We start from the raw sequence: 72,089 nt of genomic DNA on the forward strand, positions 1-72,089 counted from the left end.
CGCCCACGGCTCCATCAGTCACTCCTCCAGCACCAGAGCCTATGGATCTCGGCTCCGCCCATCTTCCAGCTTCAGAGCATCAACAATGAATTCTTCATAAACTATGCCTCTATTGTGCATCTGATAATCATCTTCTCAGCACTTGCCCTGTTCGACCTCCATGTCCAGCGGTAAGCACAATTCAAGTCTCACTTAAAATTTAAGCTTTAAATCGCACCACTGTGCATGTATTAACTTCTCGTATTTGTGTCTCAGCGCAAGCCCTTATTGACTCAGGTTCGGCGGGGAATTTCATCTCCACCCAGCTTCTTCAAAAATTGAACATCCGCAAACATCGCAGTTCTCAAGACCTTCATATACAAACCATCCAGGGAAAACTGTTGGGTCGAGGTCGAATTCGTCATTGTTCACCTACGCTGACGCTGCGCATTGGTTGTCTTCATTCTGAGGAGATTTCTTTTATGGTGCTGGAGGAGTCCACCGCTGAGCTCATCCTGGGATGCCCCTGGTTAGTTCAACATCAGCCGACGCTCCACTGGAAAACTGGTGAAGTATTGCGTTGGGGTGAGTCCTGTCATTTGTCCTGTCTATCATCCATCAAGAAAATACCTTCATCATCATCGACGCCTCAGAAAAGGTCCAAGGTTCCTGTTTGCTCTACCTCGGTTGAGAGCCCTGAAGTACAGCATCAAGTAGAGATTCCAGTGGAGTACCAGGCATACCAGGATGTGTACTAAACTACCACCTCATCGGCCATGGGACTGCGCAATCGACTTGCTACCTGGAGCCACTTTACCTAAAGGTCATATCTATCCACTGTCCATCCCGGAGCAGAAGGCCATGGAGGAGTATGTGGAGGAGGCTTTACAACAACAGTTCATCCGCACATCGACCTCCCCTGCCGCTTCAAGTTTCTTCTTTGTGGGTAAGAAGGACGGAGGCTTGAGGCCCTGCATCGATTATCGTCATCTCAACTCTCAAACCGTCAAATACAGTTATCCCCTTCCTCTGGTCCCAGCTGCCTTGGAGCAGGTGCGTGGGACTCGCATCTTTTCGAAATTAGACCTTCGGAGTGCATACAACTTGATCCGTATACGGCATGGAGATGAGTGGAAGACAGCGTTCGTCACCCCATCTGGCCATTATGAATATCAGGTTATGCCCTTTGGGCTGTCCAACGCTCCAGCGGTCTTCCAAGGGTACATGAACGAAGTGTTCCGTGAGTACCTCAACCGCTTTGTGATTGTCTACATTGACGATATCCTCATCTATTCACCTTCAATTGTTGAACACCATTGTCATGTTATTCAAGTACTAGAGAAACTGAGAGAACACAAGCTTTACCTGAAATTGGAGAAGTGTGAGTTCCATATCACCTCTGTTCAGTTCCTGGGTTACATCATAGATCAGCATGGTATCCAGATGGACCAGAGGAAGGTGGAAACAATCCAAGACTGGCCATTACCCACATCTGTCAAAGAACTTCAAACATTCCTCGGTTTTGCAAACTTCTACAGAAGATTCATCAAGAACTACAGTCTCATCAGTGCTCCTCTCACATCTTCAATGAAGAATTGACCCAAGTCTCTGTCCTTTAATCCCACAGCTATCCAAGCCTTCCATCGTCTCAAAGAAGTCTTCACGACAGCACCAATCCTCATCCATCCCAATCCTGAACTTCCTTTCATCGTTGAGGTCGATGCATCGTCCACTGGGGTTGGAGTGGTGCTGTCACAGCGGCAGGGTGAGCCTCCCAGACTCCATCCATGTGCCTTCTTTTCCAAAAAGCTGTCCCCGGCGGAGCAAAACTACGACATCGGCAACCGGGAACTGCTAGCCATAAAACTGGCTTTAGAAGAATGGAGACATTGGCTGGAGGGAGCAAATCACCAGTTCGAAGTAATTACAGCTAGATCATCGCAACTTGGAATATCTTCGTGAGGCAAGAAGATTGAATCCTCGCCAGGCCAGCTGGGCACTCTTCTTCCCTCGATTCAACTTCATTGTTACTTACCGTCCAGGAAGTAAGAATTGCAAGGCAGACGCTCTTTCCAGACTCCATCATTCATCTTCTGAAGACCTCAGTACTGAGACCATTCTCCCTCCAGCCTTAATCCTCAGTCCCATTCTCTGGGACATAGACCAGCAAATCTCTCAGGAAAATTCTCGCCATCTTGCTCCGCCGGGAGGTTCAGAAGGGCGTACTTTCGTACCTTAACATCTTCGTACTCCCCTTCTGGACTCAGCTCACACGGTTCCGGGCTCTGGACATCCAGGTAGCAAGCGTACCCTCTCGCTCCTCAGTCAGCATTACTGGTGGCCGTCCATCTCCCAAGATGTCTCCAGGTTCGTCCGCGGCTGCTCAGTCTGCGCCATCACTAACACTCCCAGAAAGCTACCTAAGGGTAAACTTGTGCCACTACCTATACCCAGACACCCTTGGTCACACATCGGAGTGGACTTCATGACTGACCTTTCTAGATCCGGTGGATTTACCTGTGTGCTCGTCATTGTGGATAGATTTTCCAAAGGCTGCAAGCTGATACCTTTACCTGGTTTACCCACGGCTTTAGAAACCGCTGAAGCATTGTTTCATAACGTATTCAGAAATTTTGGCATTCCAGAAGACATCGTTTCGGACAGGGGACCCCAATTCATCTCCCGGGTGTGGCACGCCTTCAAGCTCCTCGGGGTCACTGTCAGCCTCTCTTCAGGATATCATCCGCAGACCAACGGCCAGACTGAGCGAAAGATTCAGGAGATTGGACGTTATCTGCGAACTTATTGCCACCAGTACCAAGACAGCTGGAACCGATACCTCCCCTGGGCGGATTACGCCCAGAATTCCCTCACTCAGCGTACCACCGGGCTCACCCCCTTTCAGTGCTTCCTCGGATACCAGCCACCTCTCTTCCCTTGGTCGGGTGAGCCCTCGGAGGTTCCAGCTGTCAACTTTTGGTTCCATCAGAGCGAGGGGGTATGGGACTCAGCTCATGTGCATCTACAACAGGCAGTGCGGAGGCACAAGGATCAAGCAGATCGTCTACGAGCCGATACACCCCAATATCAACCTGGTCAGAAGGTGTGGTTATCGACGAGGGACATTCGCCTCCGCCTGCCTTGCCGTAAACTGAGTCCTCGATTCATTGGACCTTTCACCATCCAGAGGCAGTTGAATGAAGTAACCAACAGACTCAACCTTCCACCTCAGTACAAGATCTCTCCTTCCTTCCATGTCTCTTCTCAAAACTTGCACTGACCCAGTCTCTTCTGCTCCCTCAGATTCCACCTCGGATGACGTGCCTCCTCCTCCCGTTCCTGTGGAAGAAGAGGCCATCTACAGAGTTCGATCCATCATGGACTCCCGGCGGCGAGGTCCCCGTCTGGAGTATCTGGTGGACTGGGAGGACTACGGTCCAGAGGAGCGTTCCTGGGTGCTCCGTGATGATATCCTAGATCCAGCCTTACTCTCCCAGTTCCATAATGACCATCCTGACCGTCCAGCTCCCAGGGGTCGCCGGCAACATCTCTCTTCTTCCCAGCCGTCAAGAGCCGCCTCGGGAGGGGGGGTACTGTCAGGATTCCATCACCATCTCCTTCCACTCATTCCCTCACTCCGCCCACTCAGTCATTCACACGCTCATTGTCACCTGATTACTAATCACCGTCACCTGGACCTCATCATCAGTGCACCCATATATACCTGCTACGAACATTCAGTCATTGTCTGATCTCGTTGAAACATGATCAAGACCCTCTGCTATACTTACCTGTATACTTACCTTCGATCCCGATCTTCTCAGCCAGTCTTCATTCCGTCTGCTCAGGAGCTCCGTCATCGTCATCTGCAAAAGAAAGAGAGAGAGAGACTTGGTTACACTTCAGTTAAGCTATCATCTGATATTCAACTTACTGTTTACTCACCTGTTACGCTGTACCTATCCATTCTGCAAATTAAAGCATTTAACTTACCTTCTGTCTGCTTCATCTATGCCTAACCTGACAATGTCACCCTATCAATATATCTTACCGGCAATTTTATAAAAGCCCTCTTTTACGGACATGGCCGATAAATGTCCGGGGAACACTATTAATGAAACTATTCATGTACTCCTGCAGAGCGAGGACCACCTTGCGTATGGTTCAACAAACCGTGTTTTCCACTAGCTTCTGGGCGTCACCGTGCAAGTATGTACCTCTTGCAAAAAAAACAAAAAACAAAAAAAAAAACTTGCGGTACAGTAAGTGCATGAATTCGACGTGTTAAATTCTTTATGTGTGGCTCAAGAAGTTCGCAAAGATAAGACATTCCTTCCATGGAAAATCTGTATCTTTCATACAAGTAACTATCAGGAAAGGCAAGGGGATTTTGTCTGGCTAAAAACTCTTTCTCTACGAAGTGCTCGTCTAACAATTTGCGCTGAGATGTCCACAGGATTTGGAAGAAAAGGTGAAGCCATTGCAACAGACACTGGGAATAAGTTACGTCACCTATATGTTTCTTTGCTCTCAGCTGATTGGTCAAACTTCAGTCTGAGATCTCGAATCCAGAACATAGCCTGCCCCGGAGCAGGTTAGCCGTGCAGCGTAAGATACCATGGCGACGAACATCGAATTAAAGCCGAGCTACTTTCATAGTACCTAAAACCCAGGGTTGGCGGAAACTAAACTGAAACATAGCTGGCTAGCCACCTAAACTGGCTTCATGGTATAGGCCCCTGGTGGATCCCTGACAAGTAGCCAATCTCACACACAATGGTAATTAAAAAGCATATTATACCATGGTCTGGGTGAATACTCAAGCTTTTTTTTTCTTAACAGTGAAAATACTCTGTTGATTTTGATCTTACATAAGTGTTATACATCATTCAATTCTATTAAGTGTCTATTTTTTTTTGTATACTCACAATAAAAATAAAGTGTTGTGCTTTTTGCCAAATATAGAAAAATAAACATGATGCAAGTTCTGCCTTCTCTCTGTCAGTGAAGTCCATTCTGAAATGCGTCCAAAAATGAACTGTAACTCAGCGAATACTCAGTCACACAGGCATACAGGCACACAGGCAAAACCTTGAATTTTCTTCTTTTAAATAAAGTAATAAAGAAAATATTCTCAGTTTTTGTAATCTGTATGAAAAGAGAGAGATGTCATTCGTTCTCATTTCAGCTCATTATAGCTCATTAAGTGCTAATGTGAACACGCCCACGGAGAGCATGCGCTATTCAAACACAAATGATCTGAGGCAATCCATGCCAAAGTGTCAACGCCCTCATCAGCTCGATAAAACACATCAAGTTTAATCAGACTCATGCACTTACCGTCGTCTTGCTTCGCTGTGAGGAATAATCCTTAGAAATTTACCTCAGAAGTGTTGGTTTAGTTTCACTTCGAGGAGCAACGGATCCAGCTGAGGACTGTGAATAGTAAGTTCTTTATTCTTAAGTGCTTTGTTCTAATTGCGATATGCAATAGTGTCTGTTAACCGCAAAAATACTGTTTAAATATGAATCGCGTGTCTGTGTTTGAATGAATGAACGGCACAGATGTTTACTTCAGCTGTAGTAAACAACAGCGCGCATCTGTGCCGTTCATTTACACTTGCACTTACATTAGTAAAAATGTTATTTCTACATGAACACATCTACTAGTTCAGCTTTTACCAAACTATATTGCTATACTGAGATGAGTAAAAATCATGTCTTTGTATAAGCAACGTATTAAACTGCAAATTAACATTTATATGCTAATATATCATAAGAATAATATGTTACAGACGAAATCTGAATGTTTAGACAAGATTTCGTTGATTAGTTTTGGATAGATTATAAAGTTTATACTGTCACATTAAATAACCTTTTGTTTGCCAATTTCTGCTCATATATTAAATATATAGCATGGGATGTTTTGTACTTTGTCAAAAATAAAGCAGGTATATTGAATTATCAACTAAGATTTTATTATAGTGTTTGTTCCAATATTCAAATGAATGAATCCTTAACTTTGAAATACGTATGATAAAATGTATACTTTTTACAGAAAAAGATTACACTTGAAATATTGTTAAATTGTAATTGTTGTTGATTTACATGTGAAAACTTTTTAATAATATAGTAAAAAAATAAATTTACAAGGTAGATTGTAAGCAACATCTTAATAGGTCAAGATAAGCCTTCTCATTAAATTATTATTATTATTTTTTTATTAGTGACACATTTGGGGAGAGGATATATTCCAAAACTTTCTGAAAATACAGTATGAGAATTAACTGCATAGTTACTAGAAATTGTAACTTGACAACATCCATTAGTCAAGTCTTGTGGACACATATTTAGTATGTGTTTTGTGGCCTTATTTCAGAAACTTTCATTTTTAGTTTTTTTTTTTCAATAACTATGCATAAACATTCTCTCAAAAATACAAACATGTTTGTTGCTCACATATTATGATAGCCCTGTTTGTGCTGAATAGAGTGTAATGACACCTTTTCCATGAATATGTTTATAAGCAACTGAAAAAAGCACAAATTTCAGGGCATGTCAAAACATCTTAAGGACCCCAAAAACACCTTAGATCCAGAGGGTTAATATTGCAGGAATGTAGATTTATGTCACTAGATGACACCACAGTTGTAAAAACATATCTCAGAACCCACACATTAAGCAGTGCCTTTCACATTATTTAACTTATTTTCCCTGAAATCCAACATCCATGACACACTTTGATTAATTTTTGCTTTGGTCTTTATTGTGATTGACAAAGTTATTAATAGAAAGACAAATGCATTAAGAAGGACTTCTGTATCCTTTCAAATGGCTACACTGTTGTCCACATTTTTGGGGTTCAGATAGGTGTAGGGAAGCTCCAACTTCTTGTTTCGCCCCTCGATGAGATCTGACAACCCTCTCAGATCCTTTTGAAAATCTTCAATGAGCTTGCAAGGGACCTCTTCATCATAGAGATTTTCTGGGAAATATCCCAGAGGGTACTACAGACAGGGTATTAAGATTTGAATCATAAATAGCATGTTGATTAGAAACATGTTTATAACAATTTTTAACACACTGCGTATGACAGCACTAATATTCTGTAAGAGCCCACTACAACACTATGCTCACTGTTTGCTAATCTGCTTTGTAATGTAACAGTCAGGTAATGCAAACTAGAGGAATGAAAGCAGTGTAAGTAAGCCATTGTCATCTAGAGAAATATGATGGTATTCACAAGAACACCATTAAGATTGTTCACTTTTTCACAACGAAATTGAATTGCAGTCTTTAGACATGTGCCCTGATGGTGTAAAACTCACATGGTCTGCAGAGTCCTTGCTCAGGAGTCTCAGGACAGCCATCCCATTCACCGTCGTGCTCACATCAGGTAGGGTCTCCAGGATCATGTCCTCAGTGGCATGGCTTTTCTCCTTGGGAGGGGGCTTTCTGAGGGCAGTGGGGTAATTAGGCATCCAGCCGCCAAAGTCAAACTGGGGGAAAAGAATTCGTGAAAAATGTGATATATAAGCCAAATATTCATAAAGAATAACAAGAGCACATAATTAACATTACTAAGGCCATGGAAAGTGGATATGGACAGGTTTTTCTAAATTTTTTAGTCACGCCCCTCTTAAAGGAGCATTTCACCCATGGGAATATTATCTTTATTGAAAGTGGGTCATATATGTAGTCGAAATTTAACAAACAAAAATGACAGGCAGAAGCCGCCTTCTGTTCCTGTGACGGCAACTAATCGAGGAGACAATAGCAAGCAAAACTGGAGTTTATTAGACAATATATCCAGACTCAGAGCGTGTAGGAAGAAACCGGGAACAGACACAGTCAATGCAGAATTCTCACGGTCCTCCGGGAAACTCAGGGTGCGATGCAGAAGATTCTCACGATCCTCAGAGAGAGCTCAGGGTGCGTCGGTAACGCAGGCTTGTGTGGGTAACTCAGGGTAGCAAGGTCAGATGAGTGAGGTGAATTCCCGGTGAAGACAAGACGTGAAGAGTGAAGACAATCTGCAATGACGAACATCCAAACGGAACTCAGGCTGGAAACACAAGGAGACGAGGAACTGGAACTGAACGGGGAACATCCACAAAACAACGATCTGACAAACACAAAGCGCACACGGTGAGTATAAATAGCCACTGGGAATGAGGATCACCTGCCGCTGATTATCCCGGAGAATAATCAGCGACCACGCCCACACGCTCATACACACACAACACGCAAGGAAGAGTCAATGAATTCATCAACCGTGACAGTACCCCTCCCCCTAGGAACGCCTCCTGGCGCTCCCAGAAGCACCTACCTGTTGATTGAAATCATCAATAAGGGATTGATCCAATATGTCCCTAGCAGGCACCCAACTTCTCTCCTCCGGACCGTAAACCTCCCAGTCCACCAGATACTGAAATCCGCGTCCCCTCCGTCTCGAGTCCAGAATACGATTTACCGAATAAGATGGTTCCCCGTCTATGAGACGCGGCGGTGGAGGAACCGGGACCGGCGGATTAATGGGAGAATAAAATACGGGCTTCAATTTGGAAACATGGAACACGGGATGAATTCTCCTGTACGCAGGATTAAGTTTGAGTCGGACTGTCACCGGACTAATGACTTTGGTGACAGGAAACGGGCCAATAAATTTAGGAGCCAACTTATTCGAAACGGAACGGAGAGGAATATTCTTAGTAGAAAGCCACACTTTGGATCCGACGACGTATACAGGAGGTCTTGACCGGTGGCGATCGGCCTTGACCTTGGTGCGCGCCCTTACTTGGAGCAGAGCCTCACGGGCTCTGGTCCATGTACGGTGACACCTCTGGACGAAGGCGTGAGCAGAGGGGACCGCGACTTCGGATTCCAGACTAGGAAAAATTGGTGGCTGGTACCCTAAGCTACACTCAAACGGAGATAGGCCCGTAGATGACACTGGTAACGAGTTGTGTGCGTACTCCACCATAGAAAGTTGTTGGCACCAGGAGGAAGGATTCTTTGACACCACACATCGCAACATTCTCTCTAAATCTTGGTTGGCTCTCTCGGTCTGACCATTGCTCTGGGGGTGGTAACCCGAGGACAGACTGACAGTGGCCCCCAGTAATTTACAAAACTCCTGCCAAAATTTGGAGACGAATTGAGATCCCCTGTCAGAGACCACGTCCGTCGGGAGGCCATGTAACCAAAAGACGTGATCGATGACAGTCACCGCTGTTTCCTTGGCTGAAGGCAATTTGGGCAAGGGAATAAAATGAGTCGCCTTCGAGAACCGGTCCACTATGGTTAAAACAACCATATTGCCTTGGGAGGGCGGTAACAAAATCTAGCGCGATGTGGGACCAAGGTCTCGAAGGGACAGACAGCGGTTGAAGAAACCCATCTGGGGGTCGATTGGAAGTCTTACCAACCGCACAGACCGAGCAAGCCAAAACAAAATCCCGAATGTTGCAAGCCATAGACGGCCACCAGAATCGTTGCTTAACTAAAAATCTAGTACGATTTACTCCTGGGTGACAGGCTACATTGGAACAATGACCCCACTGAATAACCTCGGACCGTAATCCCTCCGGCACAAACAAACGGTTCGGTGGGCACCGGGACAGAGGCGTTACCCCTTCTAAGGCCATCTTGACCTTCGATTCGACCTCCCATCGGAGTGTGGAGATGAATAGAGTCTCCGGTAAAATGCACTCGGGAGTGGACGGGCGTTTGGATGGATCAAAAATATGAGATAAAGAATCGGGTTTGATGTTTTTAGAACCCGGGCGGTACGAAATAGTAAAATCAAAACGACTGAAAAAAAGAGCCCACCGAGCCTGCCTGGAGTTGAGTCTTTTAGCAGATCGAATGTATTCTAAGTTCTTGTGATCAGTCCAGACGACAAAAGGTACCCCCGACCCTTCTAACCAATGTCGCCATTCTTCCAATGCTAACTTGACTGCCAACAACTCCCTGTTACCAATGTCATAGTTACGTTCGGTAGGCGATAAACGATGAGAAAAGAACGCGCAAGGATGCATCTTGTCGTCTGAAGAAGAGCGCTGAGAAAGCACTGCGCCTACCCCCACCTCTGACGCGTCGACCTCCACCACGAACTGACGTGAGAGATCAGGGGTCGTGAGAATGGGAGCCGAAACGAAGCGGCTCTTCAGGTTGGTGAATACAGCTTCGGCTGTTTCGGACCACCTGAACGTCGTTCTGGGGGAGGTCAAGGCAGTCAGAGGTGCGGCTAGTTGGCTGTAATTACGAATGAAACGTCGGTAAAAATTGGCGAACCCCAGAAACCTCTGTAGGGCCTTACGGGAATCTGGACTTGGCCAATCCACCACAGCCTTAACTTTGTCAGGATCCATACGCACTCCCTCAGACGAAATGACGTAACCTAGGAAAGGGACAGACTGTGCATGAAAAGCGCATTTCTCCGCCTTGACAAAAAGCCCATTCTCTAGCAACCTCTGAAGCACTCGTCTGACGTGCTGAACGTGTTCCTGGAGAGACGAAGAAAAAAATCAATATGTCATCCAGGTAGACATAAATGAACTGATCGACCATGTCTCTCAGCACGTCATTGACGAGTGCCTGGAAGACCGCTGGGCTATTGGAGAGCCCGAAAGGCATAACCAAATATTCAAAGTGCCCCCTGGGGGTGTTAAAAGCGGTCTTCCATTCATCCCCCTTCCTGATGCGGACCAAATGATAAGCATTACGTAAGTCCAGTTTTGTAAAGACCGACGCTCCCTGCAACCTCTCGAAGGCTGAAGACATCAACGGCAAAGGGTAAGTATTCTTTACCGTGATGTTATTCAGCCCTCGGTAGTCAATGCAAGGTCGCAGAGAACCGTCCTTCTTTCCCACAAAAAAGAACCCCGCCCCCGCTGGAGAAGAGGAAGGTCGGATGAATTTGGATGCCAGAGAATCAGAAATATATATTTCTCCATGGCCTCCCTCTCGGGAACAGACAGAGTAAAGCTTGCCCTTGGGCGGAGACGTACCTGGCAGTAAATCTATAGCACAGTCATAGGGACGATGCGGAGGAAGAGAAGCAGCTCTGGACTTACTGAACACTTCCTTCAGGTCGAGGTACTCCTCGGGCACGTTTGACAAATTCACCGGCTCCTCCTGCAAGACAGAACAAGACAGAGACGAACCAGCAGACACTAAACAAGACGCATAACACTCAGTGCTCCAGGCAGAAACAGTGTTAAGTCCCCAGTCCACCCTGGGGTTATACTGCACCAACCAGGGGTGACCGAGGACAATGGGAAACTGGGGTGAGTCCATGAGGAGAAATGACAGTTCTTCAGAGTAATTGCCGGATGTAATGAGAGTTAACTGATAGGTGGAGTGCGATACTGTGGGTAACTGTTGACCTTTGAGTGCGTTGACGGTAATCCTGTTAGTGAGTGGTATGGTGGGTAACTGAAGTCTATGTGCAAGTGAACAGTCCATGAAATTACCTTCAGCTCCGGAATCGATGAGTGCTTGGCATTGATGAGTTTGAGTTACCGACAGCAATCTCACCGGAAGGAGAGTGGAAGAGGTTTTAGAAGTGGAGACCCCACCCGACAGAATCCTCTTCTCTACTGTTGGGCTCGCTCTTTTACCAGGCAGTTATTGAGGAAGTGCCCAGAGCCCCCACAGTACAAACACAATCCTCGGGATCTCCTTCTCTCCCTCTCCTCCCGAGAGAGCCGGGCTCGACCCACCTGCATGGGCTCGTGATCCTCGACAGGGCTGACCGCATCCCGACCACTGGGCTGAGGGGGTCTCAAAACTCCATGAACCGAAGTAGTACGGGTACGTTGCTCCAAACGACTCAGACGAGCGTCCACTCGTAATGCCAGATCAATCAGTTCGTTGAGACTCGTGGGTAGCTCCAAGGCGTAGATTTCGCGTTGGATGCGGTCAGCCAGCCCATGCAGGAAAACGTCCCACTGCGCCTCCTCGTTCCAGCGGCACTCTGCAGCGAGGGTGCGGAACTCGATGGAATAGTCAGCTACTGGTCTTTCACCCTGGACGATGTCCGTGAGCTGACGAGCCGCTTCTCTCCCGGCGACTGCACGGTCAAACACCCTCTTCACTTCTTCTGAGAGTGCCGCGAACGAGGAACAGCATGGTCGTTGGTTCTCCCACACCGCCGTCCCCCACAGAGCTGCACGTCCAGACAGCAGGGTGAGCACGAAGGCCACTTTCGAATCCTCTGTGCAGAAAGTCTGAGGCTGAAGGGCAAAAAACATAGAGCATTTGGTCAAGAAAGCTCTACAATAGTTTGGCTCACCCGAATATCTCTCTGGCGTCGGTAAACGGGGCTCTGACGGACGATTAGGTGTGGGAGGAGTGGGGGGAACAGGCGGTGGGGTTGGCGCAGCGGGCGTCGCAAGTTGTTGTATTTGCTGGGTGAGCCCTGACACCTGTGTTACCAACGCTTGCACTGCTCGACCGGTCGCGGCGAGATGCTCCTGCTGCCGTTCCATGCGAGCAGAGCTGTGAGCGAAATAATCCGCGAGCTCGGGGTTGCTTGCTGCCTCCATCTTGGTCAGATCGTTCTGTGACGGCAAGTAATCGAGGAGACATTTGCAAGTAAAACTGGAGTTTATTAGACAATATATCCAGACTCAGAGCGTGTAGGAAGAAACCGGGAACAGACACAGTCAATGCAGAATTCTCACGGTCCTCCGGGAAACTCAGGGTGCAATGCAGAAGATTCTCACGATCCTCAGAGAGAGCTCAGGGTGCGTCGGTAACGCAAGCTTGCGTGGGTAACTCAGGGTAGCAAGGTCAGATGAGTGAGGTGAATTCCCGGTGAAGACAAGACGTGAAGAAAGAAGACAATCTGCAATGACGAACATCCAAACGGAACTCAGGCTGGAAACACAAGTAGACGAGGAACTGGAACTGAATGGAGAACATCCACAAAACAACGATCTGACAAACACAAAGCGCACACGGTGAGTATAAATAGCCACTGGGAATGAGGATCACCTGCCGCTGATTATCCCGGAGAATAATCAGCGCCCACGCCCACACGCTCATACACACACACACACAACACGCAAGGAAGAGTCGATGAATTCATCAACCGTGACAGTTCCTCCATCAGCCCCAGCTGCTCTTCGCTATATTTCGGCTCGTAAAGATAGCCACGAACAACTGATTCGAGCATCAGACTTTCAAAATCCTCTTCTTCTATATTATATTGAGTACCTTCTGCCATTGTCGTAACTTCACATCTGGCTCCACAGCGCCTGTTAGCTTAGCTTCCAAACAAGATGGTGGATATTGCTTTTAGTTTCTACAAGTAAAGTCCCACCTACTGATTTGTAAGAGGTCTGTAGCGTAAGTGGGTCCCACCCCCTGGAAGAATGAGGAACGGGTGTTTGTAGTCTCAACCCCTCTACAAAGATATGGGACTTCCTGCTTAGAATGACATTATAGGTGACAGAATCATTATAAGCAGGAACTGCAACACTAAAATCCGAATTTCTCCCGTCTCAGGGGAAAATGAGGGAATAATGCACGACCATTCAAAAATATGACTGGGTTTCTAACGAGACAAAGCTTCATGCAAATGGGTAAAGTGTCCCTTTAAACACAAATCTGGTGACAAGTCAACAGTCTTAAGAATGGAATTGCCGTTCGGTGCCGCTTTATGAAGGCAAAGCTCCAACCACTATTCACACACTTGAAAGCCATTGTAACGGCTGTGTTCGGTTTTTCTGCTGATCTCCTTATAATAGTCCTTTACGATTGTTGCTTGTCAGACTGTATGAACATTAGTTGATGTAAGATCGCTGTAAGATCTCAGTTGATCAATCAATGACACGTTCGGTGATGTGAGCTGCATTACAGGCGGGATTAAAATGGTGGCTACAAAGAAATCTCTAACGTTAATTTTGGTCATGGCTTGTCTTGAAAAACAAAGACAATTTGACGGTCGTCATAGGGAAGTCACACTGCAGGACTGAGATTCAAATCTTGTGACATAGAAATAATTTCATCTGAGGTAAAATGTGATCGCAACGGTCATTAATCATCTGTCTGTGAACATGTCAAACTAACGATCAAAGACTTCAGAGTTTAGCCAAGGATCAGAGGAATCTTTTAGGATTTGCTAAATTAGTCTCAGATGGCCAAATCGTGGCCAAAATTGCACAGTGTGGCTTAACACACAGACCGCAAAACACTAGAACTATATACATGAATCAAAACACATGAACACCTGACACTGAATGTACAGCTAGAGGAATGTGTTGAGCAATTCGCTGGATTTGAGAAAAAGTGTATGAGATTAGGATCACGGACTGCAGCTTTAATGGCTCTGTGTGATTGGAAGTGAATTGACTTGTACTAACTGACCTGTCCACTGTTTACAGTGGCATGTTGGGCTGATGCAGTGAAGATCACCATGGTGACAAACTTGATAAGCTCTTTCAATGTCTGAAAAGATGTTGGTATTCCTGGGAAGAAGAATGAAAGTCTGTTTCTGTGGGGAACTCAGTTTAGGATGTTTATACATAGACACTCACACACACACACACAAAAACTGAAATGGAGAGTGGAGCCATAAACCAAACTACTTTTGACTATTGACTTGGTTCAATTATTTTCCATAAAACAATTACAGTGGGGTTTACAAAAGAGGTTGTGCCTCAAAGCAAATATGTCTATCTTATGCTGTGCAAATACTGAGCTGAACACAAAATAAAAAGAAAAGAAACCTTTGTTGGAGTAACATTACTTTATTTATTCCACCAGAAATCACACTTGCAGCAACTTCAACTGCAACAGCCTTGATAACGGACTGATAACAGACCTGAGGAATCTCTTCCCAGGAAGCCATTGGTGAATATCTCACTGATCCAGCGCTGCAGCTCTGTGTCCTTCTGCACGTGTGCATCACTTTGATAGTAGAATTGCAAGAAAGCTGCAACAAACCTGTAAGCAACCTCAGTCAAATGTTTTCCAGGTTTACATATTTACAGCTTTACTTTTTTGTAGATTTGCTTTGCATTAATTTCTTAAGCAGGAATTTATTCAAAGCGACTTACAACACAGAACATGTGCAGCATGTGCTTACTGACTAAACCCATGAACCTGTATAATTGACACTATATTTGTTGAAATTTAAATCAAAGTGCACCAGGATGCATTAGTTCAGCCCTAAAAACTGGATGTATTATGTAACACACACACACACACACAGAGAGAGAGAGATAAAATCATAATGCCTTTAAATAAAACACTAGACTAAACTCCACTGGTAGTCATACTTGTTGATGATATTCCACAGTTTCATCCCGTCATCTCTGTAGTAGTAGCGGGGCACAGTCTCCAGTCCTCTCTCAGAGATGTTATCAGGAAGACAGAGGGCGCTGTAGGTCAGGGAGGCAGTAGCGCGCTTCAGCAACTTTTCCAATGACTCTCCACCTACTCCTGCATACTAAGAGTAGTATCATTAATGGAGAGAAGACATGACATATAGTTAGTTTAAAGGCTTCTGTAAAAACTAAGTTCTGTCACCACAAATCCCATAATAATTTCCCCAAAATTTAAATAAAAAATACAAAATTTAGTAAAAGAGTAGATTGTTAAAGAAGTCAGTCATGACAGAAAACATTAAAGATCCATTTTGTATTTTTTTTAAGAATCTCCCAAGATATGTTTGCAGGTACTGTAACTGATGTGTGGCTGAGGGAGACCAGGACAGAGGCTTGGGCTTGCCTCTCAGGAGGTTTGGTAATGGGAAGACGATGGAGCTGAAGTTCTTGATGAAGCATCGATAGAAATTGGAGAAACCGAGGAAGCGCTGGAGTTCTTTGATGGTTGTGGACAAGTTTCAAACAGCATCTACCTTCCCCTGTTTAAGATGATATAGTTGCTCACCAATGGTTGAATCTCCTTGTGGTCGACCAAAGACCTCAGGGAAGTGCCTTGTGAAACAATCCAGGGATTGATTTACGGGTCCTGCTTGAGTCCAGAGAGTTTCGGCCGACTGTAAAGCTTGTCCCGACAACAGGGATATAATAAAGGCAATCTTGGCTCGATTGGTGGCAAAGCGCTGCGTTTGCATCTCTGGAGCCAGTGATCATTGTAAAAGGAATCCGTTGCAATTCTCCGCCGAGCCAGAGTAGGCCGCCAGGTTGGCCATGGGACTGGCAGAATGGCGGATGTTGTGGCTGTGGAAGCGATGAGTCCGTCCACGATCTCCTGAAAAGGATCTGGAGAACTCATGCTGCATTAAAGTGGGTCTGGTCTTCTGTAACGGATTGACTCAGATAGATGGAATATAATCAAGAAAGGGTTTATTGCAGTATAGCGAAATCAGTGGAAATAGATGGGAGATGTCAATGGAGATAATCACTGAAGAGAATGGCTTGGAACTTTACTGCAACATGGACGATGCAGAGAAGATGAGGGGGTGGTGACTTCAGAGTGGGATGAGGAGCACACACCTCGTGAGGACCCACGAAGAGGAGGCAGGTAGGTAGAGCACAGGGAAGCACACACGAGGCGAGGAGTAGTGAGACTTGGAATGCAGGAACATACAATATGCAGAGAATATACAGGTGTCACGATCTCAGCCTGTGTTCATGTCTTGTGTGAGGACTTTTGTGTTATTTCCTGTCTTGTGCCATGTTTTGTAGTTTTTCATGCTGATTAGTCTCCAGGTGTGTCTTGTCAGTTCCCTTTGTTACCCTCGTATGTTCCCATGACAATCAACCACACCCTCTTGTTACCTTGTTAGTCTGTATAAATTGTCCTTGTGTTTCTCTTGTGGTTTGTCAGTCGTTGTTTGCTGTACCATGTTCCTGTCCTGAGTTTCTTTGTTTGCGCTGTATTACCTGTTTGTATTGTTATTAAAGTAGAGCTTGCATGTGGATTCTCTCTCCGGTTCGTCCCTGCCTCTCTGTTACAACGGGTAATCAGTCTTTACTTGCCACTGTTGCCTTTGGCTTGCTCAGTTGGGGATATTTGGGGATATTTAATTTAATTAATCAATCAACGATACTATTGATCAGCATTACCAAATGTGGACGTTCCCCTAGAAACAAACATTGATGTATTGTTCTAATTTAATGCTGTGAAGCTGCTTTGATACAACCTATGTTGTGAAAAGCGCTATATAAATAAACTTGACTTGACTTGACTGAAGTACGAGACCAGACAACTATGAGACTCGAGGTGTGTGCTTAAGTATGTGCGTGGTGATGAACTTGAGAGGTATCACAAACACAAAGTGTGGCAATGATAATCTCATGTGCTGTTTATGTGCTTTATTATTTATGTTAAAAGCATGCAATGTGACTTTGAATATCATTTAGTGCTCCAGCTTTGTAGCTGAAAAGCAACAATGGATAATTCACCTCAGGTCTTGAAATTAAACAAATGGAAACAAGAATGTTCAAACTGTGAACAAACAAGTGTATTCTTTGACAAAGATTGTTTTAGTAACTCAGTAGCCTATGTATTTTTAATAAAGTTTAAATGGTGTAATATTTGTGAATTTGATTATGTAGCTACTTATAAATTTTCTTGCTATTGTCTTCAAGATTACTCTCTAGTGCTGTGCACTTGCTGTGAGACTCCGCCCACACGCTGTTCTGATTGGCTGTGGGTTTCGATAGATTGACGTATCTCCCAGTCGTGTCGCGTCTAGTGTGGATAGACAAACAATTTGTCGCTGGAATCTTATTGCATCGCATCTGGTTAGGACATGGTGTTAGTGCCTCTGCAACCATGACATATACATACCATTGTAATGGCCCCATCCTTGGATATCAGCTGATTCCGGGCCATGATGTTGATCTGGAGCGTGTACCGGATATGAGGAAAGAGGAGCTACAAAAGGAAAAGTAAGAGATTTGTATTCCCTGCCTTCACATTCTTCGAAGATAAAATATATGAATGAATTTTAATTTCTTGTCTGTGAGTGTGTGCATTTTAGCACCTGTGTGTGTGTACCTGTACACCTGTGTGTACCTGTACACTCGAGCTTTTGTCTTCTTTATTGCTGTTTTTCCCCACACTGTCTTTTTATAAGTGTTTAGTGTTGATTGGTTTAAAATATATGACTTGTCTGTCTGTGTATTTAAGCCCTGTGTCTTGTTTCAGTCTTTGTGAGTTCTTGACGTTGTATGTTGGCTGTTCCTGTTCCCGTTCCTGAGTCTCTGGCTACGTTTGTAGTCTTTGTCTGAGTTTGTTAACGTTTGAGTTTCTTTAAGAAATTCTGCTGCAATTGGATTCTGCTTCTGCAATCTGCTTCAGCCGCCGGCATAACAACACCAAAGGTTTTCATCTATGGGGCAGGATACAACCGCAAGCAAAGATTCAAATGGCAGTTTATAAACTTTATAGTTGGCCAAGCAAAAATGGCAATATATATTTCAAGGAAAAACGTGATTCAAAATATGCATTGCCAGGATAGTGTATTGTTGTTTAAGGCATTCATTAGATCTAGGATCTCAGTTAAGTTTAAGTATTATAAGGAGATGCAAGATTTGGGAACTTTTATATTACAGTGGTGTTTCAATGAGGTTTGTTGTGCTGTGCTTGAGGGAGATTTAACTTTGAGCTTTTTGCTGTGTTGATTGTTTTTGTGATGATGCAATGATGGGTCTTTGTCACTGAATTAATAAAAGTGTGGGCTAAAAATCAAATCTCTCTCTCTCACTTCCGGTGCACGCTGGGAGCATTTGGGGTGGTGGTGAGGGGTTTTACGGAGAGGTACTAAACTTTTCTATTGTCTTTCTCACTTCTTTTTCGATTGATTTTGATATTTCAATTAGTGCTGGGCGGTTTGACCAAAAATCAACATCACGTTTTTTTTCTAAATTATACCGGTTTCACGGTTTTTACCATTTTTTTTTTTTTTTTTAAGCATGGTGGGTGTTAACCACATTTTCTACTGAGTGAGAGAGGAAATACTGGAGTAGATTTACTTATAATGCCCTATTTTATTGTCATGAGTGAATATTATAGAAAAAATCCACACTAATATTAATAATACAGGTTTGCAAGGCTGTTTACAAAGAGGTGCCAGCAGGACGCGCTTTAGGAGCGGCAGAAACAGTGGTTTCCCCGGTAACGGCTGTACACAAAGCAGCAACGCTCATAAACACTGCTTTATCAGGAAAGATAAAGAAAGATTCAATCGTAATACCAAAGAAACTTTTCTAAAGACCGTCAGTTCACTTCAGATACGTTAATACAGTATAAAAACACGCGCGCCGCGAGAAAAAAGACACTCTCACCCCCACACGTCTCGTGCCCATTCTAGTCAATGCTTGTGTTTCAGATCGAAGCTTCCCAGAAGCGGCTCTCCGCGCCGCTTCGCTAAATATAGGCGCCTAGTCTATTTTGACGCACCGAGTGGAGGACGGAATAAAACCTTGTCGCAGCTGTAATGCGCCGCAGACGTGTGTTGTAAATGAGGGGTGAGACTGTGTCGCGCAGCGCCGCGTTCCGATTAAAGCGACATACACCGTTATTGCGGTATATTAAAAATTCATATCGTAACAAAAATAAACACCGGTATTCGGTATGAACCGGTAAACCGCCCAGCACTAATTTAAATCTAATATTAAATCTAGTAGTAAAGTTTAGTTTGAGGTTAGTTGACGCGTTGTGGAATTAGTATTCACGTGGCGAATACAAGGATGGCATCACACCTGGATGTGCGAACGCCATTGCTGTCGCTTCGTCACGGAATTAGATTCATCACTCAAGTTGGTATAACAGTTGAGTTTTCAAGATATTAAGTAGAAAGAACTCTATGTAACGTGTGTAAAAGTTACGCATCAGACTGTGCTAAGAGGAGTGAAGACTTGGAGGTGGTCAGATGTGTTTGGGACAAATTTTAAGGCATGTTGGAGGGCTCTATATAAGTTGCCTGTTGAAAAGCGTATTGCAGACTTGCAGTGGAGACTGATGTTCGGGGCTATAGCTACGAACAGACACGTGGCACACCTGAATCCAGCAGTGGGGACAGAGTGTTTATTTTGTGGCTTAGAAGAAACGGTTAATCACTTATTTATTGATTGTTTTAGGTTGGAGGGAATGTTTAATTTTTTTAACACAAGTTTTTATAAAGTTTGGGGAGTCAAGAAGTGGTCAAGAAAGGAGGAAGAAATGTTTACTGAATTTTCTGTTGGGTTCAGCTAAGTTGTCCATATGGAAAACTAGAAAAGATAAAATGTTAGGTATAGGTCCAATTAATGCTGAAATGGTACTAAAAGGGATGATAACTGCTAGAATCAAGATAGAGTATACATATTATAAATTGATCAGTGAAATTGTAATGTTTTCTGAAATTTGGTCAGTGGGGGGAGTACTTTGTCAAATTGGAGAAAATGAAATGTTGTTTTTAAATGTGTAGAAATAGAAATTTAATTTATGAAATGAATTTTTTGTAAGAAAATTGTATTGAGGTAAAAGGACAAATGGTCTAATCTCTCTCTCTCTCTGTTGTTTACACCCCTGTTGTTCTATGAGCCCTCACCGTTCACACGTCAAACCAACTCATGCGCGACAGATTCAATACCTTGTAGAGAGGGTGTGGAGAGGGAAGATTGCGCCATGTGGCCACAGTGAACACCTCCGCCAGCAGGTGAGTCCTCAGCAGGTGAAAGTCCACCTCGTGAACGCCAAACTCTGCGTTTCGGACGAAGAGCTTGGCCAGTTTCCAGTCGCCCTTTGAATCCGTTGGGAGGAAGATGGGATTGTCTTTGCTGGGCTTTTGCCTTAACTGTGCAGATAAAATTTAAACATCCGTGAAAATGGGTTATTGGCAATCTGGGTTATTATTTGTCTCTCTTTTAAGAAAATGAGAAAGGATTTCCATGGTTTCTCTATAAAGACACTAACATTTTAAAAAAGGTTTATTTAATGTTTAATCATTCAGACATGTTTGCCCACTCTTCAGTTGTACATCATATTTCACCTTTACTTTGTTTCTGTTACGATGAGGTAGAATCAAAGGAGGAAGCAGGATCCAAATCCACATGCAGCACTTTATTAAATAAACCCAGAACTTCACAGATGCAGATAGACTCAAGATCAAGACTCAGGAACAAAACAACATTCAACATCAAGAACCCACAAACACTTCTTCTTCTTCTTCTTCTTTTAGAATTTAACTGGCGGTTGGCAGACCAACTTAAGGTGCATCTACCGGACAGGAGTGTGGTCGTCGAGAATAGTCAGAGGGAATTTCACCTATGCGCATACCTATGATATAAATATGTTCATATTAAATACGGTAGAACAACCCTGTATTTTTGAGAAACCTCATAACTTGATTTTTAACACTTTTAGATACATATCCTAATAGATTAACTAAAGTAAGCGCTTTCCCTTCTTTATATAGGACTGATGTTAAACAACTACGCTCTTCCATGTAATTATTACACTCTATTAGGACATGTTCAGCTGTTTCTGGCTGTCCGCAATAATCACAAACTCCTGTCTGATGTTTCCCTATACGGAACAAAGATCTATTGAGACCTGAATGGCCAATCCTTAAACGTGTCAGCACTGCCTCTTCTCTCGGACTTCCATCCCTAGATCTACCCCCTCCCACATTTCTTTGCACACAGTAAAGATGTCTGCCAGTGTCATTACTATCCCACTGCTCTTGCCACATCCCAATCACTTTATTCTGAATAATAGATTTCCCTTCAGCTTTGCACAGAGGGACATTGATGTTAACCACATCCAATTTCAAGGCCTGTTTAGCTAGAATATCCACCTCTTCATTTCCATCAACACCTACATGGGCAGGGACCCAGACAAACTGAACACAAACATTCTCACTAAGCAGCTGAAACAATATATGGTCAATTTTGTATAATAGATCTAGTCTGCATGACTTTCCTGTTTTTATGCTCAATAATGCAGCTTGACTGTCTGAGGCAACTACAGCTTTGTTTATGCCCCCAATACAATTCATAAGCAACCAATTAAGAGCTAAAGCAATGGCAGTGAGTTCCACAGTATACACTGCAAGATAATCAGAAGTTCTTCTTTTAATTTTGATGTTATATTGTGGAATACTCACTGCCGCTCCTGTTCTGCCATTGTTGGGATCTTTAGACCCATCAGTATACAGTACAAGGTGTTCTTTAAACTGCTCAAAACAATTTTGAACAACAAGCCATTCTGGGGTACCGCTACTTTCCTTTTTCAATGCCAGTTGTAGCTGCAAGTCCACTACTGGCATAACAAACATCCATGGAGGTATGGATGAACATGGTACAGTCGAACTGAACTTAAATTGCGTCCGGCCTACATCCTGGGCTTTAATATCTCCAATCCACCCAAAGCTATAGTAGTTAGACTTCTGATGTTCCCAACAATCCTGCAACACAGCTTTTGCTGGGTGAACACAGCTATGACCCTGGAGATTGACCCAGTACGCATACATTAGCTTAACCGCATCGGAAGTTCTCCAGACTCAACCTGCAAAGCAGCAACAGGAGACGATCTAAAAGCTCCACAACAAATACGCAACCCTTGTGATTGTTCTCTGTCCAACCTAATCAAGTGACTTTCAGCTGCTCCCATATATGATAAACAGCCATAATCAAGGGAAGACCTCATGAGAGACTGGTAAATCCTCAACAATGCTCCTCTTGCAGCTCCCCAGTTCTGACCAGACAAACACCTCAACAAATTATTAACTTTTTTACACTTAATTTGAACATATATGCTGCTTCCATGTAAGTTTCTCGTCAAATATAACTCCCAAAAACCTCACAACACTCACTTGTTCCAACCTTTGCTCATAAAGTTTTAATGTAATGTCTTTATGTCGTCTTGAAAACCAAATAACTTGGGTTTTAGCAACAGACATTCTGAAGCCCCACTTATTAGCCCATTCCTCCACCACCACAATTGCATCCTGCATCTTCTTTTCCTGGTACTTCAGATTATGTCCCCGCACCCAAAGGGCTCCGTCATCTGCATATAAAGACTTGCCTATACTTCCGTCAATTCGATCAAAAATGTCATTTATCATTATGTTAAAAAGTACTGGACTGCAAACACTCCCTTGCGGTGTACCATTCTCTACAGCATATGTACTAGAATAGGCCGTGCCAACTCTAACCTCAATTTCTCTTCCAAATAAAAAAATCCAGTACCCAATTATAAAGCTTACCTCCAATACCAAGTTTCTCAAGCTTCATCAACAATCCCTCCTTCCACAACATATCGTAAGCTTTCTCTACATCAAAAAGGACAGCAACCACTATTTCTTTGTTCGTCTGGGCTTTTCTCACTTCTGACTCCAAACATAGAATTGCGTCCATCGTATTTCTTCCCTTACGAAAACCACTTTGAAAAGGGCAGAACAAGTTTTTACTTTCCATATAATATGTCAGCCTATCTGTTACTATTCTCTCCATCGTTTTCCCTAACTGCGAGGTAAGCGCAATGGGCCTGTAATTAGAAGGGTCAGTTGCACTCTTACCAGGCTTCAGCACTGGCACTATGACTGCCTGTTTCCACACACCAGGAATTCTTCCTGTTTCCCAAACCAGATTGAAAAGCTTCAGGACCACATTAAGAGACCTGTCACTTAAATGTCCAAGCATAGAGTAGCAAATACCATCCTTGCCAGGTGTAGATTGCTTCACATTAGAGACAGCCTTCTTCAGTTCAAAAATTGAAAAAGGCATATCAAGATCCCGACTTGTGATTCTTTTCCGAACGATAACTCCTGGATTTTCAGCCAAAGCCTCCTCTCTACAGCACTTGGCAGTGTCTGACAATTTCTCAGAACTGTGTACTTTAACTAAAGTCTCTACAAACAACTCTGCTTTTTCTTTACTACTAACAGCAGTCTGCCCAGTACGAAGCAAAACAGGTATAGAATAATTCCTTTTTACACCATTCATTTTCCTAATAACTCCCCATACATCTGACAACTTAGTTTCTCTCCCAATAGTATTACAATATTCCCTCCAGAAAGCCTTTTTTGCAGCTCTAACAGTCCTTCTAACAACAGCCTGCGCTCTCTTATACTGGACTAAAGCCTTAAGTGTATGATTCTTCCTTATCTGCTCAAATGCCTTACTTCTCTCTTTAATTGCAGCACTTCACTGCTCATTCCACCATGGTACAGACTTTTTAAGTACTCTTCCACCAGTCTTTGGAATTGAGACCTCAGCCACCTGAAGAATATTTGACACAAATTCAGAGTTAAGTAATTCCACATCATTAAAACACCTTTCATCTAATTCACCACACTTCCTCTCAGCTAAAACTTGAAATAATTCCCAGTTGGCTTTATCTAACCTCCATCTTGGTACCCGCACTTCATCCTCTTTAATTACATCAATTCCAACTGTTACAATTATGGGAAGTGATCACTACCCATAGGTAAGTCACTTAACACCTCCCATGATGAAATACCTGCCACTCCACTCGATATAAATGTTAAATCCAAATAACTCTCTGTGTTTCTACAGCAATCATATCTTGTACCTCTACCATCATTAACGCAAACAAGCGAATTCAATTCAAGGAACTCCTCAATAATCACACCATTTGAATCTGTATTCAGGCTTCCCCATAATACATTATAAGAATTAAAATCACCGCACCACACTATCTTTCCTTGAATCTGTCTACTTTCAGCACCTAGGTCCTCAATACTCAACCTCTTACTAGGATTATAAAAATTAACCACTGAAACTTGATCATTACCTATCCAGATTTTAACAACTACTGATTCATACTCCTGCCCCATATTTTCAACTTTGTACCTCATACCATCTTGAACAAATGTTGCTACTCCCCCACCTTGTCTATTCTTCCTATCATTTCTTATTGCTGTGTAACCTTGAATAATAAAATCTAACTGAGGTTTGAGCCATGTCTCCTGAATGCATATTATATGGGGCCTATCTCCCAAATCAGAGATGTACTTCTTAAACTCTTGACCATTGCTAATGAGACTTCTCGCATTCCACTGGAGAATAATTATCATGAGACAGACGGTACACCACTCCATGTTTGAGGTTGGGATGAAAATTGACTCTCATTTAATCTCTCTTCCACTAATTCCCAGCTAGTATTTTTAAAACCGAGGTACTTCTGCGCTGCTTTTACAATTATTAGATTTTTTTCCGTCTTCCTTTCAGCTTGAGCAGTACAATTAATAATCTCTACCATGAACAAAACAAAGTCATATTTTCTCATGAGTAGAGTATCTTCTTTGATCTTACTGCATCCCTGACAAGCAGAACTACATGCCTCTACAGCCGCTGTTTTATTCACCTGTACAGTTGGCTGAGCAGGTATTTTCCTAGCCGCTTCCGCAAATGAGACCCCAGTTTGGATTTTAACCTTCTGTACCTCTTCAGCTCTTTTGCTAACTGTACATCCTCACCTAGCTATGCTCACCTCCACAGTTACAACATTTCAAGACAGCTCCTTCCTCACATTTCCCATATTCATGATCCCCGGCACATCTCCCACACCTTTGCTTCCCCTTACATACTGCTACGACATGTCCAAACTTTTGACATTTAAAACATCGAAGTGGTGGAGGAATAAACGGCCGAACACCATAACTCATGTAACCAACACAGACTTTATCTGGTAGAACCCTCTCTTCAAACTTCAACATGACTGAAAAACTATCACTCCTTTCCCCATTTCTGTTCATTTTTAGTCGTCTAACTTCTACAACCTTTCCTCCCGATACATTGGATTTAATTTCTTCGACTGGGACTTCAGGTGGAATGCCTGTAATGACACCACGCAAATACTTTCCACTGTCAAGCAATTTTCCACTCACATTTTCACCCAAACTGAGTGCTCTCTCTTTGTGTTTGGCATCATTACAGATGATTAAACGGATACTTCACCTCTGGGAAGATGAATGTGTATTTAAAATAGGTCATTTAAGTAGAAGAAATGTGGAGAAATTTTTGAATTTGGAGCTTTCTAGACTGAGAAAAGCCAGAAAATGTATTTTTGGCTTATGTGGATGAAAGACAACAACTCCCAGAATGCACTTGCTTCGCTGCCTTAGGAGGCCACGCCTACCGGTTAGAGAGCACAGTTGAAAACAACAAGGCTAGCCTAAGTAAGTGATGAGTTTGCCAGGGATTTAGAGACCCAAAATGTCCGGGATTCGGCTTTTGCGTTCTACAGTCGCCATTCATCATGTTTACTGTGGCGAGCAGGACGAGGCTGACGGCTGCGGGAGAACGGCGCGAGGCCGGTGGCTTCATTACTGAGACGCGCCGTGTCTCGTATCTTTCACGGAGGAGCGGAAATTTTCTTAGCAAGGGTAAAGCGCACATCAACCGATCACTTGTTTAGCGTTCATGTAAACACTACAGTCAGATTCACCGATCGGAATTAATTAAGTTAGATTGAAACGAGAGGTGTGCATGTAAACAATGAATGGCGACCGCAGAACGCAAAAGCCGAATCCCGGACATTTTTAACAGTCTCGCCCGCCGGACAAGTCCGGGAAAAGGAAGATGGTAACCCCTACTTACTCAGCTTTCTCCTATTATTCGGCTTTCTCCACAGAACAAGAGCATGCTAGCTTAGCTTCCAAAGAAAGACGGCTGATACTGTGTACATTCTGTGAGTGAGATCCCACCCTGTATGGGCGGGTTGAAAACATGCGGAACAACGCCATCTACTGGCTGTAGTCTTTAGCCTCTGGACAGAAAATCCTCCGATGACGCAAAATGACGATTTTTGCGTCATCGGAGGATTTTTTCCAGACAAAAAATACATAAATCTCTCCTCTCAGGGGGATATGAGGGGGGAAAGCATGGTAATTCGAAAATACTACAGGTTTTCTACTAATACAAAGCTTAATGCTAAATCCTGAAGTAACCCTTTAACAAAGACCCGTCCCGCAAGACTTTCACACATTTCACTTTTCCAACCAGTGTGTTTATCTCCTTTGTAAGCTTAACCGGATTCCATTTATTAAACGACTCGCCCTCTTTAACCAATTTCACAACTACTTTAAACTCCGTTGCTACTTCTGCTACTCCCGCACTGTGTACCTCAGCTTTATCATACTGGGAAGATTCAGTTAACTTTCTAGTCTTTTTACGTTTTCGCCTAACTTTCTGAGTATGCCATATACCATCTTTTTCATTTTCCCCGCCACCAGCACCTACTTCCATTCCGATTTCACTTCCTGACACATCACTTCCCTCTGCCATCTCTCCGACCATTCACCACAATCCGGCCAGGCATGCACTCGGCAGTTTGACGGAAATGGAAGCTTTAGCTAAGTTCTGCCAGGAAGACTCAATCACTACGTCATTATTATCTTCATCTCTATCCAATCACGTCTTGTGACCATTCACCACAATCCAGATTCACCACAATCCGGCCAGGCATGCACTCGGCAGTTTGACGGAAATGGAAGCTTTAGCTAAGTTCTGCCAGGAAGACTCAATCACTACGTCATTATTACCTTCATCTCTATCCAATCACGTTTTTATACTTTCTGTATAAAAGATGGTACTTACTCATGTTTGAGTTCGCAGATGCCGACGCGACATCAATTGCTCGCGTTCACTGCTGAACCAACCATGTCTAACGATACCCCAATCGTCTGCGACTACTCAGACTCTGATGACGAGTTTGTTCCGCCCTCTCCTCTTCCAACACGGCGCAGCACGCGCCTCCAATGCCGTGACTCGCTATGGGCAGCGTGGTCTACGGAGGACATGTACAGTACTCTGGAATCAGCCGGCATTCCCATCAGCCAAGGTCTATCCAGAGAGGATCTTCTTCTTCTCGCCCAAAATACTCTGGTCAATCCACCGGAGTCCGTCACTAATATCGCGACTTCTTCAGCGCCCGGCCATTCAAAGCAAGCCGGCAGAAAGAGAACAGCTAAATCTTCGTCACTATATCCCGGTAAAAGAACCACGCCGCACGTTCGGGCACCAGTTCATCCGGACATCACCGAGCCTGACGGATTTAATTCTCAACTTCTCCAAGCGGTCCAAAGCCTCTCCCGAACTGTCAAAGGGCTCGAATCGAGGATGTCAAAGTTCGAACACTCCGCTGCTATCTCCAACGATCCGAATCCGGCAATCAACTTCGCAGTAACTCCCCAATTTCGTCCTTCTGCCAGCGGATTAAGCGATCCTCCGAGTTTCGCTTCTACCTCTTCAGCTCCGTCAACTTTTCTCCAACCTGCTAAGACTCCATTTCAAGACGTTTCCGCTCCACCTGAAAATTCATCATTTAACCTTTCGACAGCAGCCCCTGCCCAGCTATTCGGTAGGCGTTTTGTTTCTCCAGCCGCTGCTACGGTGTCTCCTCACATCAGAACAAACATCATTCAAGGTAAAGATTTAAACCTTGCTTCACTTTTGCTTCCTTCGCCTGCGGCTGACAGGAAGGTGGTTGACTGCGGTGACGTGGCAGTCCTGTTAAAAACTTCCGATCCCAGATTACAACGGAATCTGACATTCGCAGAATTCGTTATTGCTTTCAGCATATTTAGAGACGTTCTGTGTCAGGTTTTCCCAGATCGAAGGGAAGAGCTGGATTTGTACCTAGCCATGATGGCAGATTTCAATCAACGATACGGCAGTACATTATTCTACGAATACCATAAATCATTCTCCGCCAAATCAGAAGTCCGGCCTATCGTGGCTATATCTGTGTGGTCTATCGAGGCCTGTATATGTCCGGCCTATCGTGGCTATATCTGTGTGGTCTATCGAGGCCTGTATATGTCCGGCCTATCGTGGCTATATCTGTGTGGTCTATCGAGGCCTGTATATGTCCGGCCTATCGTGGCCATATCTGTGTGGTCTATCGAGGCCTGTATATGTCCGGCCTATGGTGGCTATATCTGTGTGGTCTATCGAGGCCAGTATATGTCCGGCCTATCGTGGCTATATCTGTGCGGTCTATCGAGGCTTGTATATGTCCGGCCTATCGTGGCTATATCTGTGTGGTCTATCGAGGCCTGTATATGTCCGGCCTATCGTGGCTATATCTGTGCGGTCTATCGAGGCCTGTATATGTCCGGCCTATCGTGGCTATATCTGTGTGGTCTATCGAGGCCTGTATAGGTCCGGCCTATCGTGGCTATATCTGTGCGGTCTATCGAGGCCTGTATATGTCCGGCCTATCGTGGCTATATCTGTGTGGTCTATCGAGGCCTGTATATGTCTGGCCTAACATGGCTATATCTGCGTGGTCTATCAAGGCTGTTTACGTTCGATAAATAATAATAAAAAAAAAAAGTAAAAAAAAAAAAAAAAAAAAAAAATCCATCTAACGTTCATACTGACTATGGTAACTCCTTTCCTATCTTTCAGGAACATCAGGATTCACGACTGGTGCGTATACTTTTCATCTACCAATTTTGGGGGGAGGCTGGCCCCGTCCTGGTGGATCTTAATCCACCTACTTTTGGGGGTCGGCTGCGCCCCTGCCTTCGTCTTCAGGCAGGAGATGCAGATCCGCTACCCTCGGATTACGAACTATGGACGGGGCCTACACCAAAGAACTTTACAATGCTTGCTGGGCTGCCAATAAAAATATGCTTGTTACATCACTTTATCTTCCGAGTCTTTCTGGTAGAAATGGAAGCTTTAGCTAAGTTCTGCCAGGAAGACTCAATCACTACGTCATTATTACCTTCATCTCTATCCAATCACGTCTTTATACTTTCTGTATAAAAGATGGTACATACTCAAGTTTGAGTTCGCAGATGCCGACGCGACATCAACCTCCACCCTCCCCACCACCACCAGGATGGTCCTGTCTATACCTTCTAGGGGGGTCTGCTGCGCCCCTGCCTTCGTCTTCAGGCAGGAGATGCAGATCCGCTACCCTCGGATTACGAACTATGGACGGGGCCTACGCCAAAGAACTTTACAATGCTTGCTGGGCTGCCAATAAAAATATGCTTGTTACATCACTTTATCTTCCGAGTCTTTCTGGTAGAACTCTTCCCTGATCGCAAAACTCCGCTCAGGTCGCTTCCGTGCCGATTCACCGCACTGTCCAGCAAATTCCAGACGGAAACGCACAAGGGACAAAAGGTTTTTCGGCTCACCCACAAACACTGACACAAGACACAGGGTTTAAATACAGAGGCAAACAAGATAACAAGAGGGCGTGGCTAATCAGAAACACCTGGGGAAACTAATCAACATAACAGGGAACTGCTAACCATGGGACAAGACAGGGGAACACAGACATGAATCATAACAGTTTCTTTGTAATAATTTGTTTTTTTTTTACCTCATCTTTCAAGATTTATTCATCTGTATTTAATTTAATAAACGATATCCCATACAGCGTGATGTCTTGTGTTCTCCCTCAAATAGCAGAGGTTATATTCATAACCCGTGGATTTCTGCACTTCGGATGCAAGACACGCACCTGAATGGCGATGGGCTTCATCATGCCTTGAGGGTTGCAGTACAGCAGGACCAGGGGAGCCGTGAGATACTGCTGCCTGCCACTGACAACATTCCCCACCAGCCCGTCCAGCATCTTATAGTCAGACAAGAAGATGTTCCCTTTCTGGGTATGGGGGTAGACCACACCAAATAATGAAGAAACCCAGGAAATTAGGCAAAATCAAAGCAAACCAACCCCAGTCATTCCAAATCTCGAGAAGAACTCGCCCATCATTGCCAGGAGCAAGTAGCGTACCTTCATCTCCTGCTCCAAGCTGCTCCCTCTTAGTGAGCCTTTGACCATGTCATCTGTGATGGGGAAATTCACGGGCAGAGTTGAGCAGCGCTGGATCATCATGGGATTGAGGCCATTCAGAAACTGGTAGCCAAAGAACTCGTCCTCATCCCAGTGCTCCTGAATGTATTCTGCAAAGCATGCTGTGTCAGAACTTATGCTACAGTACAGACAGTAATAGAGCAGTTCATTCATTTAAGATGACTACCAATGGTTTTGTTTCCATTTCCACAAATGATTGCTTCCAGTTGGCTGATGCTTTCCCACGATTTTCTGCTGTCAGCTAATCCAGTTAGCTTCAGAGCAGCTAACCTGCACACAGAATACACAGGTACACAGTGCAAACATTAATAGTGTAACTAGCCTTGGTATACTACCTATGGTCCATCCTAGCTTTAGTTGTGAGCATCTTTGAAGTTACTATTAGATATTACTATATTATTACTGTCTTCAAGAAGACAAAGTAATTTTGTGAATGCCATCCACTTCCATGCAAAATACACTGTATATGCATGGATCATGTTTTTAAATCACCACAGTTCATTTTTAATTAAAGCATTCTTAAAATTAAATCTAGCTATAAATATTTAGCATTTCCACAGTGCAATTTATCACTAAAAAACACACCATATTTAGGCTAACCTACAAACAGAAAACATTGATACAGTCCATTGTCCTAACAATAATGGTGAAATGGTTAAGCTGTCGTGGGCTCACTAATTATGAACTCTCTAAATGCGTCTCTCGAGTTACGATTACATTGGCTAGCCTACTCTTAGATGAGTATACATGGCAAATCCTTGAGGAATTATTGCAGTTAATTTTTTAATAAAGCATACTCCAAAGTAATCTGACATTGCCTCTACATTACCAATATAACTCATCTCTCCTGTTGTGCTTGTGTCCATGGAATCCTGATGCAACAGAAATGTGTAAATCGTAGGTGAGAAAAGGCAAACATGGTAAAAATCTGTTAATCCGATGAAAAACAGATGCTGTGTAGTGTGCGAAACTACACCAACTCTCAGACACAGTTGCAACAGTGATGTATTTTAAGCACGAGAATCTGTTTTCTCCCTCATTTTCATCTCGAGTGAAACTACACTGATGGAAACCTGCTGATGCTACCAATAACTGTGATCTGGAAGAGGAAGCCTATACGGCAAAGATTAACCATGAATATGCATACTGTCCATATTGCTTGTAATTAATATTAAAATAGAGTTGACGTCTGTTCAGTTGTTTCCTTAAATTCTTATGGTTGTGTTGTTCTAAAAACCCAATAATGGGTCCAGCAGACCCGTGAACACTGAACAGTGTGTAACAAAGACATGAACACTACAGGAGGGTTAAAACGACTTGGTCACTTACTGCTTTGCTGCACTGGAGTAAAACTCGTTTTCCTTTGTGTAAGAGAATCGGACTTCAGGCGGCAGAGCGAGCTCAGTGTCGCAATCAATAACTTGAGGTGTGCCCTCAGCGTACACACGCCACCTGGGGGTAGAATATTCAGCTGGATTTTAATGGAAGGAATTTAATTTCACTGAAATTATTTTAATATAAGGCAGACACTTCGCTGTCACGCCCGACTTGTATTGGTGTGCTGCCCACAAACCTAAATAACTTTTGTTGCTCTTCTAGCTGACTCATCCTTTGTCTTTGGGCTATGGGGTGGGTGTCCTGGAACACAAGTGAAGCTGAAATGCAAATACCAACATTAATTCACAATCTAAATTTATGTTTGCAACCGAAAACATTTTGAAAAATAAAATAAAAAATGTAGGCTATATTATTTTATATATCGTTTCTTGATCATAGAACAACGACTTGTCATCCATGTAATTTTGACATGACACTTTAATATGAATAAAAATGATGTGCTTTATTTTAAAAAGGCTAATGGTAGCATTAGCCTATAGTTAAGTCACAGTCTTCTGAGATACATAAAAAAAAGATGTCTTTGTAAAAAAATACTAAAAAAAAACAAGAATGACAACTATGTATGCAGTACATCTGCAAGCCATCACCCAATGAACATCACAACAACGACAGCCATGTAATCTCTAGACCTGACCCTGTGCAGGAGTTATACTTTATTAGAGCATCTGACACTTTAGACATTATCTCTCCATCATATGAAGAAATAAATGTTTGTTTAAAGGAATTCTTCTACAATATAAAAAAGTGTGTGTGTGTGTGTGTGTGTGTGTGTGTGTGTGTGTGTGTGTGTGTGTGTGTGTGTGTGTGCGTGTGTGTGAAAGACTGAAAGCCACAGTGGAGGAAACAGATGGTATAAAGCAAAGTCTGACAAGCCCCCTGCCTTCTCGTTAATGCAGAAACCCATCCGACTGTATGAACGCCATGAAACATATCCTTATCTGGGTCATAAATTCACAGAGCTGTGTCATGAGTACACCTAAAGACTTGGGCTGATTGATGCTGCCCCACTCCCCATAATGATGAAGATTGAAGCCATCAGGCTGATCGCAGCGGCTAAAATCCAACACCTTTTCCCGAAAGTGTATATTCCACAATGTACACTGTCAGAGATGAACAACGAAACAGTGAAGTTGGTGAGGAAGTGGTCTTAGTAGTCGTACAACTCGGGACATTATCTTCCAGCCGAGTAGAGACGGAGGTCTCGGCGCCCCAAACACTGAATGGCTCTACACCGCCTCCAGAACAGGACATCTTCTAAACATGCTTAACAATGACGATACAACTGTTAGAGAACTATCATGTGAATCGCTGTTTTTACATCTACAGAGTCACAAAATAAATGCTGCTTCCACAAACGAGTCCCAGTTTCTTGGATTTAAACTAAAGCAGAATGGGAAGCTAGACATCAGAGCAGCCGGATGTGGAGTGCGCTCCGACTGGCTGGATGTAAACGATCTCTGCTGCCGTACAGGAATACAGCTGTCCTGGCTGGGACCCGCCGGAGAAGGAGTTGCTCTCAACAACAACATAATCACCGATCCGCTGGTTTCCACCCTGGCGATCCTCAATAAAGTCAGTACACCTCGCCAGCTGCAGATTAAACACGCAAGAGCCTCAATTCTCCATCTTAGACAGACCCAAAACAGACAGCACTGGACGGGTCTCAGGAAAACTTGCATTACTCCAATTTGCCGACCATTCAGTGTCTCATTCAGTCCTGACAAACCCCTCAATCTCAGACGACATTCTGATATTCATGATATTCCTAAAGCAAGACTACAGAGTCTACCAACGAAGTACAATTTGGCAATATGGTATCCATCAAAGCATGAACCCTATGGTATATTACATCCAACTCATACAGCTACAGTTATAAAGGACTTTATGTGGCTAGACATGACCGTCTGGTTGATCTGGTTGCAAAGGACTTGCAAAAGGTAATCTGTGGACATGATAGTAAGATCTACAAGCATAGCACTGTACGAATGAACTGGTTTCATCATAACATATCTGACAATGATTACTTTAAAAATATTCCAAATACTCCTGACATTGTAATTGTAGATGAGGTTATGATCTCTGTATGTATCTTTGAGGGGGGCTGCTGTTTTGACCTGTGTGTGTGTGTGTGTGTGTGTGTGTGTGTGTGTGTGTGTGTGTGTGTGTGTGTGTGTGTGTGTGTCTTTGAGGTGGGCTGCTGTTTTGACCTGTGTGTGTGTGTGTGTGTGTGTGTGTGTGTGTGTGTGTGTGTGTGTCTTTGAGGTGGGCTGCTGTTTTGACCTGTGTGTGTGTGTGTGTGTGTGTGTGTGTGTGTGTGTGTGTGTGTCTTTGAGGTGGGCTGCTGTTTTGACCTGTGTGTGTGTGTGTGTGTGTGTGTGTGTGTGTGTGTGTGTGTGTGTGTGTGTGTGTGTGTGTGTGTGTGTGTTTCTTTGAGGTGGGCTGCTGTTTTGACCTGTGTGTGTGTGTGTGTGTGTGTGTGTGTGTGTGTGTGTGTGTGTGTGTGTGTGTGTGTGTGTGTGTGTGTGTGTGTCTTTGAGGTGGGCTACTGTTCTGACCTGTACATGGATACTTGCTACTATTCCAAACTATTGAAGTATCAACCTCTGGTAGATCTTATTCTCCAACTTAGATACAACTGTAGACTAATAATTCTGGTATTTGGAAGTTTGGGCCATGTCCATAAGAGTGTGATCAGGGGGGTGCAGTTAGGGGGACTGCATCATAGGGAGCACGCAAATATGGAGAGGGAGGTGTTTTGTTTATCCTTAATGTGTTGAGAATCATAAATGGAAGGACCTGTACAAGTGTGTGAGCCATGAACTGTAGATCTGTCACCGTGTCAAAGACTCTTCCCAGAGTATTTGGACCCAGAGTATTTGGAGTACTTGGATCTCGTTTTCTTTGTAATGTCTTTCAGATCCAAATAAAATTATTCAAGTGTGTGTGTGTGTGTGTGTGTGTGTGTGTGTGTGTGTATGCGTGTGTGTGCGTGTGCGTGCATGCGTGCGTGTGTGCGTAGCTTACATAGCTGGTGGACCTGTCACAAAGCATTAACAATATGCAGGAAGTAACAATAAAAATGTATAAAAGCTGTGCTGTACACATGAACTAGTTTATTAAAAAATATATAGGCAATAACTCTCTGTGTGATATCCCAAACAACCCAGACATCACCCACATAAATGATTATAGTAAAACCATGACCATTATGAAATAGGATGCTCTAAATATGAACACTCGTTTCAACTCCAAGTGGCACCTAACCCTTGGGCATGTACATAAACTTGTTTTGCATATAGGTTGCAGCTGGGTGGGTTAAGCAAGCCCACTGCAAAAAGATTATAAAAAGTATTGATTGTGTGTGTGTGTGTGTGTGTGTGTGTGTGTTTGCGTGCGTGCGTGCGTGCGTGCGTGCGTGTGTGTGTGTCTGTGTGTGTGTGCACATACAGTATATTAGCACTTTCAAGTACACCGGTAAATGAGAATTTTGGCCATGACTTGAAATGGGAGTGCCTACCTTTAGCAGGTCTTAAAACAAGCCTCTCGTTACAGTCAAGCCAGCAGTAGCACGGAAACAGAATCTTGCCACCTTCTGGAGTGCTGATCAAGATCTTATCGCAGAACCACTGGTTGTCAAGAAGACCCATAAACGGCTTGGAGTGGAGCTTGACAGCTATGAGCTCTCCCAGGGACGCTTTACAGTGAATCTTAAACTCTCGCTCCTGCACAGACAGATGTACAATGGCGTATTAGGGTCTTTGTAGGTAAAACAAATTTTAATAATATGCAATTGGGTGAGGGGGTTTAAAATTCAGTGAAGAAACTCAGAATTTCCATGAAAAAAACACACAAATATTCTGAGATTATAAAATAACGAGTTTGCATGTAAAAAAACCCACAAATTTGCACCAAAGAAGAATATTCTGTGATTATAAAGTCAAGAATTTGCAAGAAAAAACTCTGAAAAATAGTGTCAAGGAACCTACCTCATCACACCACAGACGGCCCCGTAAACACAGATCCCACAGGCACACGTTAGTGAGGAGGTGCAACTAGTATGAAACACTGAAGCGTTCCTGGCCAGTAATGGAACCACACTGCTTCACTTTGCATTCGACCTAAACCTGATCCACAGCCCGCATCTCAAAGGCATCATCCGGAGAGCACGCAGGGGCAGCGTTCTCTCTGGACCAGTTTCCTGATAGCTGAGGCTGAGGCAAGCTGTGAATGGAAGAAACAGCCTATAGCCTACCCGATTAATCTATTGACTTTTGACTTTTGACTCTTTTGCTTTGCATATTCATGATAACCCGCTATGAATTTAATGTGATAGCTAGTCTTTATTACTGGCCATGCATGTGTAGCAGTAGGGGATTTCCCTGTTTCTCTTCTTTGCGTCATTAACCTTATATGGAAATGGGAGGATGAGGTAATTAGTACCGGTATATTTAAATGCGTAGACTGGGATCTCTAGGATGTAGGCTTCGTCATCCCCGCCCCTCTTCCGGTTTCATTAGAGTCAAGGTAAGCGACGGAGGTCATACACTGTTTCATGGAATTGCAAAGTGTTTAGAGAATGTGTTTTTATCTTTGAAGGATTCCTGTAACGTGTTTGGCAGAATGCCCTGGAGTTGCGTTAAGCGCTCATTGGAAGCGTTAAGCTGGACATTCGTGAATGTACCCTGGCTTCGTGATAACGTGATGTGTGTATGATTCTCGTCTGGTACGTATGATTAGTAGTCTAAGTGTTGTTGCGAAGTGGGTTTTATGGGGTTAGTTGAGTTTAACGGGGTTTATTGTGTTTTAGCTGGACATTCAATGAGTGCATCCTGATGTCGTGAAAGTATTATGTGTGGTTCGTGAGGTGCGTGTGTGTGATTTTCATGTGGTACGTATGATTTAGTACATGTTCTATATTCTTTGGAGTAACGTTAGACTCTGATCTAAGTGTTATGTTTTGTTTTGCAGTCTCCCGTGAACAACGCGATTAATTCAGGTCGTGCTGCTGTTTTTCATGACTCGATTAGTTTCCTTATCTTTTTGTGGACGGACCGTTCTATAATTTAATTATTGCCGTGTTTGGTTCTGTTTTTATTTTATGGTTTGGGTTATCTTTGTTGCGTTCTTACTGAGGGTGGTTTAACCGGTGTGATTTGGGCCGTCGGCCGTGGGGTGTAGCTAATTACATTACATCATATGATATCAGCGCCTCTCTAATGATCACCTGTTGAGACTATTAATTATTGCTTTGGTTAACCTTTCTCTTTGTTTGATGTGATTGTTGTGATTTTTGTATTTGTATCGTTCCCACTAATTTTTCTTATTTTTGTTTCTTTTTGTTTGAGTCAAGGCTGAGTGCGCCAAAGGGGAGGCTAGTCACCTTGGGTGAACACATTTGCTGTGAGGTTGGAGCACCAGGGTTGAGCACCTCGACTTATTTGGTTTGCCGTGCACACATAAATGGTTGAGCGCACAGTTGTTTATAGCTAGTTTGCCCCCCCCCAAAGTAAACTTTAGCCTTGTTCTTATATATAATTTTTCTTATTTATTCTTTTTTTTATTATTTGGTGGAGACGATACAATCATTGGTTTCTTCTTTTTTGTTTGTGATGTTTGCTGATGTGATAATTTGCTGAATCATGTACACCTGGAAGAATGTTCTTTTAGCATTGTTACAATAAAACTTGCCAGTGATTTATACTATTTAAAGATACAAATAGAGTATTTTCCTCACCAATAAAATTATTTATTTGTTTGCTGAATTACACGACTCTGACTTTTCTCTGCACCACCGAACCTGGGTTCCTTTTTTATATTTCCTTGGGTGTAATTCCCAAGGTGGCGTAGTCAGGCTATCTGTGTAGAGTTGCATCACCAAAAATACTGCTCCGGTCACATCTGGCGTAGTCGGCAGGGTGGTTGCATTGTAAAAGCAGAGTGGTGGATTCTGCAAATTTATATTGATTTAATTGTTTGAAGTTGTTTTTTTCCTTTTGGTGTTTTTTTTGAGTTTTGAAAAACAGCAGCCGACTCTGACTCTGAGGTGACGCCCAAGCCCTGGACTAATAGAGGTCCCTTCTGAACGAACATCTTCCCTGAGTTTTCTGTGTAGTTTTGTTTTCTCTTGTTTTGTCCTGTTTTACAGTCATGGAGGATGAATTGATACGACTTAGAGACACTGTGCTACAACTGAAGGCTGAAAATGATCATTTGTGCCAGGGGCCGACGGCAACTGTGTCAGTGGACTTTATTCCGGCCCTCTGTGACAATACTGCAGCAAGGCCATCTACCAGTGTGGCTGCGGAAGGTGAGGCCAGGGATGAAATTAAATGTCGTTCAGATGCAGAGCGGGGAGACCCGGAAATCTTTTACAGGAAGCAGCAAGAGGGGGAGAGTCTTCACGAGTTTTCTTTGGCTCGGATGTGTCTTCTGGACCTGGTGAAACGTGTTGCACCAGCGGGCATGTTGAACTTTGAGTACGATGATGCCTACCCATTGTTCTCCGTAGATGCTTCGAGTACGATGATGCCTACCCATTGTTCTCCGTAGATGTTTTGAGTACGATGATGCCTATCCATTGTTCTCCGTAAATGTTTTGAGTACGATGATGCCTATCCATTGTTCTCCGTAAATGTTTTGAGTACGATGATGCCTATCCATTGTTCTCTGTAACTGCTTTGAGTACGATGATGCCTATCCATTGTTCTCCGTAAACGTTTTGAGTACGATGATGCCTATCCATTGTTCTCTGTAACTGCTTTGAGTACGATGATGCCTATCCATTGTTCTCCGTAAACGTTTTGAGTACGATGATGCCTATCCATTGTTCTCTGTAACTGCTTTGAGTACGATGATGCCTACCCATTGTTCTCCGTAGATGCTTCGAGTACGATGATGCCTATCCATTGCTCTCTGAATTTTGTAGACGATTTTAAGTATGACGTCGCTATGGTGGCTCCTGTCTAATTTTTGTCTGCCCACTTTAGGCCCTGGCACTAGCCTGGTGGCAAGAGTTGTAAAAGCTGTTTTTAATGTTCACATTTGTTGACTTATCGTCGGGGCGCCGATAAAAGAAGGGGGGGGTGGAATGTAGCAGTAGGGGATTTCCCTGTTTCTCTTCTTTGCGTCATTAACCTTATATGGAAATGGGAGGATGAGGTAATTAGTACCGGTATATTTAAATGCGTAGACTGGGATCTCTAGGATGTAGGCTTCGTCATCCCCGCCCCTCTTCCGGTTTCATTAGAGTCAAGGTAAGCGACGGAGGTCATACACTGTTTCATGGAATTGCAAAGTGTTTAGAGAATGTGTTTTTATCTTTGAAGGATTCCTGTAACGTGTTTGGCAGAATGCCCTGGAGTTGCGTTAAGCGCTCATTGGAAGCGTTAAGCTGGACATTCGTGAATGTACCCTGGCTTCGTGATAACGTGATGTGTGTATGATTCTCGTCTGGTACGTATGATTAGTAGTCTAAGTGTTGTTGCGAAGTGGGTTTTATGGGGTTAGTTGAGTTTAACGGGGTTTATTGTGTTTTAGCTGGACATTCAATGAGTGCATCCTGATGTCGTGAAAGTATTATGTGTGGTTCGTGAGGTGCGTGTGTGTGATTTTCATGTGGTACGTATGATTTAGTACATGTTCTATATTCTTTGGAGTAACGTTAGACTCTGATCTAAGTGTTATGTTTTGTTTTGCAGTCTCCCGTGAACAACGCGATTAATTCAGGTCGTGCTGCTATTTTTCATGACTCGATTAGTTTCCTTATCTTTTTGTGGACGGACCGTTCTATAATTTAATTATTGCCGTGTTTGGTTCTGTTTTTATTTTATGGTTTGGGTTATCTTTGTTGCGTTCTTATTGAGGGTGGTTTAACCGGTGTGATTTGGGCCGTCGGCCGTGGGGTGTAGCTAATTACATTACATCATATGATATCAGCGCCTCTCTAATGATCACCTGTTGAGACTATTAATTATTGCTTTGGTTAACCTTTCTCTTTGTTTGATGTGATTGTTGTGATTTTTGTATTTGTATCGTTCCCACTAATTTTTCTTATTTTTGTTTCTTTTTGTTTGAGTCAAGGCTGAGTGCGCCAAAGGGGAGGCTAGTCACCTTGGGTGAACACATTTGCTGTGAGGTTGGAGCACCAGGGTTGAGCACCTCGACTTATTTGGTTTGCCGTGCACACATAAATGGTTGAGCGCACAGTTGTTTATAGCTAGTTTGCCCCCCCCCCCAAAGTAAACTTTAGCCTTGTTCTTATATATAATTTTTCTTATTTATTCTTTTTTTTATTATTTGGTGGAGACGATACAATCATTGGTTTCTTCTTTTTTGTTTGTGATGTTTGCTGATGTGATAATTTGCTGAATCATGTACACCTGGAAGAATGTTCTTTTAGCATTGTTACAATAAAACTTGCCAGTGATTTATACTATTTAAAGATACAAATAGAGTATTTTCCTCACCAATAAAATTATTTATTTGTTTGCTGAATTACACGACTCTGACTTTTCTCTGCACCACCGAACCTGGGTTCCTTTTTTATATTTCCTTGGGTGTAATTCCCAAGGTGGCGTAGTCAGGCTATCTGTGTAGAGTTGCATCACCAAAAATACTGCTCCGGTCACACATGTTTGACAGCCATATGTTCCATAGTTGCACTAACGTGTGCATGTGGGATACATGTTTATGGTGGACTGGTGTGATGAGGCACAGCCTTGTGGAGTGATGAGTTTTTTTCTCGCAAATTTGTGACTTTATAATATTCTAGTTTCAATTCCCAGTTTTTTCCTGCAATGTTACAACTATACATAATATTAGAACTAGTACAACTAGTATGAAGCATATGGCTGTCAAACGTGCCTGGCCAATAAAAGACTGGCTTTTAGACAAAACAGTGTTAGATTGAATGATTGGGCTATAGGCTGTTTCTTCCTTTCACAGCTTGCCTCAGCCACCGAGAAGCTGGGTCAAAGCTGCTGACCCTGGGTGCTCTCTGGATGATGCCTCGTGACGCGGGCTGGGGAGCAGGGTCAGTCTGAGTGCAAAGTCAATCACGGATATTCTGAGTTTCTTTTTTCTTTGCTTAAGTATGTGCGTGGTGATGAACTTGAGAGGTATCACAAACACAAAGTGTGGCAATGATAATCTCAGGTGCTGTTTATGTGCTTTATTATTTATGTTAAAAAGCATGCAATGTGACTTTGAATATCATTTAGTGCTCCAGCTTTGTAGCTGAAAAGCAACAATGGATAATTCACCTCAGGTCTTGAAATTAAAATTTGAATAATTTCTCCATACAACTTTTTATTCTCACTCTTTCAAATATCCTCCATTAAATGTACTGTTGACTGATGGTTTTAGTCAAAAAGTCCTTAATGTTGGTTTATTTGGGTGCACTTACCGATCCTTGCAAAAACCCTTTAATGGGATTTAGGTTCTGTTCCTCACTCTCAGCCTCAGTGCCACGCAGTTGGATGTGGATACGGCTAGTGGTGCCCGCCAAAAGCCTCTTTCCTGTGTACGCCGTTACTGTGTAGATCACCATGGCTGTTCTGCAAAGTAATAGACAATGATTTTTAAGAGAAAATACAAACATGATGAGACCACCAAAGAATATCACCAAGTCCAGAGAGGGAGAGAGAGTGTGTAAGTGAAAGAGAGAGAGCGATTCTCACCTTTTTCTGTAAGAGAAGTCACAATGTTACTGCTGTAAGAATTGCAACAACTGTTGTAACTAGATTGACTGTAAAGAGAGAGCAGTTTATGTCATGGAAATTACCACAGAAATGAAATACATTTTAATTGAACTCTGTAGCAAAAATCTATAACGTTTTATTACCAGGTTTTTGCCAAAACAAGGACCTTGTTCCTTTCAAAATGACCTGAACAAGAAGAGGCCAAGAGCAGAAGTCTCCAAGCATTTTATAACTGTCTTGTAAAGTATTCATTTTCGTCACTGTCATGACACCCAATCTAAAAATTCCTTCCTTCCTTTGTACAAATAAGGAAAGTCTTCAAACGAGAGACCTCTCGAAAGGGAACTAGTTTTCACCACAGCACTAACTTGTTTTGCAAAATTCAACTCGCAGTCAAAAAATACACCCCAAAAAACCCCAGCAACATCAGTTTTGCTCTCATTTAAGTGGAGAAAATCCGTAGCCATCAAGCATTTTACATCATCGAGACACTCAACAGTGAAGTGGTTGTAATGGAACATACAATTGAGTGTCATCAGCATAACAATGGTATGTGATCGCATATTTCCTAAAGATAGTCCCCAAAGGTAACATATACAGGGAAAATAAAAAAGGACTCAATATGGACCCTTGTGGGAGCCCACATAATAGAGGAACTGAAGGTGATGAATGATCACCAATTGTAACTGACAGATCCTTCTTCTAGATCTGCTGTACAGCAGAAACTAACTTATTATTTTCCTGTTATCTCTGGAAAGCTGCTTTGAAACAATCTGTAAAAAGCACTATATAAATAAAGGTGACTTGACTTGACTGCTATCACAAGTCATGACCAGTTTGTGAGCCAGAGGGCTAAACAACTAGACTGAGGGATGACTACAGCTATAGCAGGCACTAGCCAACTGTCCAGCAAAGCATTGGATTAACACACCGTTAACGCTTCAATGGGCAGGACACCACTGATCTTTGGCATATATTATAGGCACTCATAATATTTAGGACTGACACAGATGGCAGGGAAAGCAGATATCTTATACGTGGACACAACCTGCAAAACAACATTTCTACACCAAGCCACTAACATCTGCATGTCTATGTTTACATCACTACTCTTTCTGATAACTGTACAGGTTGAGTTAGGCGGTTGAAGAAAAGAGGAAGTCTTATCTGACCACAGCTCAACTTTTGAGCTCTTTATAACAAAGTTCACTGCACTGTGTGTGACCAGCAATTCACTCACTGAGTTTTACTCTTTTCACATTTATAATGACATGAATAGTTTTCAGTTTTCAATAAACAAAATGCAAATTGCATACAAAAGAATGTTTGACCATCTACATATATACAGTGCCCTCCACAATTAATGGCACCCCTGGTAAATATAATCAAAACTGGCTGTAAAAAATAAATCTGCATTTTTTATCCTTTTGATCTTTCATTCAAAAAAATGTGCAAAATTCTAACCTTTCATTGAAGTAAAAGAATTGAATGTGGGGGGGAAATCACATTATGAAATAAATGTTTTTCTCCAAAACACGTTGGCCACAATTATTGGCACCCTTTTATTAAATACTTTTTGCAATCTCCTTTTGCCAAGAAAACAGCTCTGAGTCTTCTTCTATAATGCCTGATGAGTTTGGAGAACACCTGACAAGAGATCAGAGACCATTCCTCCATACAGGATCTCTCCAGATCCTTCAGATTCACAAGTTCATGTTGGTGCTTCTTCTCTTCAGTTCAGCCCACTCATCAGCTCACGGGACTGGGACGGTCACGGCAGAAGCTTCATTTTGTGCTCCGCAACAAATTTTTGTGTTCATTTTGATGTTTGTTTTGCACCGTTGTCCTGATGGAAGATCCAACCACGGCCCATTATAAGATTTCTAGCAGAGGCCGTCAGGTTTTGATTTTTTATCTGTTGATATTTGATAGAATCCACGATGCCATGTATCTGAACAAGATGTCCAGGACCTCCAGCAGAAAAATATGCCCACAACATTAAAGATCCAATGGGGTACTTTTTATCCTTGTGTTCACCAAACCCATCTAGTGTGTTTGCTGGCAAAAAGCTCTTTTTTAGTTTCATCTGACCACAGAAGCCTGTGCCGTGTGAAGATCCAGTCGTGTCGGACAGCTGAATATGCTGGGGTTTATTTCTGGAGGAGTGAGGATGATTTTTCTTGAAACCCTCCCAAACAACATGTGGGGATGTAGGGTTGTTTTCAGTTGTTGTTGTTGTTTTTTGGCTTTCCGACCCCAAGACTCCAGTAATCTCTGCAATTCTCCATCTGTGATCCTTGAAGAGTCTTTGGCCACTCAAACTCTCCTCCTCACCGTCCATTAAGACAATATAGACACACGTCCTCTTCCTGGCAGATTCGTAACATCTTTAGTTGATTATAACTTCTTAATTATTGTCCTGATGGTCAAAATGGGGATTTTCAATTCTTTAGCTATTGTCTTACAGCCATTTTATATTTTGTGAAGCTCAACAATCTTTTGCTGCACATCAGAATTATATTCTTTGGTTTTACTCATTGTGATGAATGATTAAGTGGATTTGGCCTTTGTGTTTCCTCATATTTAAACTCCTGTGAAACACGAAGTCATAGCTGGACAATGTCATGTTCCTAGTCACCCTGGTGTGCTAATAAAGGTAAATATTAATGGGAATATACTTCAGAGATATTTTACTCGTAAAAAATTCTAGGGGTGGCAATAATTGTGGCCAACGTGTTTTGGAGAAAAACGTACTCGGTTACTAACGTAACCTCGGTTCTCTCTAGAAGAGGGAACGAGTATTGCGTAAGTAGCTTACGCATCGGGAAAGTCTTCTTTCTTCGAGATCTGAAGCCAAAAAATTATCCTTAATTTTGTATTCATTGTCAACGCAGTGCAGCAGCCGACAGACCTAGGCAGGCTGTATAAGCGTGCTCATTGGCTGTTCGGCTGCAACTGCTTAAGCCTATCGGTGAGCGCTATGAACGCGGCAACCAATGAGGGCGCTTCGCGCCCTCCGCGCCCTTCTAACCGTCAGAATGGGCGTGGCCAGCGTGTATATATTCAGCGCTCACAGGCTAAAATTCTGGTTTTCGCAGTCTGAAGCGCAAAAGCTCGTGGCGCGACACGGCAGGTTACGCAATACTCGTTCCCTCTTCTAGAGAGAACCGAGGTTACGTTAGTAACCGAGTACGTTCTCTTACGAGAGGTTCTCTCGTATTGCGTAAGTAGCTTACGCATCGGGAACCCTTTGTCAACGCCGTGTGCGCCGAGCATCCAGCCCATGAATCCCAGGGGAACCGGGGAAAACACTCTGCTGGGAAATGTGGCCGGTCGAGAGACGGGCCAGCGTAGTACATGCACTTCATGCAGCATATAGAGCGGCGCGGCCGGTCTATAAACATAGCAGTACAACAGTAGGGCCGGCGGAGCGAGCCCAAACAGTACATAAGCACTCATAAGGGTAGGAGAAAACGACATAGTCGGTCTCACATGAAGAGAAAAATTCCCACGCGGCAGAGAATAATGCGGGCGGCCAGCAGCGCGGGCCAGCACCGATAACAGCGCGTAACGGGAAATAGGAAACAGAACGGATCAGCCGGTCTGAGTCAAACACTTCACCCTGAGTAGTTACCAGAATAGCGCCAGCATATGAACGTAGTCTGCACACGGGAGCTGGGCAGAGCATACATGTCACTTATACTGACAATATTTTTGCCTGTAGGGCAGGAACTTCCAGGTTATAAAACCTCACGAATGTAGACGGGGAGGCCCAGCCCGCCGCCATACAAATGTCGTGGATAGAAATTCCGCTGGACCAGGCCCACGACGAGGCCATGCCTCTAGTGGAATGGGCTCTGATGCCCAGAGGGCACTGCAGGTGTTTGGAGGCATAAGCTGCTGCTATCGCGTCCACTATCCACCTGGACAAGCTCTGCTTCGAGGCGGCAAGACCCTTGGTGCGTCCGCCGAAGGAAACAAAGAGCTGCTCTGAACGCCTGAAAGCGGCGGAGCGCGTGATGTAAACTCTCAGCGCCCGGACAGGGCATAGGAGGTTATCACTGTCCCCACCATCGGATGCTGGCAGAGCCGAGAGGGAAATAACTTGTGCCCTAAACGGGGTTCCAATCGCTTTGGGGATGTAACCGTGCCTCGGTCTGAGAATGACTTTCGAGTCATTCGGCCCGAACTCGAGACATGCAGGGCTAACAGATAGCGCGTGCAAATCACCCACTCGTTTGACTGAAGACAAAGCTATCAGAAAAACGGTTTTAAGCGACAGATACCTTAGATCCGCGGATTCAAGCGGTTCAAAGGGAAAAGCCTTTAGGGCCGCCAGGACCAAGGACAGATCCCACGAGGGAACCGAGGGGGGCCGCGGGGGGTTCATCCGTTTAGCTCCTCTGAGGAAGCGGATAATGAGCTCATTCCTTCCCATTGCCCGGCCGAGCGTCGTCTCAGCGAACGCTGTAATAGCGGCCACATATACTTTGAGCGTGGAAGGGGATCTGCCCTTTTCCAACAGCTCTTGCAAGAAGGAGAGCACCCGCGGAACCCCGCATGCGCGCGGATCCAGGTTTTGAGTAGCGCACCATTTAGAAAACACCGACCATTTAGACGCGTAGAGCCGTCTCGTGGAGGGGGCTCTAGACTGCGTGATCGTGTTCACGACCCCTTCTGACAGGTCAACGGGTATCCGTTGATCACCCATGCATGCAGCGACCAGCGCTCTGGATGGGGATGCCAGATCGATCCAGCGGCTTGGGAGAGGAGATCCTTTCTCACCGGGATCGGCCACGGGGGTGAGTGCGACAGCCTCACTAGCTCTGGGTACCAAGTTTGGTTTTCCCATCGCGGGGCTATAAGCAGCACTGAGTGGTGCGTTTCTCTGATCCTCTAAATGACCTGTGGCAACAGGGAGATCGGAGGAAAAGCATACAGCGGGAGGCTGGGCCATGTCTGGGACAGCGCGTCCTCGCTCTTCGAGTAAAACTTCGGGCATTGAGCATTGTCTTTCGACGCAAAGAGGTCGATTTCCGCTCTGCCGAATAGGCGCCAGAGAAACTGGACTGTCTGGGGGTGCAGAGACCATTCTCCCGGGGGAATGTTGTCCCTGGACAGTCTGTCTGGACCGACATTCAGGTGGCCCGGCACGTGCGCGGCTTTCAGCGAGCGCAGCGAGCGGTAAGCCCACACGAGAAGGCGTTCTGTCAGCCTGCACAGATTCCTGGATCTGACACCGCCCTGTCGGTTCACATAGGATACCACGGACATGTTGTCCGAGCGGACTAGCACATGGTGATCCCGTATGAATGGGAGGAAGCGCCTGAGTGCGTTCTCGACCGCTATCATCTCCAAACAGTTTATGTGGAGGCATTTTTCCCGGTCTGACCATAGGCCAAAAGCCGGTTTGCCCTCGAACAGAGCGCCCCAGCCTGAGGTGGAAGCGTCCGTCGAGATAATTTTGCGGTGTGAGATAGCTCCCATTGTCACTCCCCGCTGGTACCAGTCGGCCGCTAACCAGGGCTTCAGAGCTGAAACGCAGCTCTGAGTCACTCTGATGCGAATACCGCCGGAAGCCCATGCTCTGTGAGGCACTCGGGCATTCAGCCAGCATTGTAGCGGGCGCATTCGTAAAAGACCCAGCCGAAGCACTGCTGCGGCTGAGGCCATACAACCCAGTAGCCTCTGAAATGTTTTGAGAGGTACGGTGCTGCCCGGCCGGAGAGACGCGGCCAGGCGTCGAATGCAGCGCGCGCGCTGTGTCGACAGGCGGGCCGTGTACTGATATACCTGACCGTCGAAGGCGAATCTCAAGAATGGCCTGTGACGGGGTATTATCAGGATCTGAAAAGCACGCGTCTTTTAGATCGAGAGATATAAACCAGTCCCTCGGGCGAATTTGCGCGAGAATTTGTCTGGTTGTGAGCATTTTGAACGGTCTTCTCAAAAGAGCCTCGTTCAAACGTCTCAGATCCAAAATTGGTCTGAGTGCTCCGTCCTTCTTGGGAACGAGGAAATAACGGCTGTAAAAGCCTGACTCGCTCATGGAAGGGGAAACCGGTTCCATAGCCCTTTTGCACAGAAGTGTAGCTATTTCTGCTCGAAGTAGATGTGCTACTTCCCCATTCACTCTGGTCTCGATACGTGCTTGAAAGCGCGGAGGGCGGCGAGCGAACTGCAGAGTATAGCCCTGTTTTACTGTGCTTAGCACCCGTTCTGATGCGCCTGGAATAGTTTCCCACGCTTTTGCGTGTGCAGCCAGGGGCAGAATGGCCTCCGGGCTCCGATCGCCGCGCATCGCGGGCTCGAGAGCTCGAAACGGAGGGGCGGGCGCGGCGCGCGCGCTCTTGGTGCTTAGATACGGCAGATCGCACGCAGCGATAGCTGGCCGTTTTACACACAGTGTCCCGGTGGCTTTAGACGGGGAACATAAAGTGTGAGGCGCGACGCGCGATGGCGGCGTCGGGGCGAAAATGTTCGTTAGTATGTGTGAGCGCTCGAGGGCGGGCACAGGAGTTACATTCAGGGGCGGGCGCGGCGTGCGCGCTCTTGGTGGTTAGATACGGCGGATCGCACGTAGCGATAGCTGGCCGTTTTACACACAGTGTCCCGGTGGCTTTGGACGGGGAACATATAGTGTGAGGCGCGAAAATGTATGTGTGAGCGCTCGAGGGCGGGCACAGGACTCACATTTAAAACATGACCGGTCGTGCAAGGCCGTGTGACAGAGCGGGCAGTGAGTAGGTGTGGGCACGGAGAAGTGGACATGTGACCTACTTCTAACACTAAAGCGGCTTTTGCCTGCTTCATGAGAGTGGGCTCTGTGAGAGACACGGGATGTATAGTGCTTGTGTACAGGGGTGAGCACAGAACGTGGGCATTTTTCCCGGTCTGACCATAGGCCAAAAGCCGGTTTGCCCTCGAACAGAGCGCCCCAGCCTGAGGTGGAAGCGTCCGTCGAGATAATTTTGCGGTGTGAGATAGCTCCCATTGTCACTCCCCGCTGGTACCAGTCGGCCGCTAACCAGGGCTTCAGAGCTGAAACGCAGCTCTGAGTCACTCTGATGCGAATACCGCCGGAAGCCCATGCTCTGTGAGGCACTCGGGCATTCAGCCAGCATTGTATGGGCACATTCACTGTACTAGAAACACATACGGCGTCAGCCGTGCAACCAGACATTATGCTCTTTTGACATTTTCTGGGTTGCCGTGAGAACGGCGGATGCGCGCAGGCGAGCGAGTAGATACCGGCTCGTTGACTGCGGGGTAAACAGCTGCAGTAGCCGTGGCAACGGGGACTGACAGAGCGTTAAGCTTCGACGGTGGTCCAGCCGCAGGGCTGCGGGATTTAACCGTCTTTTCTTCTCTCGTGTTTAGACGCTCAAAAAATACTCGAGCACCCTGAGAAGGTGTGGTGCGAGGGGCGGGTTCGCTTTCTGTAAGTAAGAAAGACTGGCCGCGAGCTCGGAGAAGCAAGCAGCATAAATTTTATTTTCCCCGAGAGCTGGGATCGAACGCGGGTCTCTCGCATGAAAGCGTATGATTCTGCCACTGAGCCACAGGGGAATCACATAGGCTTTCAGTTAGCGCGAGCATATAAAAAGCGACCTGATGTGTCGCGTCGGCGTTCGTTTGCAGGTGAGCGTGTGTTTAAAACAGGCTCGTTTACTGCAATAGTAATATTTCCAGTCGCCTGAACTTAAGAGGGGACTGAGAAATGTGTGAGGATTGGCGGTTGTCCAGCCGTAGCGAGACTATCACACTCTCTTCTCTTTTCGCCGGTGAGTGAGGCGCGCACGCTGAACGCTGCTCGTGACCGTCCGCTTTGTCATCCCTTGAACGGCGCAATCTGCACGGCCCAACGAGGGAGAGAGCGGGCTTGTTTTCTGTATGTAAGAAAAACTGGCCGCGAGCTCGGAGAAGCGAACAGCATAAACTTTAACTGCCGCGAGAGCGGGGACCGAACCCGGGTCTCTAGCTTGACAGTCTAGGATTCCGCCACTGAGCCACAGGGGAGAATACATTAGTACGCGGTTAGCGTCATCATGTCTTGTGACAGCGTTTGCTTGCAGGCGAGGGTGTATTTATAACAGGCTCGTATACTGCAATAGTAACAATTCCAGTCGCCTGAACTTAAGAGGGGACTGAGAAATGTGTGAGAATGGAGGTTATAGTCCAGGCCACGGCGGGACGAAAACACTCTGTTCCCCTTTCACCAGTGACGCGCGAGGACGGAGTAGCTTTCTTGTAACGTAAAGAGAGCTCAGACCGTCCGCTCCTGCCATCTCTTGTGAGCGGCGCAGTTTGCGCGGCTCGAACAGAGGGAGAGGAAACTCGCTCCGAGACCGTCCGCTCCTGCCATCCCTCGTGAGCGGCTCAGTTTGCGCGGCTCGAACAGAGGGAGAGGAAACTCGCTCCGAGACCGTCCGCTTCTGCCATCCCTTGTGAGCGGCGTATTGCACGGCTCGAACAGAGGGAGAGGAAACTCGCTCCGAGACCGTCCGCTTCTGCCATCCCTCGTGAGCGGCTCAGTTTGCGCGGCTCGAACAGAGGGAGAGGAAACTCGCTCCGAGACCGTCCGCTTCTGCCATCCCTTGTGAGCGGCGTATTGCACGGCTCGAACAGAGGGAGAGTACGGGTATCTATCACATTCACCTCATCTCCTGACGCGGCGGCGGCGCGGGCAGAGCCGGCGGTTGAGCGGCCAGGAGAGGGCGAGAGAGAGCTCGAGGGAGAGGTTCCGGCGAGCTCCTCAGTCACAAAAGTCTCCGGTGGTCGCTGCGAGCGGCGCTTCTTATTGCGCGGCCCGGCAGGGACAGGCGGAGCGACAGCTTGGTCGAAAGCTTCAAGTCGAGCCCGCAGGGTCGACATTGAAAGCTCTTCGCACTCGGAGAGTGCGGTGGCGGCGTGCCCGCGGCCCAGGCAGAGAGCGCAGAGAGGTGGCGGTCTCCGTTGCTGAGCGGGGCGCGGCACGAGCCACAAAAACGCCTCGTGCTCTTTTAGAGTACACACAGAAACAGTAATAATGTAAAGGATATGTCGCCGGATAGCGTAGCAGGCACGGATGGCTGAAGGCGGCGAAGACGGCCGGCTTCCTCAGGCGCTGTCCTAAGCTTGCTGGTCGCTGGTTTCAACGGCGGCGGCTCTCAAGATCCAGCGATGCGAAGAGCGTCGCTGAAGACAAGAAAATCAGAATTTTAGCCTGTGAGCGCTGAATATATACACGCTGGCCACGCCCATTCTGACGGTTAGAAGGGCGCGGAGGGCGCGAAGCGCCCTCATTGGTTGCCGCGTTCATAGCGCTCACCGATAGGCTTAAGCAGTTGCAGCCGAACAGCCAATGAGCACGCTTATACAGCCTGCCTAGGTCTGTCGGCTGCTGCACTGCGTTGACAATGAATACAAAATTAAGGATAATTTTTTGGCTTCAGATCTCGAAGAAAGAAGACTTTCCCGATGCGTAAGCTACTTACGCAATACGAGAGAACCTCTCGTAAGAGAACATTTATTTCATAATGTGATTTCCCCCCACATTCAATTCTTTAACTTCAATGAAAGGTTAGAATTTTGCACATTTTTTGAATGAAAGATCAAAAGGATAAACAATGCAGATTTATTTTTTACAGCCAGTTTTGATCATATTTACCAGGGGTGCCATTAATTGTGGAGGGCACTGTAAACTGTGTTCCTAAAGTAAATGGAAACCCTGCCTAAAGACGTTGTTTAACATTATCAAGCAAGTCACAGTTTATACAGCGAGGAAGAAAGATCTTTCTGAAGATGAAAAGCATGAAATGGTGCAATATTATGCAAAAGTAACACAAAACTAATATTGTGTGAAATCTGAATAGAGATTATTGAACTCATAAGATTTGTGGGTAATTTACAGCACAGGAGAACTCTGTCAGATAAAGGCTTATTAAGGAAAGTTTCTGTCAAAAAAATAAATAAATAAATAAAAAATGTATAGCTGTATTAATAGGACAGCTATAAAAAGCCACTGTTGAGGTACAAACATGTATTTGAAGCTGCTGGGGTCTCTGGAGTCTCAAGATCCTCTTCACGCAGGCTGGCAGTTGTGTGTAAAGTTGCATTTCAGCCGCCTCTAACCAAAGCTCACAAAGAGAAATGTTTACAATGAGGGTGATCTGACTTGTCTTCCTAGTGTTCGCCTCCTGTCATGTTTCTTCCCTAATCACTGCCTGGTTTCTTATCCACTAATCACCTTGTTACCTCGTTAGTCTGTCTATTTAGACCCCTGGCTGAATCCAAAAGCGTCCTTTAACCCTCAAAATAGGCCGTTATTTGAGGGAACAGCCATTTGTAGTGGTGTCGAAACCATAGTGGACATTATTGAGTGCACTTATTCAATCCGACATTGCACTGCAATAATGAGTGTCCAACTGATGTACGCTCAACGGCTGTCCGAATTCACTCACTCCTTTTCATTGACTCCTTCAAGTGAACAGTTTTGGTGGGCTAACTTAGGTAACAGTGAATGAGGGTTTAGGGGGAGATTTCGGATTCAGCCCCTGTCTTCAGTCCACGTCGATTGTTAGACGTGAATGTTTTATTAAAATGAGCCATTAATTGAGCCATTAAGGACAGCTCATGGTATTACTTAAAAATAACCAGCAACCTGCAAAAGGGTGTTCTTGGGTGTTACTTGAGAATAGGGTATTGATTATGTAAAGAATTTGGCTCCAACAGTAAATCTATAGCAACAGTGGTGGAAGAATCTGTGCATTTATGATGAAGAACATATTCATTCTTGCTGTGTCAAATGCTATCAGTATGAATTGAAACACTATAATGTTGTTGTTGTTTTTTCCTCTGGGGTGACGTCTCCCTTTTTGTCCTGGCACTTACATTTTTTTTTTTTTTTTGGTCAATCAAAACCAGCTGAGTTTCAGGTTGTTGTTTTTTAAATCTAGGGTTGCTGAGCAGGACAGTCTGCCAATTTTGATATCATCTAATCAGAATTTGCAGAAAACCCGAGTTAAGAAACTTTTCCACCGGAGAAGGATGGCCTCGGACCCTGCGTTTTCTTGCCCTTACACTTTCAATCTGGATCCAACACATATTACCATGATTGTACCAAAAAACCAAGAACAACAGGGAATGGGATTTTAAAATGAGAAAATAAAATACAAACATTGCATACATTTTGCTGTGCATATGTCAGGGATCAGCCAGGCTCCACCACCACCCAATCACTGAGATCGCGATCACCTGAATATTAATCACCAGCACCACAAACACTTATAAGCACACACTTCACTCTGGCACTTTGTCTGGTCTCATAAATGAGTAGGACTACCTAAGCTTCATTGCTTACCTTTAATGCTATTTCGTCAAAGTATCTTCTTCCAGTTTGTGTCTCCGAGTCTCCTGTGTCTTCCAGATTCTTCATCCTCTTCGTCTCCCTCGTCATGCCTGTGTATACTCGCCACTCTCCCTGGTGTGTGCTTCATCTTCCACGGCTTCATCCATCATCAAGGACAGTCAGTATCTCCGGTTCCTCCACTACAGTTCCTTCTGTTGCTTTTCACTTATCAATAAACTGTTTACTCTTCTCAACCCTCTTGTTTGGAGTTTCAGTTTCGTTACAGCATATTTAGTATGTTTATTGGAAACCAATGAAGCATACAGAATACTTTTAAAATGTAAAATATTAGATCTGTTACTTCTACATCAACATCGTCAGTCAGAGAGATGCAGAAGCATGACATCAGCCATATGGAACAAGATTTTCCTGAGAATTGGTCATTCTGATGTGACCACTTACACTCATACACAACACCTTGTGTATCTCTATCAGTTTAAATGGCAACACTATTCACTATTTTCTTGGGGCTCTGATAGGTGAAGGGAATATAGATTTTTGGTGTTTCTCTCCTCTATATTTGCTGTCAGTCCATTTAAAAATAAATGAATCACACTTTTTTCTGTAATTAATCGCGATTAAAAACATCAGACTTTTTAATATTTTTATATTGTAATGATTTCGCAGTTACTCTCCGAATGAATGTAGAAACAACTTAAAAGACCTTTTATTTTAAATGATGTTTTATTAACAAAGTTCGGGAGGAGCACGTTCAAATAATCAAGTAATCAATCAACTCATCAAACAATTACCATGTCTACCCTATCAGCATGAGAGGAAGCATATATATATTCACTCTGTCAACTCATCTAACTTCCCTGACAGTTTTCAGCATCCCTCCACCACCCCGACTCCTCACTCTTGGCTTGTTCTTTCACAGCCAGGAATACGGGGGGAGTACTCTGGGTTCGGGCCGAATACCGAGCCCGCCCTCTCCTCGGACAGCACGCCAAATACGCTTTTATTCTATCTGACTTATTTGTAAGTGTGAACTCGTGAAATGTTGTAATGGCCTCTTTTTATGGATGAAGGTCAGTCAAACGGATACTAATACAGCTACTTATTTCTCATGATTTTTTTTTTTTTTTTTAAAACATTATAGACATTTGACATTACAGTATAATTGAAAGGTATCAATTTCAACATTTATTAGGCTGTATAAAAATTAACTTTTAATATAAGTGAACTTAAAACAATCTTTACATAAACCCATCATAATGTCAATTTACCTGTGGCCTTCCTACCTTTCAAACAGAAACTGAATAAAGTTCACTTTGAATAAATACTTTACAGTCTGAACTACATAAATGATCAATGAAATATAGATTCATCCTTATCAAGCTACAATTTTCTATGTTACCTTTGTTCTTTGATTAACATTAATGACATCACAGCAACTGGTTTATTAGGCTGCTGTGACTTTTAACTATTCTGACCAAAAAGTAAGTTTTCATACCAGCAGAAGTTAGAGCATAATGTTAATGTCATAGCAATAATAATAATAATAATTTGACCTCGTTCTTATACCTGGTGATGCTGTGGGAGGTTGTGTCAACCTAAATTATGCATCTCAACCATATTGCATTTTATCGAAAAGTTGAATTTTTTTTTTCAATTTCCACCAAAATTGATTCATACTAACCCACTGAGCAAAGACACGTTCAAAAGACGTCATTCTAACGTCTTTGTCGAACGTTCAGAAGACGTCCACTGAGGAGCGAGAATGAAAGTTTTTGCAACGTCTTTTTTAGACGTCTTTTTGACGTTCACTGTTGACGTCCAGGTGACATAAAAAGTGAACATTCAAAAGACGTCCGCTGAAGAGCCAGAATGAACGTCTTTTTTAGACGTCTTTTTAGCGTTCACTATTGACGTACATAGTGAACGTTCATTAGACGTCTTTTTTAAACGTCTTTTAATTGTTCATTATTGATGTCCAAGTGACATCTTTACAGGGTTCTAAATGAAAGTTTTCACGACGTCATTTCAACGTCACTTACAGACGTCTAAAGGACATTCATAAAAGTTTTTAAGATGCATTTCTTGAACTGATTTCAGATGTCACAAACCAACTGTATTATTTTAATTGTTAATGAGGCCAGAGTTCAATCCTGTCTTTCTATTAACTTTATTAAACCATGTTTTGGTCATCAAACAGGCTTTTGTTCTAAGGTTGGATGACCACATTCAATAAATCTCATTCTAGTCATAGTAAAAGCAGTGTGCAGAACTACTGCATTAAAATTGTAAATAATAAATGAATACCTATCCCTTTGATGCACCTGTCTAAAACATGCAAATACGTTTTAGTAGCCTTGGAAAAAAGTGACATCTGATTATTAATGACGAGAAAAAAAAATAGTTTGAAATGACAATATTAATTTTTAATATTATAAATAATATATATTTTTTTTCCATCTTTAATGAGGTTTTCAGCAAAATATTAACAGGCTGATAAATAAAACAATTCTAATGGTTACACTGAACTGCCAAGTGAACAAAAACAAACTACTCCAGACCAAGATTGGGGGAGGGTGGTTGGGAAGGGGGAGAGACATAGAAAGTCCCCTAATCTAGAAAGAAACACACATGCCTTACAGTACTCATGTAAAATTCCTCATTACTTTCCACCCCTGTATGCCCTCCACAGCGCATGTTTAAGATGTTCTGCTGCATGATGCTTGATTGTAGCCTCTGTTGCTTCTTTATCCCATTTCATGACTGCAGCTGCAAGAGTTGAACAAAAACAAAAAATATATAAATATGTAAAGAAAACCAGTGTTAAATTGCATTATGCAAGTTCACATACAATATTTTTAAACCGCCAAAGTACCGCCCCATTGTTTACAAGCGTGGAGGAGAAGGATTGTTCAAATTTTAGTGTATGTTGAATGACATATTTATGACTTTGTGTCAGTTTGTTTAAAATGGTTTGTATTAGTCTTCGCAAGTTCGCTTTGTAAACAATGGGGCGGTACTTCCTCCTACGTCCAGCGTGACCTTTCCAACGTGATTACGTAATGCCTGGCGCGTTGCAGACCAGCACAAGATGAACAATTGTGGTTAAAAAGTATATACATTTTTATTTTATTTTTAGAAAATGACTGATCGTTTCACTAGATAAGACCCTATTCCTCAGCTGGGATTGTGCAGAGCCCTTTGAAGCTCTTCAAAGCCCTTTGAAACTGCATTGATTTGGACTTCAACAATTTGGTTATCGTTGAAGTCCATTGTGTGGAGAAAAATCCTGAAATGTTTTCCTCAAAAAACATAATTTCTTTTCGTCTGAAGAAAGAAAGACATGAATATCTTGGATGGCATTGGGGTGAGTAAATTATAAGGAAATTTTCATTCCCTTTCGTGGTCACTACGAGTTACGTCAGTGACGACGAATGGGATTTCCCTTAGAAAGCCTATCACCTTCGAGTATATAAAACGAGCCAATGGCAATGAAATGCCATGGGTCTGCGGAAGTTGCATAGCGTAATTTAATGCGTTTAACCATCAAACACACAACAAAATATGTCAAAATGACTGGATTGGAGAGTGTTCACTTAAACACAGTTCATATCTTAAATTGGTGTAAATAGTTTGGAGAAAAGGGGATAATGGTATTATTTGATCTGCATTCAGTCTAATAAACCTTCTGACGATTGTACCATTAATGTGAATCAAACAAGAGGCAAAGAGAAAATACTCACAGGCCTTGAATGAATAACTTTGTCCTAAATTCAGTTTCAAGGCCAGATTCCTTTTCTGGTTTTGGCCAGACTAGTCTCAGACTCTATTATGGACTGAGTGCAACTCGTAGCTTTTTTGACTCGTCTCAACTGACTCGAATAGTAGACTCGGACTCGACTAAGGTGGACTCAAACACAACACTAACTCCATTATAACATTAATATCAAGGGGCCAAGGCGAGATTTTTACAGCGAGATTTTTGCTAACACTGACACTAGAATATGTTGAGGTAGTAAATACAAATAAATTGGTGTTAAACAAATGACATGGGGGGGAAATGCTGTGTACCTTTAATTGCTTCAAAAGTTTTAGTCGTCTCCAGTGGCAGTTTCTGCTTCTTCCCCTTCCCCTTCATATTGAATTTTGCCATCAGCCGGTTGGTAAAGAGCCTGAAGAAACAAATTCACCATTTAGAAATGACGTGTGGTAATCTATAGGAACTGTAGCATGGGTGAGAGTGCCAAGAGTGGATTAAAGAGATGGGGGCTTGGGACACTGTTGTTTTCTGGAATCGATTTAACAAACCTCTTAGAAGTGACCATTTGATAGCTCTGCTCTGAGAAAGACCTCCCAGAGTATCTTGAGATTGGCCTTTGAACACTTTCATAATCTGAAAGACAAAATTTGTCAAATATTACTTTATTGTTCGTAATAGTGGATATAGCTCTTGTAGCAAGTTGTGTGCCCATATAACTGGAGCAACCCCAGTGCGGAGCTCCTGCCTCTGCTGTACTGAGTCAGTGCAAAGAGATCTATATACTTTTGGCTAGGGCTGCACGATTTGGGGAAAATATCATATTGCGATTATTGAGGTCAATATTGCGATTGAGATATGCGAGAAGACCACAACTTGATTATTGATAACACCTATAATTATCAATAAGCCATTGATGTCTGGATAAAAACTCTTAAAACTTAACACTATTGGGCGTGTCAGTCCTAATTTTAGGACTCCTAAAGTTTAGCTTTAAGAGTATTTCAGAAATCATTTTAGCTAAGAAGACACACCTAAGAAGACAGCTGACAAGAATATATATATATATATATATATATATATATATATATATATATATATATATTAGGGCTGGGTTTCGATTCAAATTTCAAGAATCGATTCGATTCCGATTCTCAAGATCTTGAATCGATTATCATTATTCGATTCGATTCGATTCGATCCAATCTTCGAGATTTAGATAATGGTTTTTGAAAAAAGCTTTTTTTCCAGCTGTTACCTGAATTACAGGACTGTAGTTATGCAACATATTGATACTATTATTATAGACATTCAACTGCAAATTAATGGAGTATTGGTGGTTGTAAAGAACAATCCCCCTTCCAGAGTGTTGATACAACTGCTTTCACAAACTTGCACTGGTGTAGACGACCGAGGACGCAGAGGTATATCAGCAGCAGTAGACCGATTATTTAGAGGCGAACCTGATGTATTATTAAAAATGACATTAAGAATTTTCCAAAAAGCTGCTACAGTTCAGATGCAAATGCACCTTTATTTTTTATTTTAATGATCAACATTTAGAACACATTTGTTCTAAGCCAGTGCAAATGTAAACAGATTTTTGGTTACTGGCTTCACAGTAAACAGACAACATTACACAGATGCGCGGATGGGCTATTACTTCATCCGCATCACAAAACTCATCCGTCCACACCAACGTTTTTGGCCAATTTTCTAAACCGCACCCGCCGGCCATCCACTTAATGTATGCATATATTTTTTATTTGATTGGTTAACCGCCCGCCACCCATCCGAATTTAAAGGAGTCATGACCTAGTATTATTACCTTGGATACCTACTGCTGTATTATAGTCTTTCAGGCCCTTCTAAAAAAGAAAAGTGGAAAAAAAAATAAACACAGAGCTCCTCAGACCCTTATTTCTGAAGGCATTATTGTCTCGCGAGATCTGATGCGATATTTTGGCTGTCGTGGACAGTCATTTTAATAATGCAAATGAGGGGCGCGTTGATTGGTGGCAGGAAGGAGGGGGTTGACACCGCAGGTGACGCTTTAGCATATCATTACAAAATGACATCATGGCGCAAATTATGAATGAACCCGACCCGACCCGAAGTATGAGGCGCCGTTTAGGGCTTAAATCAAACTTCATTCACGCACACATATATGAAACACGCTTGCATACATACTAAGTAGTCACACATATACATGTATATGAACTCTCCACGCACATACTCATTTGAGACGCGAGCACACACACACAAACTCGCACACACACACACACACACACACACACACACAAACTAGACGGCGCCTCATATATAAGCGTTAGGCAATCAATATACAATAGCCGAATTCATGATGATCTCAGTCATTTGTTGTTTGCAAAGTAACGTTAGCAGCCATTCCCCATGTTTACCTCGAAGCTAATACTCCCGCTAGCATACAATAGCCGCATTAGCAGTTAGCTGCTGTTTGTTACACAGAGTAGAGCAATAAAAACACATTCTTACTGTTTCAATTGCAGGCAAGTGTCTGATTGTTGAAAATGGCCCCTTTTTCCCGAGCTTCGATGCCAACTTCGCCTGATATTGCCTTAAATTTGTGAAGGATTCCGGCGTAAAATGTTTAGTTAGCACAGACACATAACGTTAAGCCAGTGGGAAGGGTTGTAGTTACCGCGTCATTAAAAATTTATTTAATCCACTGGTCCCTGACAGCTTGGTCCATTCTTGGGAGAGAAAACACATTTACATGTTGATTCTGGCAGTCAACAACAGAGCAACTCAGTGTGCACTACGTTTCTGCTTCTTTCTCGACTGAATATGAGGGGAGGAGGGGCGCCAGGGCGCACTTCCTGTGGCAGGTCTGCGGTGTCCATATATGGTATATCCAGCCCCGTCATGACGTCAAGTCGGGGCTGAAATCAAAATCTCGTATTTGAGTGCGCGTGCACGCGCGCTGGTTTATGAACCCCAGGGTAAACGTAAGCTTCACTTTTAAATATCGGCTTCCCGGCCAGTGTATAATCGTTAGGCAATCATAACATACATTGATTCTATAAAATATAAAATATAAAATATAATTTTTCGTCACGTCATCCGCCCGATCCACGGTTTATCCGCGGAGTCCGCGGCTGTAACCGCCAACCGCGCATCTCTACAATGTAAATAAAATTTGAACTTACAAAACCTTTAGAAAACCTTTGCTTTTGTCAAGCTCGTTCTCTGCATTGCTTCTGAACCCGAAATGGTGCCAGATCGCAGCTTTGAGCGTTTCTGGAGTTTTCAAAGCAACCGCTTGCTTAACGTTACTGACGTTGTTTTAATGTCCTTCCACTTCGCGCGCATGCGTGAATTCAATGACGCGGCAAGTTAAAGTTCACGGGGAAAATCGATCCTCTGAGTTACGGATCGATCTTTAGAAATTAATATGAAAATCGATTCAGAATCGGTGAATCGATTTTTTCAACACAGCCCTAATATATATATATATATATATATATATATATATATATATATATATATATACACACACACACACACACACACACACACACAGTATATTGCTTTTAATTTATTTAGCATATAGTTAACAATTTAATCCTAATATAAATGAAAGTCAAAAGCACATTTTGAGTACACAGTCATACCTGGAAACAAACCCTGTTCAAATAGGCTATATGGGCCATTCTACAGAATTGGTTTAAAGTTAAACAAATTTTTATGCATACAAATTGTATAATTGTATAATATTCAAGATAAACATTTCTAGTAATTGTGCAGTTAATTCTCATACTGTATATTCAGAAAGGTTTAGAATATTTATCCTCTCCCCAAAATGTGTCACTAATAAAACACAATAATAAATAATTTAATGAGAAGGCTTATATTGACCTACTAAGATTTTGTTTACATCTACCTTGTAAATATATGTTTTGCTATTTTATTAAAGTTTCCACATGTAAGTCAACAACAATTACAATTTTAACTATTCCAAGTGTAATCTTTCTTTGTAAAAAGCATACATTTTATCATACGTGTTTCAAACTTAAGGATTCATTAGAATTGTCTAAACATTCATATTTCGTCTCTAACATATCATTTTTATGATACATTAATATAGGGCATATACATTTTAATTTGCAGTTTAATACGTTTAAAACGTTGCATTTTATTTAAACATATAACATATTTCATGAACATATTTCAGTAGATTTTTACTCATCTCAGTATTGCAATATAGTTAGGGAAAAGCTAAACTATAATAGTTATGTTCATGTAAAAATATCATGTTGTAAGTGCCTGTAGTAAACGACAACGAGCATCTGTGCCGTTCATTCACATATACACACGCGATTGATATTTAAACAATCTTTTTGCGGTTTACATACACTATATTGCGAATAGAACAAAGCACTTAAGAATAAAGAACTTACTATTTGCATTTGAATAGTGCGGCTTTCAGCAGGCGATTAGCAGATAATGAGTTGCCATGAGAACGACTGACGTCTCTCTCTCTTTTCATATAGATTACATAAACAGAATATTCTCTTTTGTTTTGAATTAGATCATTAAAAAGTAAACACTTAAATTATTATAAAGATTACTCTTGCCAGTGTGTATTTGCTGATTAGGGGAGAGGGGATAGGGTGTTGGTGTTTGGTGAAGGGTGGGATTAGGGGAGAGGGCATATGGTGTTGGTGTTTGGTGAAGGGTGGGATTAGGGGAGAGGGGATAGGGTGTTGGTGTTTGGGGTTGGGGTAGGATTAGGGGAGAGGGAATAGGGTGTTGGTATTTGGGTTTAGGGTGGAATTAGGGGTGAGGGGATACAGTGTTGGTGTTTGGTGAAGGGTGGGATTAGGGGAGAGGGCATATGGTGTTGGTGGTGATGGCGCAGTGGATAAGACACATGCCTTTGGTGTGAGAGACCCGGGTTCGAATCCACTGTGAGACACCAATGTGTCCCTGAGCAAGACACTTAACCCCTAGTTGCTCCAGAGGCGTGCGACCTCTGACATATATAGCAATTGTAAGTCGCTTTGGATAAAAGCGTCAGCTAAATGAATAAATGTAAATGTAAATGTAAATGTAAATGTGTTGGTGTTTGGTGAAGGGTGGGATTAGGGGAGAGGGGATAGGGTGTTGGTGTTTGGGGTTGGGGTAGGATTAGGGGAGAGGGAATAGGGTGTTGGTATTTGGGTTTAGGGTGGAATTAGGGGTGAGGGGATTGGGTGTTGGTGTTTGGGTTTGGATTTAGGGTGGGATTAGGGGAGAGGGGATAGGGTGTTGGTGTTTGGGTTAAGGGTGGGATTAGGGGAAAGGGGATAGGGTGTTGGTGTTTGGGGTTAGGGTGGGATTAGGGGAGAGGGGATAGGGTGTTGGTGTTTGGTGAAGGGTGGGATTAGGGGAGAGGGGATAGGGTGTTGGTGTTTGGTGAAGGGTGGGATTAGGGGAGAGGGGATAGGGTGTTGGTATTTGGGTTTAGGGTGGGATTAGGGGAGAGGGGATAGGCTGTTGGTGTTTGGGGTTTAGGGTGGGATTAGGGGATAGGGTGTTGGTATTTGGGGTTAGGGTTAGGGTGGGATTAGGGGAAAGGGGATAGGGTGTTGATGTTTGGGTTTAGGGTGGGATTAGGGGAGAGGGGATAGGGTGTTGGTGTTTGGGTGGGATTAGGGGAGAGGGGATAGGGTGTTGGTGTTTGGTGAAGGGTGGGATTAGGGGAGAGGGGATAGGGTGTTGGTGTTTGGTGAAGGGTGGGATTAGGGGAGAGGGGATAGGGTGTTGGTATTTGGGTTTAGGGTGGGATTAGGGGAGAGGGGATAGGCTGTTGGTGTTTGGGGTTTAGGGTGGGATTAGGGGATAGGGTGTTGGTATTTGGGGTTAGGGTTAGGGTGGGATTAGGGGAAAGGGGATAGGGTGTTGGTGTTTGGGTTTAGGGTGTGATTAGGGGAGAGGGGATAGGGTGTTGGTGTTTGGGTGGGATTAGGGGAGAGGGGATAGGGTGTTGGTATTTGGGTTTAGGGTGGGATTAGGGGAGAGGGGATAGGCTGTTGGTGTTTGGGGTTTAGGGTGGGATTAGGGGATAGGGTGTTGGTATTTGGGGTTAGGGTTAGGGTGGGATTAGGGGAAAGGGGACAGGGTGTTGGTGTTTGGGTTTAGGGTGTGATTAGGGGAGAGGGGATAGGGTGTTGGTGTTTGGGTGGGATTAGGGGAGAGGGGATAGGGTGTTGGTATTTGGGTTTAGGGTGGGATTAGGGGAGAGGGGATAGGCTGTTGGTGTTTGGGGTTTAGGGTGGGATTAGGGGATAGGGTGTTGGTATTTGGGGTTAGGGTTAGGGTGGGATTAGGGGAAAGGGGACAGGGTGTTGGTGTTTGGGTTTAGGGTGTGATTAGGGGAGAGGGGATAGGGTGTTGGTGTTTGGGGTTCGGGTGGGATTAGGGGAGAGGGGATAGGGTGTTGGTGTTTGGTGAAGGGTGGGATTAGGGGAGAGGGGATAGGGTGTTTGTGTTTGAGGAAGGGTGGGATTAGGGGAGAGGGGATAGGGTGTTGGTATTTGGGTTTAGGGTGGGATTAGGGGAGATGGTGTTGGTGTTTGGGGTTTAGGGTGTGATTAGGGGATAGGTTGTTGGTATTTGGGGTTAGGGTGTTGGTGTTTGGTGAAGGGTGGGATTAGGGGATAGGGGATAGGCTGTTGGTGTTTGGGGTTTAGGGTGGGATTAGGGGATAGGGTGTTTGGTATTTGGGGTTAGGGTGGGATTAGGGGAAAGGGGATAGGGTGTTGGTGTTTGTTGAAGGGTGGGATTAGGGGAGAGGGGATAGGCTGTTGGTGTTTGGGTTTAGGGTGGGATTAGGGGAGAGGGGATAGGGTGTTGGTGTTTGGTGAAGGGTGGGATTAGGGGAGAGGGGATAGGGTGTTGGTATTTGGGTTTAGGGTGGGATTAGGGGAGAGGGGATAGGGTGTTGGTACTTGGGGTTAGGGTGGGATTAGGGGAAAGGGGATAGGGTGTTGGTGTTTGGGTTTAGGGTGGGATTAGGGGAGAGGGGATAGGGTGTTGGTATTTGGGTTTAGGGTGGGATTAGGGGAGAGGGGATAGGGTGTTGGTATTTGGGGTTAGGGTTGGATTAGGGGAGAGGGGATAGGGTGTTGGTATTTGGTGAAGGGATTGTTATTGAAAGCAATGGCAACCGCCAAAAAAAGGAAGACTTCCCTTATCTGGGAATATTTTGAGTTCATAGCTTCTAATGTATGTATGCATTTCTCTCTCTCTCTCTCTCTCTCTCTCTCTCTCTCTATATATATATATATATATATATATATATATATATATATATATATATATATATATATAATTTAAATATACATTTAAATTTTACTTATTTTATTGTTATATGTAATTTCTTACTTTCATATTATTTTTTTTAGAAGGTGAGATGCTTGGTGTGTGACAAAGAGCTTGACTATGGAAACAACACATCATCCATGCTAAGGCATTCCAGAGCTTTACATGAGACTGCACAGCCCCACAACAATCCAAGCACACAAAGTAGGACTGTTGCTTCATGATTTTTATTCATAATTGTGATTGCATTATCATGATTTCAATTAATATATGTATGATATATATTACTTCTTTCATTATAGCATCTCACAAGCAAATGGTTGATGAGGCACTGGTCAACATGGTCATAAAAGACTCGCAGCCATTTACAGTGGTTGAGGATGAGGGTTTCAAGGGCCTCATCCATGCCCTTGATCCTTCCTATATAATCCCAACCAGACAGGTGAGTATAGCAGATGTTGATTTTAATGTATAATCTATATAATAAATCTGTATCTATAATAATATAATTTTACTTTAAATGTTTTGTGTACTCAAAAAGGCTTTAAAGAAAATGGTGGCTTCAAAATACGAAGAAGCAAAGAGGAAGGCCAAGGCAAACACAACACGGATGCATATCTTGCAATAACCTGCCACTACATTGATGACAGTTATAAGCTGAATACAGTGTTGTTGGATGTTGAGAAGTTCCCAAACAGGCACACAGCGGAAAATATGGCCCTGGTGAAAACGAACGTCATGATGGAGTGGGCAATCGAGGACAAAGTGAAGTGTCTTGTCACAGACGCAGCAGCAAACATGATTGCTTGTGCAAGAATTCTGCAAGTGAGACATTCAGTTTGCATTGGACATGCACTTAACACCATGGTTAAGAAGTCTTTTGATCAGGTACCAGCTCTGTGTGACATTCGGAACAAAGCAAAAAAAGTGGTCACCTATTTTCATAGCAGCACCTCTGCCAAAGAAATGTTGACCTGGTGCAGCAAGAGATGAACAGGCCAGCTCTGAAACTAGTGAATGAAGAGGAAACACGCTGGAACAGCACTTTTCACATGCTTCAACGGCTGCATGACGAAAGACAAACTGTGGGAGCATCCCTTGCCTCACTTAAAACTGATATAGCTCCACTTCATGCACAGGACTATGAAGCCATACAGCAAATTCTGTGTGTTCTCGCCCCATTCCACCAGGCCACAGTAGAGCTGTCCGAGGAAAAACGAGTGTCTGGCTCCAAAGTAATTCCTTTGCTAAAAATGATTCACCATTCATTACAGGTTGAACAAGGTATTTATTTTTATTTATGTAGAATACTCATTAGCAAATTTTTGATGTCTTTTTTATTAATTTTGTATTTTTGCACAGAGTAAATCATTTTGTATTTAACCATGCCAATCACAAAGGAATTAACTGAGAACCTCATCAGGCGTCTGAGGGAACATATCTGGAATATGGAGTCGCTCAGCATAATGACCACGGGAACTCAAGGTTTAAAAAGTTGGGTTTTCTTCACCAAACTAAAATGACAGAGGCTGTCAAACGGCTAAAAGCAGAATGTGGTAATGTCATCAGGGCCGAAGATGAAAGACCATCCACATCATCAAGCACTCAGTCAACAGAAGCACCATCATCAACCCAACAGCCCAGACCAAACTCAAGTATTTATTTTTTATTATTTTATGTTTTATTATTGTATTTTATAATTGTTGACTGTTGATGTGTGTTATATATACAATTTCTCCTCACACTTCTACGGTGGAAACCTTTGGCTTCTGTTGGACAGTGCTGTGGAGAAAAGCTCAAATGCCACTTCGAATGCGATCGTAGAAGTGGATAAACACCTTACAGAGACAAACATACAAAGAGCTGAAGATCCACTTGAATACTGGAGAATGCAGAAACAAGTCTACCCCCACCTATATACACTGGCATTACAGTGTCTTTGTACCCCGGCCTCCTCTGTACCATGTGAAAGAGTGTTCTCTAAGGCTGGGGAAGTACTGTCTAAGAGGAGAAATAGACTCAGCCCCAACACTGTGAAACAACTTTTATTTCTTAATAAAAATAATTAAAAACCTTATCACCTTTCTGTCATTCCTACAGTTACATAAGCACTATCAGTAACAAGTGTCATAAGCACATTTAATAACAGATGATCCTATCATGATCCTTATTCATTATGTGTGTGTGTGTGTGTGTGTGTGTGTGTGTGTGTGTGCGTGTGTAGAGAGAGAGAGAGAGAGAGAGTAGCCCTACATTAAATCTTATTGAATCATATAAGCTTATATTATATTTTATTGACACACTTTAATGGTAAAGTTAATTTATTTAATGAACAAATCAAACACAAACATGTAAGGCTTTTATTTGTACACATAACATTGAAGCTATGGAGTATGTTGTGGTTGCTTCATCTGCCAGAGCTTCTAACACAGGCTTCTGGCTGCTTTATTTTAAATAAGCGCTGTTCTCGACACTCTCAAAGCTTTGAATCTTTTCCCGGAACAGTCAGGGGAAAGCCTCAGTGATTCATGAGGCTTCATTTCCCCATCCCTACAATAAAGGCAGTGTCTGTCTCTCTCCATGTGTCAGCAGACTCTTTCATCGGCAGAATACTTTTCCTGGTGACGTTGCAGTATGACGTGTGATTCTTCTTCTTCTTTGATTTTTTAACGGCGGTCGCAAACTGTTTTAGTGCATTATTGCCACCCTCAGGTTATAAATGATCTCTGGCTTACATGCTATGTCATTATACGAAATAAATAAATAAAACAAATGATTTTATCCAGCTTGGTAGCTCTCAGAAACTCAAAATAAATAATAAATTATTTAATAAGTCTCTCCCATGCCCTAAATTTTCCTCTTGACTACTGCTATCATATTTATTACACATCATAACAATACTGCTGATCGGGTACATTGCAATTATTACATAAACCAGTATCATGCTTGCCTATTAGATGCAGAGTTTTGTTTAGTCCAGTGTGCCCTAACCATAACCTTGCAATGATTTCCCCCTTCGTACCCCAACCTAAGGGCTTATAAAAGTAGTTCCCCTCCCTTGTTTCCTCTATTCTATTGTTCCTGCCACATTCTCATAACTTCTTTCTTTATTATCGATTTATTTTGTGCTAGGGTTAGGGTTACCCCCCTAATCTCACACATAGGTATTTGCTATATTTGTTCATCAGTACAGGATTCTGTGTCCTCCAATGACATCAGGACATGGTCAAACTAATAGTTATAACTGCAGTGTGGTGAGATATGTGCTAAATCAGCATTGAATTAGGAGTCTTTACAAAAAACAAAAATACACATATGATCCCACTCCAACATGTTCAATATAAATCATTTGCTCAACCCTATGTGCAAGATCCAGAGAATCATGAAGCGTGCTCTGCACCACTTGATAGTGGGTTGTAATTCTACTGAATTGCTTTTAATGCTGGAAATGTGCATGCACTGATTGTGCAAGTTTCCATTTCTTAATCCATATATTAAATTAATTGTAAATAATTGATTCATTATTATGGAATTCATTTTGTGCCAATAATAATGAACATAGCTTTTCAAGAAACTAATGAAAATATAAATTGAAACTGAATAAAATATCTTTGAAACTGAAAAAGAATAAATCGCAGGAAAATGTTTTGACTTCATTTTTAATACATTGCATGTTTTGCTAACTATTTCTATTATTTCAATCACTGATCTGAACTTACAAATGCACTTCCAGAGTTTTCATTTGCGCTTCTGAAGTTTTCGCTTATGCTTCAGGAGTTTTCGTTTATGCTCCCTGAGTTTTCGTTTGCTGTTTTGACACATTTCTCTCGCGGGGGCGGGGCTAGTGGCAGTGTGTTCTCATTGGCTACTGAGGTTTTTATTGACAGCTTCTTGACCTGCAAGTGAAGACGTCAGTGGTGTGTTTATGTGTGGAGGTGAGCGTCAATAATCGCAGCTTTCTATTTCATTTTAGTGATATTAAGTTATGTTTGTTTTTTAATTTGATCTGTATTTACCTGCTGCTACTACTTTGTCGACAGAAGCTTTTAGGAGCACAAGAGATCTATTCAGTCTATTCAGGTGTAATTGTAGGCCTGCATTAAAGTACTGTATACAATACTTAAAATATTGTAGTGTCCAATGTTTTCAGAGAATATTTGTTTATTCCTGATGATTCTTTTGCATGTTAGGCTCTGATTAGGTTGAGCTGTTACAATTTAAAGAGAATACTAACAAACGTGTGTGATATATTCAGCCATCAAGAAAGTTTCACTTCAACCAGGCAATCAAGGTTGGCAACCATGGCCATCACACTACTCATGGTTAGCATGATATACATTTTACACCATCAAAATTAATGATCACGTAAATAAGAGGAATTTAAACAATATGAAAATTACAATCGTGGCAATACAATACAATATTGAACCCATTTTGCATGTCCACAAACGTCCAAAGGGGTCCTTAGTCATACGTTCAGATATTAAACAAGTTTTGCACATCCACAGATGACAAAAAGAGTCCCCAGTCAGACGTTTAAATATTGAACCAGTTTTGCACGTCCATAGATGTCCAAAAGATTCCCTAGTCAGACATTCAGATTTTAAACAAGTTTTGCACGTCCATAGATGTCCAAAAGATTCCCTAGTCAGTGTGTCAGATATTAAACAAGTTTTGCATATCCACAGACGTCCAAAAGAGTCCCTAGTCAGACGTTTAAATATTGAACCAGTTTTGCACGTCCACAGACGCCCAAAAGAGTCCCTAGTCAGATGTTCAGATTTTGAACCTGTTTTGCACGTCCACAGACGTCAAAAAGAGTCCCTAATCAGACGTTCAGATTTTTAACCTGTTTTGCACGTCCACAGACGTCAAAAAGAGTCCCTAATCAGACGTTCAGATTTTTAACCTGTTTTGCACGTCCACAGACGTCAAAAAGAGTCCCTAGCAGACGTTTAAATATTGAACAAGTTTTGCACGTCCACAGACGCCCAAAAGAGTCCCTAGTCAGACGTTCAGATTTTGAACCTGTTTTGCACGTCCACAGACGTCAAAAAGAGACCCTAGTCAGACGTTTAAATATTGAACCAGTTTTACACGTCCACAGACGTCAATAGGGGGTCCTAGTCAGACGTTTAAATATTGAACCAGTTTTGCACGTCCACAGACGCCCAAAAGAGTCCCTAGTCAGACGTTCAGATTTTGAACCCGTTTTGCACGTCCATAGACATCAAAAAGAGTCCCTAGTCAGACGTTCAGATTTTGAACCAGTTTTGCACGTCCACAGACGTCAAAAAGTGTCCCTAGTCAGACGTTTAAATATTGAACCAGTTTTGCACGTCCACAGACGTCAAAAAGAGTCCCTAGTCAGACGTTCAGATTTTTAACCTGTTTTGCACGTCCACAGACATCAAAAAGAGTCCCTAGTCAGACGTTTAAATATTGAACCAGTTTTGCACGTCCACAGACGCCCAAAAGAGTCCCTAGTCAGACGTTCAGATTTTGAACCCGTTTTGCACGTCCATAGACATCAAAAAGAGTCCCTAGTCAGACGTTCAGATTTTGAACCAGTTTTGCACGTCCACAGACGTCAAAAAGTGTCCCTAGTCAGACGTTTAAATATTGAACCAGTTTTGCACGTCCACAGACGTCAAAAAGAGTCCCTAGTCAGACGTTCAGATTTTTAACCTGTTTTGCACGTCCACAGACATCAAAAAGAGTCCCTAGTCAGACGTTTAAATATTGAACCAGTTTTGCACGTCCACAGACGCCCAAAAGAGTCCCTAGTCAGACGTTCAGATTTTGAACCCGTTTTGCACGTCCACAGACATCAAAAAGAGTCCCTAGTCAGACGTTTAAATATTTAACCAGTTTTGCACGTCCAAAGACGTCAAAAAGAGTCCCTAATCAGACCTTCAGATTTTGAACCTGTTTTGCACGTCCACAGACGCCCAAAAGAGTCCCTAGTCAGACGTTCAGATTTTGAACCTGTTTTGCACGTCCAAAGACGTCAAAAAGAGTCCCTAGTCAGACGTTTAAATATTGAACCAGTTTTGCACGTCCACAGACGTCAAAAAGAGTCCCTAGTCAGACGTTTAAATATTGAACCAGTTTTGCACGTCCACAGACGTCAATAGGGGGTTCTAGTCAGACGTTCAGATTTTGAACCAGTTTTGCACGTCCACAGACATCAAAAAGAGTCCCTAGTCAGACGTTTAAATATTGAACCAGTTTTGCACGTCCACAGACGTCAATAGGGGGTCCTAGTCAGACGTTCATATTTTGAACCCATTTTGCACGGGCACAGACGTCCCAGGGCCGGCCCGAGGCATAAGCGAACTAAGCGGCTGCTTGGGGCCCCCTCGCCACCAGGGGGCCCCCAAGCGATTTTTTTTTTTTTTTTTTTTTTTTTTACATATTAATTAAATTAAACAAGTGATATAAATGAATGAATGGATAAATAATTCAATACAAGAAAATTCTGTTTTCATGACCAATATACCTGCCAAAAACTGCTGCTGTGTCTGCCAGTGTTTGAGTCATGCGCATAACCTCGCCTGCATAGACAATTCGTGCGCAGTCACGGTAATGTTAGGCCATGTCACGAAAATTTGATTTGATCAATGATTTATCTTTTAAATTTAATGAGATTCAGAACAGAACAAGATTAAAAAAGAACTATAAACAAGCCAAAACGAAATAATTTAAAGTGAAAGTGAAAGCGGCGTTGGGCTCACGCATCTCTCTCATTAGAATCAAAATGTTTCAACAATCGCGATGGATTTGGATGGTAAACTATTCTTTATTATAGGCTTATTTGTACTTCACCCACGTTCCAATATCGAGGGAAAAATCATTCTCTTCATATGCGCAAAAGTGCTTGAAATAGAATATCGAGGGAAAAAATCATTCTCTTCACATGCAAAAAAGTGCTTGGAAACATCACAGTGGAGCGGTGCTTAGGCTACACAGCGCTGAATGGTACGAATTGTAGGCTACTACTGACTATTTAAACAGAGCAGTGTAATTTTTATATGTTAGGTTGACTATTTTATTATTATATTTTATTACAGCTATAACGAACAGGCTGCGATGTCAAGATTGCAATGCTGTAATATGTTGTATGTTGTGTGTGTGTGTGTGTGTGTGTGTGTGTGTGTGTGTGTGTGTGTGTGTGTGTGTGTGTGAGGCGCGGGCGCGATCGAACAGTGGAAACATAAAAACATACTCTGTCATGTTCATACAAGACATCATTCAAACTGCAAAGTATATGCAAAGGATATTTTGCAAATATTTTTTTTTAATATTATATGTTTGTTTTCAATTTGTTTTCAGACGTTTCAAAGAGTAAGTAAAAGTAAAGAAAAAGTTAATTCTTTTTATTTAAGTATCTATTTTTTATTAAGTATTTATTTTGTATTAATACATAACCTCATTGTATTAATTTATAATGTAACATTATAGAGTGACATTGTGTCAATAATCGTCAAGCACAGGTGACTCCACGTGGTGGGAGGGGGCCCCCCAAATCAAATTCTGCTTAGGGCCCCCAAAAGGCTCGGGCCGGCACTGAGACGTCCAAAAGAGTCCCTAGTCAGACGTTTAAATATTGAACCAGTTTTGGACATCCACAGACGTCCTAGTCAGACGTTCAGATTTTGAACCCGTTTTGCTCATCCACAGACGTCAAAAAGAGTCCCTAGTCAGACGTTCAGATTTTTAACCCGTTTTGCTCATCCACAGATGTCAAAAAGAGTCCCTAGTCAGACGTTTAAATATTGAACCAGTT

The 72,089-nt window shown here is 43.3% G+C and overlaps 2 protein-coding genes across 2 annotated transcripts in view; one reads left to right on the plus strand and one right to left on the minus strand.

Annotated features, from left to right (window-relative positions):
- Positions 1-6,732: 6,732 nt before the first annotated feature.
- LOC308707818 (polyunsaturated fatty acid lipoxygenase ALOX15B-like) lies at positions 6,733-32,405 on the minus strand. Its single transcript, XM_081394489.1, has 12 exons — positions 32,330-32,405; positions 32,086-32,208; positions 30,923-31,026; positions 30,676-30,845; positions 30,400-30,543; positions 20,540-20,743; positions 17,752-17,838; positions 15,270-15,439; positions 14,813-14,934; positions 14,356-14,456; positions 7,308-7,478; positions 6,733-6,986 (listed from the first exon to the last, which is right to left on the minus strand). The coding sequence occupies exons 1-12, from the start codon at positions 32,362-32,364 to the stop codon at positions 6,807-6,809; spliced, it is 1,611 nt and encodes a 536-aa protein (XP_081250615.1). The 5' UTR covers positions 32,365-32,405; the 3' UTR covers positions 6,733-6,806.
- A 32,235-nt stretch (positions 32,406-64,640) lies between these two features.
- Positions 64,641-72,089, plus strand: part of LOC308685970 (N-acyl-aromatic-L-amino acid amidohydrolase (carboxylate-forming) B-like) — a gene marked incomplete at both ends in the record, with an annotated part of 56,441 nt that continues 48,992 nt past the window's right edge. The window contains 4 exons of the mRNA XM_081358143.1: positions 64,641-64,742; positions 64,842-64,895; positions 64,988-65,125; positions 65,284-65,535. Coding sequence (XP_081214269.1) covers positions 64,641-64,742; positions 64,842-64,895; positions 64,988-65,125; positions 65,284-65,535 — 546 coding nt within the window. The remainder of the gene's footprint in view (positions 64,743-64,841; positions 64,896-64,987; positions 65,126-65,283; positions 65,536-72,089) is intronic.

This window comes from Scardinius erythrophthalmus (assembly GCF_964197995.2).
Source record: "Scardinius erythrophthalmus genome assembly, chromosome: 2".
NCBI classification, from domain to species: Eukaryota; Metazoa; Chordata; class Actinopteri; order Cypriniformes; family Leuciscidae; genus Scardinius; species Scardinius erythrophthalmus.

What these genes read in the sequence shown, in the direction of transcription:
- LOC308707818 (XM_081394489.1), bottom strand. Translation starts at nt 32,364, where the DNA reads ATGAGTCAGCTAGAAGAGCAACAAAAGTTATTTAG. An exon ending in TGAAGCCCATCGCCATTCAG is followed by an intron (nt 20,744 to 30,399) that starts GTGCGTGTCTTG and finishes TTATCTGCACAG; the next exon opens with TTAAGGCAAAAGCCCAGCAA. An exon ending in GCAAGGACTCTGCAGACCAT is followed by an intron (nt 6,987 to 7,307) that starts GTGAGTTTTACA and finishes CCCTGTCTGTAG; the next exon opens with TACCCTCTGGGATATTTCCC.